This window comes from Canis lupus, chromosome 4 (genome assembly GCF_011100685.1).
Source record: "Canis lupus familiaris isolate Mischka breed German Shepherd chromosome 4, alternate assembly UU_Cfam_GSD_1.0, whole genome shotgun sequence".
NCBI classification, from domain to species: domain Eukaryota; kingdom Metazoa; phylum Chordata; class Mammalia; order Carnivora; family Canidae; genus Canis; species Canis lupus.
The window spans coordinates 399,962-460,909 of NC_049225.1; the positions used below are offsets into that span (position 1 = coordinate 399,962).

Below are 60,948 nucleotides of genomic sequence, written 5' to 3' on the forward strand. Positions count from 1 at the left end.
TTTCAAGATTTATTACAAATCTATAGTCATCAAAAGTATGGTACTGGCACAAAAACAGATGTGGATCAATGGAATAGAATAGAAACTCCAGAAGTAAATCCACAATTTTAGGGTTAATTAATCTATAACAAAGGAGGCAAGAATATACAATGGGGAAGAGATAGTTTCTTCAACAAATGTTTGGGAAAACTGGACAGCTACTTGTAAAAGAATGAAACTGGACCACTTATACACAAAAATAAACTCAAAATGGATAAGGACCTAAATGTGAGACCTGAAACCATAAAAATCCTAGAAGAAAACATAGACAATAATTTCTCTGATGTAGGCCATAGCAACATTTTTCTTGATATATCAACTAATGTAAGGGACACAAAAGCAAAAATAAACTACTAGAACTACATCAAAATTAAGAGCCTTTGTACAGCAAAGGAAACCATCAACAAAACAAAAAGACAACTTACTGAATGGGAGAAGATACTTTCAAGTGATATATCTAGCAAAGGGTTCATATCCAAAATTTATAAAGAATTTATACAACTCAATACCAAAAAACCCCACATAATCCAATTTAAAAAATGGGCAGAAGACCTGAATGGGAAATTTTCTAAAGACATACAGATGGCTAATAAACACATGAAAAGATGCTCAACATCCCTACTCAGGGAAATGCAAATCAAAAAGCACAATAGAGGGCAGCCCCGGTGGCGTGGCGCAGCGGTTTAGCGCTGCCTGCAGCCCTGGGTGTGATCCTGGAGAGTCTCACATCGGGCTCCCTGCAGGGAGCTTGCTTCTCCCTCTGCCTGTGTCTCTGCCTCTCTTCGCTCTCTCTGAATGAATAAATAAATAAATCTTAAAAAAAAAAAAAAAGCACAATAGAATATCACCTTATACCAGTTAGAATGGCTAAAATCAAAATGACAAGAAATAATGTGTTGGCAAGGATGTGGAAAAAAAGGAACCCTCATACACCATTGGTGGGAATGTAAATTAGTACAGCCACTGTGGAAAACAGTATGGCATTTCCTCAAAAACTTAAAAATAGAAATACTATGTGAGCCAATAATTCCATTATTGGGTGTTTACCAAAGAGAATGAGAATACTAATTCAAAAAGATATAGGCACCCCTATGTTTATTGCAGCAGTATTTACAATAGCCAAACTATGGAAGCCACCTAAGTGTCCTTCATTAGATGAATGGATAAGGAGATGTGCACACATGCAGACAGATACACACAGGAATATTACACAGCCACTAAAAAGAATAAGATCAGGCCACTTGAGAAGTCATGGATGGACCTAGAAGGTATTATGTTAAGTGAAAGAATCAGATTCAGACCAATGCCACACAATTTCACTCATAAGTGGAAACTTTAAAAAATGAATCAACAAATGAAAAGCAGAATCAGAACTATACATACAGAGAACTGATGGTTGCCAGACGGGAGGCCGTGGGAAGTTGGGCCAAACCGGTGAAGGGAAGAAGGAGACACAGCCTCCAGTTAGGGAATGAGCAAGTCACAGGGATAAATAGCAGAGTATAAGAAAAACAGTCAGTGATACTGTAATAATGACACAACAGGACACAACACTCCTTCTGAGTGCAGCCTAATGTATACATTTTTTTTTTTGAATCACCAAGTTGTACACCTGAAACTAATGTAATATTGTGCATCAACTACACTTAAAAAAAATTCTTGGGGTGCTGGGTGGCTCAGTCAGCTGAGTGGCTGACTCTTGACTTTGGCTCAAGCTGTGATCTCAGGGTTGTGAGATCAAGCCCTGTGATGAGATCCATACTGGGTGTGGAACCTACATCAGATTCTCTCTCTCTCTCTCTCTCTCTCTCTCTGCCCCTCTCACCCTCTCTCCCTCTAAAAGAAAAAAAAAAAAAAAGGTTTTTAATTTTGAGAAAAAAAGTCAATTGAATATGTCATGTTTACAGAATGCCTTCAAAGTAACACCTTGATTCACATTTGATTCAATACTAGGGATATTTAGTCAAGATGACACCCCACAAAACACCAGAACATTTATATTTTGTGTTTTCTCATTCTAGGTTTTTCATTATTCTTTTCATTTTCAATAGAAAAATAATTTATTTAAATAATATTTTTCCTGTGTCTTGTACCTGTGATTAATAATTAATAATAATGATTTTATTATTTTTAACAGGTTTTTTTGTTGCTGTTTTCAAAAAGAATAAACAAAATGTTCACTTGCAAGAAAAGAAAGCCCTTTCTTGGGACTTGCCCTAGATTAGATTTATGGTCAGATTCAGGGAGTGCTTTCACGTTCTCTCCAACTGTAAGTTTCAGGGTCACGTTTTTAAACGACATGCTCGACTTGCTCAGACTGAGTCATCACAGATTGCCCCCATAAGTCTTCTTTTCCTCCTCTCAGGCTGAATCAGTTTCACTTTCCACTTCCCTTCCCTTTCACTGAGGCAATGGCTCAGAAAGGGAGAGAAAACATTAGCTGATGGCCTCCCGCAAGCCCCTTATATAGCTGCTCCAGCGCTGATTTGAGGCAGACTCGGGAAATTTCAGAAGGAATCTGCTTGGACCCCGGTTTTCAGTTTGGAAGAGGAGCAGTTGCAGACATGAGGTCAGTGACACAGGAATGTGTCAGCGCCCTTGATCTCGGATGCAGGTTGTAAAGGCAGCTCTGGGTGCAGGCAGGGTCCTGTGTAGGTGGCTGCTCTTGGATGCAGCCTGCCTTTCTAAGTGGGGGCACTTCCTATGTCTGTGGGTTTGTTTTTTTTTCTGGTGGACACACTCCACTCAGGCTTGTGGAGCTTCTAGCTGGGAGTCTGGATGACAGAAAGGCTTGCAGGAATGTCAGACCCACTGGAGCACAGTTTGCAGATTCAAAGTTATACCTTGTGGGGATTTACTCTTTATGGGCTTTTTGGTGGTTGTTTCCTTTGAAAGGACTAAGGGGCTTTCTTCTTGCTGTTTTGAAAAAAAGTATTTCTTTTCAGCAGATATTATTAAAGATGGAATTAGTACTGCAAACTCAACTTCTGCTGAGAGGAATTTTGCTCTGAAACATTGGGTCAGTCCAAGGTGGGAACTAGAAGAAACAATTCTTACAGATGGGCATTTTCCCAGAAATCTTATAGGAAAACAAAACAAGAAGCTTAGGGTTTGTTTTTATTTCTCTGCTGAGAGCTGAGGAGCAGTAACCAATCTCTCTTCAAAACATAGTGACCTAATCTTTTTTAATACTGATGTAATCTCTGAGAGACTCCTAACTCTGGGAAACAAATTAGGGGTGGTGGAAGGGGAGGTGGGCGGGGGGTGGGGGTAACTGGGTGACGGGCACTGAGGGGGGCACTTGATGGGATGAGCACTGGGTGTTATTCTATATGTTGGCAAATTGACCACCAATAAAAAAAAAATACTGGTGTAATCTCTAGTGATGGAAAGCAGGTCAGTGGTTGCCTGGATGGGAGAGGGGGTTGGGGCTGGCTAGGAAGGTACACTGGGGAATCTTTGGGGATGATGTAAAGTCTATAAGGAGATAGTGGTGGTGGTTGCTTGGGTATATACACCTGTCAAAATTCACCAAGCTCTACACTGAAAATGCGTGCATTTTATTGTATGTAAAGTATAATCTTAGCAAACTTGGTTTTTTATTTCTTTTTTTTTTTAAGATTTTATTTATTTATTCATGAGAGACACAGAGAGAAAGGCAGAGACATAGGCAAAGGGGAGACTCGACCTGGGATCATGACCTAAGCCAAAGGCAGACACTCAACCACTGAGCCACCCAGGTGCCTCACAAATTTGGCTTTTTAAAATGCATGTAGATATCCTTAAGTCCTGCCATTAGATGGAGCTAAGAGAAGAACAAGCTGTTCCCATCAAACACCCTTGGGGACCCCAGTGACCACTCAGGGAGTGAGGATTAAGAAAGACCCCCCACACACCCCCCACCCCAGGCTCCCAAGTGCTCTGTGGCTTATATTTGGGGATGTGCTGGCTAAGAGGAAGTCACTATCAAGTGCCTCGGGTTACATTTTTCTAAACATTTATCTCCATGAGTAGAGTTGACCAGAAACCTTGGCCCTGCCCAGCGCCTTGTTAGCCAGTTTGCCCAAGAAGCTTTATGGTGACCTGTGTTTGAGTGTGTTCAGAGCCACTGACCTGAGGAAGTCTGGGAGTGCAGAGGGCTCTTGGACCCTGGTAAACTGATGTCCACATCAAGCTGCCCTGTTTGCAGAGACTGTAAGGACAGGGGCAAGTGGGGCTGCTTCTCCCCAGCTGGGCTGAAAATTGCCAAAGTGGAAAAGCACTTGAGGAGACCCCAGCACCTGCTGGCTGGCTGATGGGTTCCCTCCTCTGCCCCACAAAAAATTCACTTAAAACTACAGCATGAATATGCCAGTGATTGTGGTGGTGGTAACAATGTCTGCGTGGTCAGCAGTTGGTAGTGCCACTCTGTTAAGTCCTTTACATGTTCATATTGCCATCCCAGTAGCCCTAGGAAGGAAGAACTGTGATTTTTTTTTTATTAGTCTCATTTTCTAGATGAGCAAACTGGGGTCCAGAGGGCGAGTTACTTGCCCAGGAGATTAGATGTAGGAGCAGGATCATTAGTGCTAGGCATCTCATAGCTCTGTGTGTAAAGCCCAAGAGGGTGGAGTGTCTTAATGATGGACTGTCTTAATGCTTTTCATGATGCTCACTTTATTTTTTTTTTTAATTTTTTTTTTTATTTATTTATGATAGTCACAGAGAGAGAGAGAGAGAGAGGCAGAGACACAGGCAGAGGGAGAAGCAGGCTCCATGCACCGGGAGCCCGACATGGGATTTGATCCCAGGTCTCCAGGATCACGCCCTGGGCCAAAGGCAGGCGCTAAACCGCTGCGCCACCCAGGGATCCCCATGATGCTCACTTTAGAGGATTAGAAAGGACTAAAAGGTCTGGGCCCTCAGGATCCCAATTTGGAGAACAAGGACCACTGTCTTTGGCAGAGACTCACTCTGTAAAGTGCACAGTGCCATACCCTAGATGAACGAAAAAGTGGATCTCCCCAGGGCATAGTTTCCTATAATTTGGATAGAAGGAAAAAGTAAATTCATTCAAGGCCATTTTGAATATAAGTAAATGAGGCTTAGGACACCATGTAAGAAATATTCCAGAGCTGGTGACAGATAGAAATCCAGATGTCTTGTGGTCATTCTCTATTCTAGATTGCCTGACTCACCGGTTAATACACTACATTATCTCTGACAGGTACATGGGAAACCGCTTTTCAAAATCCTCTTGAAAGGATGCTTCTCAAAATGTGGTACAAGGGCTTCTGCAGGTACAGAGTTCCCAGGGGCTTGTACAAATGCAGATTCCTGAGCCCAAGCCCACCCCCAGACTTCAACAGAAGCTCTGGGAATAGGGCCTGGATATATAATGCCTTTTCTCAAACCTCCAGTTTGTGAGGAGCCCTGTTCCCAGGGGAGGGTGACCTCAGCTCTGACACATTCAGTTTCAGTTTCTCCTCGAAGGGAATCTAGATAGCATGGCATCAGTTTCGTTGTCATTTCCTGTTTGATAAAAGCACAGACCTCAGGGCTAGCTTTCTGGGTAAAAGCCTTTTGGCATTTGCTTCCCATCCACAAGGAGAAAGAAAATCAGCCTGGACCCCAGCTTTTCAGAATTGAGAGAAATAGCCAACATGCGGTAAATATGCCCTACTTTTCTAATAGAAAGTTGAGAATTTCTCACAAATCTTGTTCTTGCATGCAGCTTCCTGAACTATGCTGATTCAGGGCTTGCTTATAGATTAAATACATATTTATCTAATTTGATAGTAAAGGTATCTTAACAGCGCATGCATTTTTAGTTCTGTGGCCATGTCTGATTTACAGACACTGAAGGAAGTGTTCCCAGGGGAGCTGGAACTGGCAGATGGGAAGGACAGGAGCTGAGAGAGCCCAAAGGGAAAGCATGCTCAGATCCCTTTGGCACAATCCCATCAAAAGGGCTGGGGCCCCCCCAGAATAGTTACTGGAGGTCCAGGTCCCTCTTTTGTTTCTCCTGTGAAAAGGCTAAATCAGTGGGTTTTCTTGTGGTAGCTGTGGTTCTTTCAAAAGCATGCTTAGTTCTCTGCAAATGTGCTAAACACTAAGTCAGCACTGCAAAACTCCAGTTCATAATGAGGTTGCTTTTGCCCAGGAACTTGCTCTTTCAGAACTGAGAAATATGTTAAAGGGAAGGAAGAAATACCACCCAAAAATGTGCCACTTTGGCTTGTCAGTTATTTTGAGCCAAAGGCAATCGAGACCCAGCAGACTCCTGGAAAACTTTTACCACTCCCTTAACTGCCTGAAAGAATTTAGATGTGGGGCCTCCCCGCAAAGGCTGCTGTTATCAGAAATAACTTTTTATCTGAGAGACTTGCTTGCACAGCAGGACAAAGGTAGATTATCAACCATCTGCACTGGTTTTCCTGGGAATCCCTCCTCATTGCTTTGAATTTCCAGACCCCCATTCAGTCAGCTGAAGATGAAACCTGAGCCTCACCTACCTGCCTGCCTCTGGGTCTTATACTTTAATGGGGCTCCTACACATACGAAATGGATTTTTTTCTTTCCTGCTCATCTGTCATGTCAATTTAACTATTAAGACTAGCCAAAGAACCTATAGCAGTAGAAAACAATTTTTCTGGACTGGTAGTGTCTACCTTAGGCATCCTCTTACTGATCTGACATCATCCACAGGTATCCCAAATGGTAGCAGATGGCCTGTATCCCAACAGATCTGAGTCCTCTGATAGAATGCAAATTAGCAGGCCCTGCATTCTGAAATCCAGATCAGAAACAAGGCCTAGAAAAAAAAAAAACATATTTAAAGAGGACCACAGGTACCTTACCTACACATTAAATGTTCCCTCCATTGTTTGTATGTAAATATGAGTGAAGGACATCCAAAGTGAGTGGAGATGGGGTGGCATGGGAAATGATGAGGAAGCAGAAGTCAAGCTGAGGAGAAAGCAGAGCAGACACCCAGCACCCACCCCCCAGGTGGGATTTGGGTGACATTCCTCAGGCACTCCTGGCTGCCCTAAAGCTAAGGAAAGGAAAAAACAAATAGTTGACTATAGAGATCACAATCCTACAAGATATGAATCTCCCTCAGTTTACCAATGTCTTAGTAATTCATGAGAACAAAGCATTTTTATCAATAACCTAGCTTTCAAAAGGAAATGTAGATAAAATTAAATGTCCTTATAACCTGCAGCCCATTGATGGATACTTGAAGCTGTTAGAGTGTCCTGTTCCTCCAGGAAGCTCTCAACTATCTTAATGTTAATGACTTGCTAGAAGGGAAAACAACCCTAACTGACTATGGCAAGGCTCTGATATCCTGTAAGATATGAAAATCTTTTTGAAACTTCCTTTATCTTTACCTTCCCCCAACCCCAAAGTCTATAATCAGGCACCCACAACCCCAGGGCAGCTTTTCCTGCCCATGGGTCCTGTCCGCACCCCCTCCTCCCCCGGGGCTTGAATAAAACCGAAGACTTTTTTTTTTTTTTTTTTTTGCACCGAAGACTCAAGAATTCTTTCTTGGCCCTTGGCTCTGAACCTCACCCCATCAAACTTCACCTATATCCCAAAACTACATCATTTGGTTCCCTGACTAGGAATCGAATCTGCATTATGAAACTATATCAGAAGAACTTTGATACAAAGTAAGACTTGCCCATTTAGGGGCTGTTTTAAGATGAAAAACTGGCCACTGGCAATCTCTGCCAAAAAGGGAAGTCTTCTTGGAGCCTTACTGCTCACTCACAGTGTGGTGTGAGCCAAATCATCCGAAGACCTGGTACAAATGCAGACCTGGATCCAGTAGGGGTGGGATGCTGCCTTTTTAACAACCCCCTACAGATCCAGGTCTGTATTTGTACAAGGTCTTTGGGTGACTTGGCCCCTGTGCACGTCAAAGCACTGCTCTGGAGAGTTCTTTGGCTCACTTTCTGAAGTGATGGGCTCCCTGGGTTGTGCCTGTTCTGACCAACTCATTGGGCATGAGGTCTGCCTGTCCCTGCACAAGGTCAACAGGAGCATAACTAGAGTATCCCTTGGTATAAGCTGCCTCAGTAATTCCCTGGAAACTCCTATTCTTATCATATGAGGTAAGAACTCTTTCCAAAGATTTCAAGATTCTACTCAAGTAACGGCTTTGACTAGGCCCTGGAAGAAGTAGCATCTACGCTGGGGTCTGTGGGTAATGCCAACAGGCTGTCACCACCCAGGGAGATGAGTGGGAGAAGCACAGAGTATCCGTGGGTTAAATCCAGGTATTTCCTAAGGACTGGTACTGCTGGTTTTATCTGCTTTGGCCAGAAAAACCTCATGGCTGCAGCTGGAGGCCATGAGAAGTCTCTTCCTGGGCCAGAGGGACTCCCACCTCCCAGGGTTTTTCTAGACACAGAATCTCCAGATAGGAAGGGCATTCAACTCTCCATGTTTCACCTGAACTTAGACATTCTCTTTATCAAGTTTCTGCAACAGTCATCCTACCTGCTTGCTTTTTTTCCCTTTAAATATCTGAATTTAATTATTGCTCAGTAATTTCATAAATTTCATACATATACATACAAAGAGTGTTTAGAGCAACTTTGAAAAACACATATGAGCTAAATTAGTAAGTGAGGAAGCCTTGGCAAATGGGTGTTAGTTTTAAAAAAGACAAGTGGGGGCACCTAGGTGGCTCAGTGGGTTGAGTATCTGACTTGGTTTTTGGCTCAGGTCATGATCTCAGGGTGGTGGGACTGAGCCCCATGTCAGGCTCTGCACTCAGCAGGAAGTCTGCTTGAGATTCTCTCTCTCCCTCTCCCTCTGCTCCTCCTCACACGCGCTCTCTCTTTCTCTAAAATAAATAAATAAATAAATAAATAAATATTAAAAAAACAAAGAAAAGAAAAGATGCCTGATTTGACTTCAGGCTTCTTAAATTTTAAGATTTGCTTTGTGGCCTAACATAGGATCTGTCCTAGATAATGTTCCATGTGCACTTCAGAGGACTGTGTATTTTGCTGCTGTTGGATGGAGTGTTCTGTGAATATCTAAGTTCATTTGGTCTATAGTGTTGTTTAAGTCCCATGTTTCTTTATTCATTTTCTGTCTGGAGAATCTATCCACTGTTGGAAAGGGATGTGACAGTCCCCTGCTGTTACTGTATTGTTATCTATCCCCCTGCAGGTCTATTAATATTTGCTTTATATACTTAGGTGCATAAACATCCTATTCTGGGACTGACTGCTTTGTCATTATACAATGACTTTCCTTCCCTCTTTGACTTGAAGTCCATTTTGTCCAATATAAGTGTAGCTACCGCTGCTTTCTTTGGTTTGCATGAAATACCTTTGCGTCCCCTCCTTTTCCGTGTGTGTGTGTGTGTGTGTGTGTCCCAAAAGCAGAAGGCAGCATGTGTTCTTTTATATGCATTCAACCATTCTATGTTTTTTGATTGGAGAATTTAGCTCATTTATATGTGAAGCAATTTTGGATACTTATAGACTTATTATTGTCCTTTTGTTCATTGTTTTCTCCCCACTTGACAATCCCTTTGCTTCCTTCCAATTCCCTTACTCCCTCTGTGATTTAATGCTTTTCTGTATTAGTAGCATGCTTGTATTCTTTTCTCTTTACCTTCTTGTGTATTTAATACATATTTTTCCTTTGTGGTTACCGTGACACTCAAATAAAGCATCTTATATTTATAACAAACTATTTTAAGTATATAACTTAGGGTTTTTTATTTTATTTATTTACTCATGAGACACACAGAGAGGCAGAGACATAGGCTCTATGACTTAGGGAGAAGCAGGCTCCCTGCAGGGAGCCCAATGTGGAATTTGATCGCAGGACCCCAGGATCACAACCTGAGCCCAAGGAGATGCTCAACCACTGAGCCACCCAGGCGCTGCTATAACTAAAGTTTGAATGCATACCTTTTTAATCCTCCTGCCCTGACATTTGTGTTTCTGATGTCACAATCTGTATCTTTTTACATTGTCTATATATTAACAAATTATGGTAGTTATAGTTATTTTTTAAGAACTTTATCTTTTAATCATATTGCATTTATAAGCAATTTACCTACCAAGGCAATGGCATTTTAGGGCAAATCTCCTGAATGCCAGCTCTAAGTTTCTCCTTCTTCTTCTTCTTCTTCTTCTTCTTCTTCTTCTTCTTCTTCTTCTTCTTCTTCTTCTTCTTCTTCTTCTTCTTCTTCAGATTTTATTTATTTATTCATGAGAGATACAGAGAGAGAGAGGCACAGACACAGGCAGAGGGAGAAGCAGGCTCCATGCAGGGAGCCCGACGGGGGGATCGGGTCTCCAGGATCACACCCTGGGCTGAAGGCAGGCGCTAAACCGCTGAGCCACCCAGGCTGCCCTCATGTTTCTTCTTATCAAGATATCAGGACTCCCTGTCCAATATACTTTGCACCAAATTTTACTTCGGGGTGGTGGGGAGGGTATCAGGTATTGAATATCTAATCAAATTCAAAACCTACAGAGGAAGGCTTATGATACCAATTTAATATCAGTTTTCAATAGATTTTATAATTATGAAGCCACTTAAATAGTTGGCTATCTCCCTGAATAAACTGCCCTTTGTTACCATAAATTTCTTAGCATGGCCAGCTCTAGCATTCATAAAGTGGTGGTATGGATGGAATATCTGTAAGAGTTCAATCCACAAGGCTCTCTTATGGGTTCAGTAACATTGAGTGAGTTTTTCTGCTTGCCTTACACATCATGAGCCACTGCAATCTCCTAGAGCTTATATATGACAGGGTTAGAATATGTTTCATCTTGGAGAGAGAATCTTTATCAGTAACTGCTTAGAAATGTAGTCTGGTAAGATCCCTCTGGTTTACTGATATGTCAACCTGCATCACCACCATGGGGAAAAATAAGAAAGTGTTATCAAACTGGCAAGGTGGTTTCTGGTTTTGTTGCAGCAAAAACATCCAAAGTCACCCGCCCTTCTGTAGGCTTACTGAGAAGCTAGATGAATACTCTCTACCAATCCTTAGAATGTTCACCTATCATTTCCAGGCACCTAACCCTACAGATACATTCTACTGATCTGAAACTCGTGCCTTCCCTCTTCTCTCTACATGCCCTAATTGGGCAATCAGCAAAGTTAACTAATCTTGAAACATGGAAATGACTTTATCAGTCCTTAATTGCATAACAGTTATAAACATATTTGTTCAGTAATCATCTTTGTAATTTTCTCTTAATATAACTTTTCTAATAATTGCTACCCTGAGTTATGATCTCTAGTCCTTCAAACAGGGCAGCTAGAATCACCAGGTGAAGCCAAATTGGAAAGCCCTAGAATGGAGACAAAAGACAATGGCATTGTGGTTCTCTAGCCAGGGACCAAGAGAATGGAAAAGACTACCAAGACTAGAGGCCCACACATAAAAACATATCTAGATAGATAGCAACATCCCCCTCTTCCTTTGCCTTGAGTCAATTCTCTCGCCTCTGTGTCTTTGGCTTACATGAGCTTTGCCAGAGAAACACAGAAGCTAGAGCAGAGCGTTTGCATCAGTGGTGTGTGGGCTGGTGCTGATCCATAGGAAACTGCAAATAAACTCACTGGCTCCTCAGTGAGCAAAATGTATTTTGACCAGTTAAAGGACTTCCCTTCATTCTGATTATATTTTTTACTTCTTCAGTGATGATAAAAATGATTCTTTCCTTCTCTCTCTCTCTCTCTCTCTCTCTCTCTTTCTTTTTAATAGTGTTGGTGAGCATAGGTGGTTGGTATCTTTTGGGATACATTTTCTCCCAATGTCATTGTTTTGCCAAATAAGCTGGCAGATCTATTTGGCTCATAACCTTTTTTCTGAAGTTGTGCTAGTATGTGAAATCTGAAACTAGGAACAGTAACTGAGTTTCATGATTTTTGGAGCTTCTTTCCAATCTCATGGAACCTACTGGTAAGAAAGAAGGAACACAACTCAATAAAACACCTCCCAAGCCCCAGGCAAATATTGACATGAGAACACACTTTGAGAACTCCATAACTTATTTAACTAAATAAAGCAAATGGTCTCTCTTGGTGTCCTCCAACTACAAAGCTCAAATTTGTCAATTTTGTTTGTTTCTCAAAACAAATTCATTCTGTCTGGGGATCTGGCCTGTGTCAAGGAGACTGCATAAATCAGGCTGAAACTGAACCTCCAGGGGTCTGTGTGTGTGACTGTAGGGAGATGGTGGAGATGCTGAAGGGGAAGGCTCAGTCTCACAGTATGGTGGCAAACACCCCTGACATTTTGTTTCTCTACATGGCTCTTATTAAAAATAAAAATAAATAAAAACTAAAATAAGATGTTATTTATTTATCTATTTGACAGAGAGAGAGAGAGAGAGAGAGAGAGACACAGAGAGAGAACAAGCAGGGGGAGCTGCAGGCAGCAGAAGAGGGAGAAGAAGACTCCCCACTGAGCAGGGAGCCTGACATGGGGTTGCATCCCAGGACCCCAAGGTTATGACCTAATCTGAAGGCAGATGCTTAACCAAGTAAACCACCCAGGGGCCCCTCTATGGCTCCTTCTAACCAGTCTGGGAGCTCCTAGGCCAAAGGACCAGGATAACTAACTTTTATTTTTCTTAGCATCCTTCAAAACTAACCAAGTGACACAAAGGAGTGGCCCTATAGAGGGTCGCTGGATAGCTGCATCAAACTAGCCCAGAATGTGAAGGCTGAGCAGTGACTTCTAATGGAGTGGGACAAGAGATCCCAGTACCTCTCCCTGCTGTGCTCTCCTCCCATCCACCCCAATTGCCCTGCATGTCTGCCCGCACACTGGAAGGGACGTGCTCCACGGATTCTTGTACAGACCACAGCAATTGGAGGTGAAGCCAGGAAGCAAGAGGAAGAGTACCTCCTCTACTGTCTAGAAAAACTTTAGGGGTGGATTAGTCAGCACTCTCCTGAAAAACAGAACTAGTAGGAGATACATATATGTACATTTAAACTGCTAGGTGATGGCAGGCCCCATCCACCAAGACTGGGGAGACAGAACAGGCATTTGTTAAAGGCAGTTGTTCCAGACTCTTCCATGTGTTTACTGGCCAAGAAGTAGACTCTTCTGATACCATAATAGAGGAAATCAGTCAGCCTACTCCAGAGTTCAGGCTTCACGAAGGCCTTTTCTTTTCTTTTTTTTTTAATAAAATAATTTTTATTGGTGTTCAATTTACCAACATACAGAATAACACCCAGTGCTTATCCCGTCAAGTATCCCCCTCAGTGCCCGTCACCCACTCACCCCCACCCCCCGCCCTCCTCCCCTTCCACCACCCCTAGTTCGTTTCCCAGAGTTAGGAGTCTTTATGTTCTGTCTCCCTTTCTGATATTTCCCACACATTTCTTCTCCCTTCCCTCATATTCCCTTTCACTATTATTTATATTCCCCAAAGGAATGAGAACATACACTGTTTGTCCTTCTCCGATTGACTTACTTCACTCAGCATAATACCCTCCAGTTCCATCCACTTTGAAGCAAATGGTGGGTATTTGTCATTTCTAATGGCTGAGGAATATTCCATTGTATACATAAACCACATCTTCTTTATCCATTCACCTTTCGATGGACACCGAGGCTCCTTCCACAGTTTGGCTATTATGGACATTGCTGCTAGAAACATTGGGGTGCAGGTGTCCCAGCATTTCATTGCATCTGAATCTTCGGGGTAAATCCCCAACAGTGCAATTGCTGGGTCGTAGGGCAGGTATATTTTTAACTGTTTGAGGAACCTCCACACGGTTTTCCAGAGTGGCTGCACCAGTTCACATTCCCACCAACAGTGCAAGAGGGTTCCCTTTTCTCCGCATCCTCTCCAACATTTGTGGTTTCCTGCCTTGTTAATGTTCCCCATTCTCACTGGTGTGAGGTGGTATCTCATTGTGGTTTTGATTTGTATTTCCCTGATGGCAAGTGATGCGGAGCATTTTATCATGTGCCTGTTGGATATGTCTATGTCTTCCTCTGTGAGATTTCTCTTCATGTCTTTTGCCCATTTCATGATTGGATTGTTTGTTTCCTTGGGTTTGAGTTTAAAATGTTCTTTATAGATCTTGGAAACTAGCCCTTTATCTGATACATCTTTTGCATATATCTTCTCCCATTCTGTACGTTGTCTTGTAGTTTTGTTGACTGTATCCTTTGCTGTGCAAAAGCTTCGTATCTTGATGAAGTCCCAATAGTTCATTATTGCTTTTTTTTCTTTTGCCTTCAGGGATGTATCTTGCAAGAAGTTACTGTGGCCAAGTTCAAAAAGGGTGTTGCCTGTGTTCTCCTCTAGGATTTTAAAGGAATATTGTCTCACATTTAGATCTTTCATCCATTTTGAGTTTATCTTTGTGTCTGGTGCAAGAGAGTGGTCTAGTTTCATTCTTCTGCATGTGGATGTCCAATTTTCCCAGCACCATTTATTGAAGAGACTGTCTTTCTTCCAATGGATAGTCGTTCCTCCTTTATCTAATTAGTTGGCCATAAAGTTCAGGGTCCACTTCTGGGTTCTCTATTCTGTTCCATTGATCTCTGTGTCTGTTTTTGTGCCAGTACCACACTGTCTTGATGACCACAGCTTTGTAGTACAACTTGAAATCTGGCATTCTGATGCCCCCAGCTATGGTTTTCCTTTTTAAAATTCCCCTGGCTATTCAGGGTCTTTTCAGATGCCACACAAATCTTAAAATAATTTGTTCTAACTCTCTGAAGAAAGTCCATGGTATTTTGATAGGGATTGCATTAACGTGTAAATTGCCCTGGGTAACATTGACATTTTCACAATATTAATTCTGCCAATCCATGAGCATAGAATATTTTTCCATCTCTTTGTGTCTTCCTCAATTTCTTTCAGAAGTGTTCTATAGTTTTGAGGGTATAGATCCTTTACCTCTTTGGTGAGGTTTATTCCTAGGTATCTTATGCTTTTGGGTGCAATTATAAATGGGATTGACTCCTTAATTTCTCTTTCTTCAGTCTCATTGTTAGTGTATAGAAATGCCACTGACTTCTGGGCATTGATTTTGTATCCTGCCACGCTACCGAATTGCTGTATGAGTTCTAGCAATCTTGGGGTGGAGACTTTTGGGTTTTCTATGTAGAGTATCATGTCATCGGCAAAGAGGGAGAGTTTGATTTCTTCTTTGCCAATTTGAATGCCTTTAATGTCTTTTTGTTGCCTGATTGCTGAGGCTAGGACTTCCAGTACTATGTTGAATAGCAGTGGTGAGAGTAGACATCCCTGTCTTGTTCCTGATCTTAGGGGAAAGGCTCCCAGTGCTTCCCCATTGAGAATGATATTTGTTGTGGGCTTTTCTTAGATGGCTTTTAAGATGTTGAGGAATGTTCCCTCTATCCCTACACTCTGAAGAGTTTTGATCAGGAATGGATGCTGTGGGTTCTCAGGCAAGATGGCGGAAGAGTAGGGTCCCCAAATCACCTGTCTCCATCAAATTACCTAGAAAACCTTCCAATCATCCTGAAAATCTATGAATTCAGCCTGAGAATTAAAGAGAGACCAGCTGGAATGCAACAGTGAGAAGAGTTCGCGCTTCTATCAAGGTAGGAAGACGGGGGAAAAAGAAGTAAAGAAACAAAGGCCTCCAAGGGGGAGGGGCCCCGCGAGGAGCCGGGCTGAGGCCGGAGCGAGTGTCCCCAGGACAGGAGAGCCCCGTCCCGGAGACGCAGGAGCTGCACCGACCTTCCCGGGCGGAAAGGGGCTCGTGGGGAGGTGGAGCAGGACCCAGGAGGGCGGGGATGCCCTCGGGCTCCCCAGGACACTAACAGAGCAACTGCGCGCCCAGGAGAGTGCGCCGAGCTCCCTAAGGGCTGCAGCGAGCACGGCGGGACCCGGCGGGACCCGGAGCAGCTAAAGGGGCTCGGGCGGCGGCTCCGCGGAGGGGGCTGCGCGGCCCCGGGAGCAGCTCGGAGGGGCTCGGGCAGAGGAAGAGGCTCCGTGCGGAGGGGGCTGCGCGGTTCCAGGAGCAGCTCGGAGGGGCTCGGGCGGCGGCTCCGCGGAGGGGGCTGGACGGCCCCGGGAGCAGCTCGGAGGGGCTCGGGCAGAGGAAGAGGCTCCGTGCGGAGGGGGCTGCGCGGTTTCAGGAGCAGCTCGGAGTGCTCGGGCGGAGGCTCCGCGGAGGGGGCTGCGCGGCCCGGGAGCGCGAATCCAACAGCGCAGGCTCCGGAGCACAGGGCGCCGGGACACAGCCCAGGATCCGGCCTCCCCCGGGACAGGCAGAGGCCGGGAGGGCCCAGGACGCTCCTGCCCCGAGCTGAGCAGATCAGCGGCCCCGCCCCGGAGCCTCCAGGCCCTGCAGACTGAGTTCCTGCCAGAGCTGAATCCAGGTTTCCAGAGCTGCCCCGCCACTGGGGCTGTTCCTCCTGCGGCCTCACGGGGTAAACAACCCCCACTGAGCCCTGCACCAGGCGGGGGCACAGCAGCTCCCCCAACTGCTAACACCTGAAAATCAGCACAACAGGCCCCTCCCCCAGAACACCAGCTAGACTGACAAATCCAGGACAAGCCAAGGGACTTAAAGTACACAGAATCAGAAGATACTCCCCGGTGGTTCTTCTTCTTTTTTTTTTTTTGTTTTGTTTTGTTTTGTTTTGTTTTGCTTTTTGATTTGTTTCCTTCCCCCACCCCCTTTTTTTCTCCTTTCTTTTTCTTTCTCTTTTTCTTCTCTCTTTTTTTCTTTTCGTTTTTTTTTCTTCCCTTTTTTTTCCTCTTTCTCTTTTCTTTCCTTCTTTCTCTCCTCTCTTTTTCTCTTTTTCCCAATACAACTTGCTTTTGGCCACTCTGCACTGAGCAAAATGACTAGAAGGAAAACCTCACCTCAAAAGAAAGAATCAGAAACAGTCCTCTCTCCCACAGAGTTACAAAATCTGGATTACAATTCAATGTCAGAAAGCCAATTCAGAAGCACTATTATACAGCTACTGGTGGCTCTAGAAAAAAGTATAAAGGACTCAAGAGACATCATGACTGCAGAATTTAGAGCTAATCAGGCAGAAATTAAAAATCAATTGAATGAGATGCAATCCAAACTAGAAGTCCTAACGACGAGGGTTAACGAGGTGGAAGAACGAGTGAGTGACATAGAAGACAAGTTGATAGCAAAGAGGGAAACTGAGGAAAAAAGAGACAAACAATTAAAAGACCATGAGGATAGATTAAGGGAAATAAACGACAGCCTGAGAAAGAAAAACCTACGTTTAATTGGGGTTCCCGAGGGCGCCGAAAGGGACAGAGGGCCAGAATATGTATTTGAACAAATTCTAGCTGAAAACTTTCCTAATCTGGGAAGGGAAACAGGCATTCAGATCCAGGAAATAGAGAGATCCCCCCCTAAAATCAATAAAAACCGTTCAACACCTCGACATTTAATAGTGAAGCTTGCAAATTCCAAAGATAAAGAGATGATCCTTAAAGCAGCAAGAGACAAGAAATCCCTGACTTTTATGGGGAGGAGTATTAGGGTAACAGCAGACCTCTCCACAGAGACCTGGCAGGCCAGAAAGGGCTGGCAGGATATATTCAGGGTCCTCAATGAGAAGAACATGCAACCAAGAATACTTTATCCAGCAAGGCTCTCATTCAAAATGGAAGGAGAGATAAAGAGCTTCCAAGACAGGCAGCAACTCAAAGAATATGTGACCTCCAAACCAGCTCTGCAAGAAATTTTAATTTTAAGGGGGACTCTTAAAATTAAAATTCCCCTTTAAGAAGAAGTTCAGTGGAACAGTCCACAAAAACAAGGACTGAATAGATAACATGATGACACTAAACTCATATCTCTCAATAGTAACTCTGAATGTGAACGGGCTTAATGACCCCATCAAAAGGCGCATGTGTTTGAGGTCCTTCCAAACTTCTTGTTGTGATTTAGTTCTAATTTCAAGGCATTATGGTCCGAGAATATGCAGGGGACAATCCCAATCTTTTGGTATCGTTTCAGACCCGATTTGTGACCCAATATGTGGTCTATTCTGGAGAAAGTTCCATGTGCGCTTGAGAAGAATGTGTATTCAGTTGAGTTTGGATGTAACGTTCTGTAGATATCTGTGAAATCCATCTGGTCCAGTGTATCATTTAAAGCTCTCGTTTCTTTGGAGATGTTTTGCTTAGAAGACCTATCGAGTATAGAAAGAGCTAGATTGAAGTCACCAAGTATAAGTGTATTATTATCTAAGTATTTCTTCACTTTGGTTAATAATTGATGTATATATTTGGCAGCTCCCACATTCGGAGCATATATATTGAGGATTGTTAAGTCCTCTTGTTGAATAGATCCTTTAAGTATAATATAGTGTCCCTCTTCATCTCTCACTACAGTCTTTGGGGTAAATTTTAGTTTATCTGATATAAGGATGGCTACCCCTGCTTTCTTTTGAGGACCATTCGAATGGTAAATGGTTCTCCAACCTTTTATTTTCAGGTTTTAGGTGTCCTTCTGTCTAAAATGAGTCTCTTGTAGACAAGAAATAGGTGGGTCCTGCTTTTTTATCCAGTCTGAAACCCTGCGCCTTTTGATGGGGTCATTAAGCCCGTTCACGTTCAGAGTTACTATTGACAGATATGAGTTTAGTGTCACCATGATATCTATTCAGTCCTTGTTTTTGTGGATTGTTGTACTGAACTTCTTCTTAAAGGGGAATTTTAAGAGTCCCCCTTAAAATTTCTTGCAGAGCTGGTTTGGAGGTCACATATTCTTTGAGTTACTGCCTGTCTTGGAAGCTCTTTATCTCTCCTTCCATTTTGAATGAGAGCCTTGCTGGATAAAGTATTCTTGGTTGCATGTTCTTCTCATTTAGGACCCTGAATATATCCTGCCAGCCCTTTCTGGCCTGCCAGGTCTCTGTGGAGAGGTCTGCTGTTACCCTAATATTCCTCCCCATAAAAGTCAGGGCTTTCTTGTCTCTTGCTGCTTTAAGGATCTTCTCTTTATCTTTGGAATTTGCAAGCTTCACTATTAAATGTCGAGGTGTTGAACGGTTTTTATTGATTTTAGGGGGGGATCTCTCTATTTCCTTGGATCTGAATGCCTGTTTCCCTTCCCATATTAGGAAAGTTTTCAGCTAGGATTTGTTCAAATACATATTCTGGCCCTCTGTCTCTTTCGGCGCCCTCTGGAACCCCAATTAAACGTAGGCTTTTCTTCCTCAGGCCGTTGTTTATTTCCCTTAATCTATCTTCATGGTCTTTTAATTGTCTCTTTTTTCCTCAGTTTCCCTCTTTGCCGTCAACTTGTCTTCTATGTCACTCACTCATTCTTGCACCTCGTTAACCCTCGTCATTAGGACTTCTAGTTTGGTTTGCATCTCATTCAATTGATTTTTAATTTCTGCCTGATTGGATCTAAATTCTGCAGTCATGAAGTCTCTTGAGTCCTTTATGCTTTTTTCTAGAGCCACCTTAGCTGTATAATAGTGCTTCTGAATTGGCTTTCTGACATTGAATTGTAATCCAGATTTTGTAACTCTGTGGGAGAGAGGACTGTTTCTGATTCTTTCTTTTGAGGTGAGGTTTTCCTTCTAGTCATTTTGCTCAGTGCAGAGTGGCCAAAAACAAGTTTTATTGGGAAAAGGAGAAAAAGAGTGAGAGAGAAGGAAAGAAAAGAGAAAAAGAAAAAAGAAAAAAGGAAGAAAAAAAGGAAAAAAGAGAAGATAAAGAGAAAGAAAAAGAAAGAAAGGTGAATAAAAGGGTAGGGGAAGCAATCAGAAATCAAAAAGAAAAAAAAAGAAGAAGAAAAAAACACGGGGGAGTATCTTCTGCTTCTGTATACTTTAAGTCCCTTGACTTCCCCTGGAACTTGTCCGTCCAGCTGGTCTTCTGGGGGAGGGGCCTGTTGTGGTGATTCTCAGGTGTTAGCACTTGGGGGAGCTGCTCTGCCCCTGCCTGGTGCAGGGCTCAGTGGGGGTTGTTTACCCCGTGAGGCCCCAGAAGGAACAACCGCAGTGGCGGGGCAGCTCTGCAGCCCTGGATTCAGCCCCCGCAGTAGCTCCGGAGCTCTCTGTCTGCAGGGCCTGGAGGCTCCGGGGCGGGGCCGCTGATCTGCTCAGCTGGGGCAGGAGCGTCCTTGCTGTCCTGGGCCCTCCCGGCCTCTGCCTGTCCCGGGGGAGGCCGGATCCTGGGCTGTGTCCCGGGGCCCTGGGCTCCCGGGCCTGTGCTGTTGGATTCGCGCCCCGCCCCGCAGCCCCCTCCGCGGAGCCGCCCCCGAGCCCCCCCAGCTGCTCCGGGTCCCGCGTGCGCGCTGCAGCCCTTAGGGAGCTCGGCGCACTCTCCCGGGGCGCAGTTGCTGTTACTGTCCCCGGAGCCCGAGGGCATCCCCGCCCTCCTGGGTCCTGCTCCACCTCCCCGCGAGCCCCTTTCCCCCGGGGAGGTTGGTGCAGCTCCTGCTCCTCCGGGACGGGGCTCTCCTGTCCTGGGGACACTCGCCCCGGCCTCAGCCCGGCTCCTCGCGGGGCCCCTCCCCCTTGGAGGCCTTTGTTTCTTAATTTCTTTTTCCCCGTCTTCCTACCTTGATAGAAGCGCGAACTCTTCTCACTGTAGCGTTCCAGGTGGTCTCTCTTTAAATCTCAGGCCAAATTCGTAGAGTTTCAGGATGATTTGAAGGTTATCTAGGTAATTTGGTGGGAACAGGGTGACTTGGGGACCCTACTCTTCCGCCACCTTGCCCCTCCTCCTCCACTAAGGCCTTTTCTTCAGATTCTACCTGAAGGTTAAGACAGGATGGACTCTGGGATGGAGAACTCTTGGCTGTCCTGTCATCAGTTCTGCCTTGCACTAGAGCCATCAACTTTGCTCAGATCAAAAGTAGGCAGGTAAACATAGTGGCCTTACAATGTTCTACCCCAACTGCTTTTTCTGTGACTTTGTATATTTGTCAATAGCAAAACCGAGCTGGATCTTTAGCTTTATTCCCATTTCTTTATACAAGAGTCTTTATATAATTGGACATATTTTTTGGTTTTCCTCACAGAGAATTTTAACCCTCTTTTTATTCTTTCTACAACAATTTCTACATATACTTAATTTTGCCTACTTTTTTCTCTACTTTCCAGTAAAATAAAGGTTAAAGATTCTCCCTACTGCTGGTTTAAAATGTGTGTGTGTGTGTGTGTGTGTGTGTGTACACACAAAAAAATGAAAAAGAGAGATTTGTTATCAGGAGTTGACTCACATGATTATGGAGGCTGAGGATCATAACCATGGTCCACTGTCCACAAGCTTTAGACCCAGGAGAGCCCATAATGTAATTCTAGTCAGACTCCAAAGGTAGAACTAGAGGTATAATGCCGTAAGCTCTAGTCCAAGTCTGAAGGCCTGCGAACCAGCAATGCCAACAGTAAAAGCTCCAGTCTAAGGAGAGAAGACCAATGTCCAGCTCACACAGCCAGATAGACAGAATTCACACTTCCTCCCTTTGTGTTCTACTCAGGCCCTCAGCAGACTGGGTGGTGCCCATCCACTCCTGGAGGGCAGTCTGCTTCCACTCATTCTCCTGAGTCAGCTGCTAATCTCTCTTGGGGACATGGTCACAGGCACCCAGAACTCATGTTTAACTAGACATCTGGGCATCCCACAGCCTGGGCAAGCTGACCCACAAAATCAACCTGTAATTGCATCCCGGGGTGAGGTGCCTGGCAGGAGCACATCACAGTGACCATGTTTATTTTCTCCACAGTGAGGTCAACAAGAATTCTCTGGAGAAAATCCTTCCACAGCTGAAGTGCCATTTCACATGGAACCTACTTAAAAAAGATGGTGTCTCACCTGATCTAGAAGATGCAGTGTGTCACCAGATTGAATTCTTAAACACTGAGTTCAAAGCTACAATGTACAACTTTTTGGCCTACATAAAACACTTAAGTGGTCACAACGAGGCAGCCCTGCAGTGCCTAAGGCAGGCTGAGGAGCTGATCCAGCAGAAGCACTCTGATCAAGCAGAAATTAGGAATCTGGTCACCTGGGGTAACTATGCCTGGGTCTACTATCACCTGGGCAGATTTGCAGATGCTCAGATTTATGTGGACAAAGTGAGACAAGTATGTGAGAAGTTTTCAAATCCATATAGTATTGAGTGTTCTGAGCTCTACTGCGAAGAAGGGTGGACACGGCTAAAGTGTGGAGCAAATCACAATGAAAGGGCCAAAGTGTGTTTTGAGAAGGCTCTGGAAGAGAAGCCCAACAACCCAGAATTCGCTTCCGGACTGGCCATAGCAATGTACTGTCTGGATAATAAACCACAGAAGCCAGTCTCCATCAACATTCTGAAGCAGGCCCTTGAGCTGAATCATGACAATCAGTACATCAAAGTTCTCTTGGCCCTGAAATTACAGAGGATGAATGAAGAAGCTGACGGGGAGCAGCTGGTTCTGGAGGCCTTGAAGAACGCTCCTTGCCAAACAGATGTCCTTCGTAATGCAGCCACATTTTACCAAAAAAAAGGTGACCTAGACAAAGCTATTGAATTGTTTCTAAGGGCATCGGAATCCCTTCCAAACAATGGTTACCTCTATCACCAGATTGCATGCTGCTATAGGGCAAAAGTCAAACAAATTCAGAATACAGGAAGATGTGAAGCTAGTAGGAACAGAGAAAAGATTGAAGATCTAAAGAAGTGTGCTATTGACTTTGTGATTAAAGCTATTGAGAAGGGAGTAGATCCTCTGTATGCATATGCTGATATCACTGATCTCCTGGAAACAGAACCATATTATCAGGTAGCTTGCAGTAAGGAGCTCCCCAGCACTGAGAGGCAACAACCCCACCAGCACTATCCCAATTTTCAGGGGCATCAGGGGAAGGGGAAGTCTGAAGACACCGCTACCCAACATGATTTGGAGGATTTCCCCACAAGAGCAAAATCAACAGAGGAAGGAAAGACAAAATACTCACCACAGAACATGGCTGGAAATCAGCTTCCACAAAATGCACCGAATTCTTGGTATCTCCAAGGATTAAAACACAAGCTGAATGGAGAGCTACTGCAAGCAGCTGAGTGTTATGAGAAGGAGCTGGGCTATCTCTTAAGGAACAGCCCCACAGGCATAGGCAGCTTTTTCCTGCTGTCTTCTGAGCTTGAAGAAGGTGGTGAGGCAGTGGGTGAGGGCCCGTGCAATCCCATTCTCAGAGCTCCTGAGCCCTGAGCTGAAATGCAGAGGAGGGACAGGAGCACTGTCCAGGGACCCAGGACACTCCGAGATGGCTTTAGAGGACATTTGTAGAGTTGCTTCCTCATATCTGTCTCCCCTGTCAGTCTCAGCCATGCACACCCTTCTAGTCTGCAGGCCTTACTACATACACAATTACCAGTGGAAACGGCTTCAGGGCTGTGTGATGCTGATTAAGTCTTAGTTTGCACTCAGGTCATCAGATATCCCCCATCTCTGCCCTGTTTACCAAGGCAAACAGCTGGCTGCCGCCTGCCAACAGCTCTCCTGTCCCATTGCTATCTAGCCTTTCAGGGTGGGACCCCTGAAAGACCACCTTTTGACTAACCCTAGAATATACTTTATCTCTTACTCTTGGCTCCAGCCTTGTGTTTATATAAATTGATTGTGATACTCTGATAAATATGTATTCTTGACAGTGATGCTACAATAAATTTTAAAATCTTGACTCAGGATAGAAAGCAATTGTGTGGTTTGCATTGTGACTGTGAGTGATATTCATTCCTAAAATTTCTCTTTGGGACACTGTCTAGGGACAGTGGGTCATTGCTACAGCCATATACCATACTATTCTCAACATGCCCCATGTTAGCACCAAGGAGGAGCTGGCCTGCCTTTAGCCATGGGAGCTGTGACTCTTGTTCTAGTCCAGGGGCCTTGGCTGAGCCCATGGCCAAGTTGGCAGCTACTGCTACTGAGCAGGGTTGCTATGCAACCAGAAATACCTGGGCAGTGGCCTCCCTAACAATGTGTAAGGGGCACCAGTACAAGGCTAGCTATAGAGACAAGGATCTTCACCTTCCAAAGCAAATGAAAATATTCAAGTATCCTCCCAGCTGGAGAAACCCTTAGTGCTGTCCATCATGCAGCTAAGAGGTCTACTGAGAGCTCTATCGACCTCTCCTCAACCCACAACAATGCCTGTGTTCATATGCTTTTCTACTGGTATCATCAATTGTCTATGTGCAGAGGAAGATTGTTATGTGCCAATTCCCAGACAAGACAGAGGGACCGGCATTCCCATCTCCTTTGTAAGTGGAAAGTTCAGAAACTGGACTCTTCACTCACATAGAAGGGGAATTCTGGGAAGGTTCTTTCTAAGTTACATTGGCTAAAAAAACAGCTGACTTTGATGAGGGTGCCCCCCATCCCTGAATTATCTGCTGGCTCCAACAAGGCTGAGAGAGCAGCCAGTGCCCAGCAGTCAATTGTTAACTCCTGGCCAGCCTTAACCTAGAGCAGCACTATCTTTTGTATCTGGTTCCTGAGGAGTTGCTGGGCCCAAACAAGGAATATTACAATGAAAACCAACACTGAAAGCATGGAAGAGCATGGAAGGGTAGCTGGGGGCAAGGTGGAGACTGTCCATAGCTACAGCTTGGGGTTAGCTGAGGATCTGCCTATCTATGTGCAAGCACACATGCTCAAGGACACAAAAATTCTGAATAGTAGTGGTAATCAGGGAGATTGGAGGTTTCCCCAACAGGGATACCTCATCTCATCCCCAGAAATGACACACAGCTGACTCCTAAGAGGATCATGGATACCACCCAGGCTGTCCCCCCATGCTCAGAGTCCCATACGGTATTGAGGCTCCTGACCTACATATCTATGCCATGATTTATTTTGCTGCCTAGATGATTTTTATTGAAAAGATGCCTCTGCATCTACAATCTACCATTGTCTGAAGGGAATACCCAATCTGCACTTCCTTGTATGTAACCCTGACCTCACACAACTCTGCCTCTGGAGACCTAGAGGGAATAACATAAATTGCTAGTTTTCATAGACATCTACTCCTTCTTACTACGTGGGGCCATACCCAAACTTACCCAACTAGTAAACTGGTGGGTACTGAGAACTTCTAGACCTATGCCATTTTACCACCTAGGCTGTGGGCAGGCTTGACTGATGGCCACACAGCATGTCCCAGCAGATTCCAGGGCTGTCCACAAAAGAGAGTATTGGAGGACTGTGTGTGTGGGTGTCAGTCTCCACAAGGGAAATCATGGGCTCCTCCCCTCAAGCTTATCAGCTCCAGGGTATCAGGAACCCTGACTCCTTGACTCACAACTGTATGCCTGAAATGAACTAGGCTCTCAGAAAATTTTGAGGAATATAGGAACACTTTGGCTCCATTGAGAACTATGACACTGCCATCATCACCAGCTCAGGGATTACATCTTCCAAAACAAGTTATTTGAATCCTGGAAGAGGGTACTGGGAAGATAAAACAGCAAATGTCTCAAGCTATGAAGCCATAACAATAAAACAATAGCAGGTTTACATACTGGTCTCTGAACTATGTTCCAGGATCTGTGCTGAGTCCATTTTTAGCATCCAAAAACCAGTGTGGAAGGTATGAGGCTCAGAAAAGTTTGGTAACAAAAAAAGAAAAAAAGAAAAAGTTTGGTAACTTGTCCAAGGCCACACAGCTAGGAAGAGGTATAACTGGCACTCAGCTCCATAACTATGAAACCAAGCCACCCTGCTCCCATGGATTTGTGTACATTCTGATGTGCTATGTCCTGATTCTGTTGGCATAAGCCAGAGGTTTCAGGCTCTACTGTAAGGGCAGCTCAGACTCCTGACTTGTGGATTTCTACTAGAATCTTTTACTGTCATTTTCTCCATTTAATACAAAGTGCCCTCCTTCACATTGACTACTCTGTTTGATTTCTGAGCATTCTGGCTTTCCATGTTACTCCTCCTTCCCATTGTGTTTTGCAATCTAGTGTCAGGTTTTTAAATTCAGCCTGACACAGCTAATTCACAGGACCTTGATAGTGGTAACACTCCTCAAGCTACCTGCAAAGATATTTAGAATTATGCCCACACAGGGCTGCAACAACCCCTCTGGAACCACCAGCATTTGACACAGTAAGCTCCATTTTGTAAAAGTCGGGCCTGGACAGCAAGGATCTCTGAAATGCATGGGGGATAGTATCGTTGAACTTTCAGATTTTCCTCTGCAGTACATTTTTTAGTCATTCTCATAGGAAATTGAGAAGGGTGGAGAGATCCACACTCAGCAAGTCTTGGCCTGTCTTTTCTTTCCTTTGTTCCACTGGATGGAGTTACCATTCCCTAATAATCTGCTATATCCTGTTCTCCAGTGAGAATTCTAGGAAGTTGGCATCAAGGATCCCTAAGACACCCCCTGGGTCTGGTGATTCAAGAAAGGCTCACAGGAATAAACATATCCTACCTGTGCATTAGATTTATTACAACAAAAGCAAAAGCAGCACAGACAAAGAGTACATGGAGTGAAGGCCAAAGAAACCCAGGCACAAATTGCCCTGAGATCTGCCCCAGTAGAATCTCACAGGTTATACTTAATTCCTCCAGCATGGAATGCAACCATACCTCAAACACTAGTTGGAGCCTCAACACTCAGGGCTTTATGCTCAAGGGACTCGTCACACAGGCACCCTCTGCTTAGTACATATCAAAATTCCAGATGCTAGAAGGAAAGTAGGTGTCAACATTAACCACATCCCACTGTTTACACAAACATTTTAGCCGTGATAAACTCAAAGGGGTGGATAAAATTAGAGCTTACATATTACAGGGGAGGAAAAATCTTTCTCTCTCTATCCTTCTGCATTTAGTAGCTGGGCCCATGAGCCAAACTGATCAGAGCCAGGTTAATAAGAGAAAAAATAGTTTTAGTTACAAACATACATGCTAGGGTTCACAGGGAAAACGTGGCTTCCAGAGGTGCCAGATGATTGAGGCTTACAGACCATCATGCAGTGTTAGTGAATGAGTCATTGGCAGACCTAATCCCCTTCAGTTGGTATTCAAACCTGGCAGAATGAATTTGCTGACATCATGATGTCAATGAATTTTCCTCTCTCTTTTTTTTTTTTTAATTTTTATTTATTTATGATAGTCACAGAGAGAGAGAGAGAGAGGCAGAGACACAGGCAGAGGGAGAAGCAGGCTCCATGCACCGGGAGCCCGATGTGGGACTTGATCCCGGGTCTCCAGGATTGCGCCCTGGGCCAAAGGCAGGCGCCAAACCGCTGTACCACCCAGGGATCCCCCTCCTCTCTCTTTTTTTAAAATTGTATTTAATTATTTGAGCACAAGCTGGGATGGGGTGAGGATGAGCAGGAGAAGCAGACTCCACTGAGTGTGGAGCCTGAGATCATGATCTGAGCAGAAATCAGACACTTAACTGACTGAACCACCCACACGCCCCTCAATGAATTTTCCTAAGGCTTCATTGTCTAGTGTGGAGTCTCCTGTCTCCATGGACATGTGGAGCCCAGAGAGGCCAGAGGTAATTGAAGTGGGATGCTGTAGGGGGAGCACCACAATCTGGAATGATATTGACAATGTTGAACTTTACCTGAGCCCCGTGCTACCAGACAGAAGCTACAGTCAAAAAATCTGCCCATCCCACAACGTTTGGTGTCTGAGAGTGGGGAAGAGTTAAGCCAAGCTAATCTGTGGGACTGCATTCTCAGTATCTGTTTTGTTTGGCTATATCAGCCTGAGGCGGGGGTGGGTTGGTGGGGGGGGCGGGGAGTCTTGAACTAAGTAGCCTTCATGTGCAAGCACACACTCTCGATAACAGCCTGCAGAATTACAAGCACATATAGGCTCCTGATAGGATTTCCCCAGCAGCCCGCCTGAGCAACCCTCTCCCCTGCCTCTCAGGGCCTTCTTCTTCTGCCCACCTCCCCTTAGGTAAGTCCCTTGAGGAGCTTAGAAAGACCCCACTCTTTCTAATTTGAAGAGACCAATCCAGCCCAAGGCCCAGAACCCCAAAGCATTTCACTCACAACCCATGATAAAGGCCTCTGGCTATGCCTCTCTCTCTCTCTCTGCCTTCAGTCTGCTTTGACCCTTCCATCATGGGACTATAGGACCTGTGAGGAAGAAATTTGTCCAGTTCAACTTGTCTTGTGGTTTTTTGTTAAACCATAAAGAAGTATCCTTTCCTGTATGACTTAGATAAAACTCACCATGGGTCCCCCATTTCCTTCTGACAGGCCAGACACAGACCCTCCAAATTCCCATTCTGTGTCTCATAAATGGTTAGCTGAATTATTTGTCCCCATGATCAATCAGAACAAAATGTCTATAAATTTGACTTGGCCAAAACTCTCTCCCTCCCTACAAGACTCCTCCCTAGGGTTAAACAAGTATTGGAAAGGCCAAACAATCCCTTTCAAAGCTTGGCTGACAAGGAATGATCTCCCTATCTCACCACCCTCTCTTCTCCTCCCTTACACCTAATTTCCAAGCTTGTTTATACCTCTAAATAAAAAGCCCTCTTCTGACTAATCTTTCAGACTTTTGCAGATCTTAAGACCAGAACTGTCTCCCTATTACCATAATCACTTTCCTTTATTGCAAGTCTTTTTTTTTCTCACTTAATAAATTCCATTTTTTAGAGCACTTTTAGACATACAGAAAAAGGCATGGGAAGTACTCCTCCTACAGATTCCCCTATTATTAACATCTTGCATTTGTGTGTATAGCTCCAACTGATGAACCCATATTGAAATATTACTCCTAACTAAAGTTCATAGTTTACATGAGGGCTCTTTGTATTGGGCACAACACCAGGTATCTACCATTACTTTATCATACAGTTTCATTGCCCTAAAAATGCCCTATGCTCCAACTATACCACTTCCCCTAAAGCCCTGACAAGCTCTGATCTTTTTACTAATCCTATAGTTTGGCCTTTTAGAATGTCATGAAGTTGGATTCATACAAGATATAGACTTTTTAGGATGCTTCTTTCACATAGCAATGTGCATTTAATGTTCCTTCATGTCTTCTCATAGCTCGATAGCATGTTTATTTTAACTGCTGAAGAGTATTCCATTGTGTGGATGTACCACAGTTCATTTATCCCCTCACCTGCTGAAGAACACCTTGATTGCTTTCAATTTTGGCACCAACAGGGGTACCCAATTAGCCAACTCACTGAGAGGAAATGTGTTATATCATTTTGAGCCCAATCCCCAGGTGGTATTTTGACTGTCCTAAGAAAAGTAAGGGGCTAGGTATTATCTACAGACCATCAAACAAGTGATGCCCTTCGGGGGTACTAATGCCAAGACACCTGAAACAAACGCATGCCTGGCTGGACCGTAAGGATGTTATTCACATATTGGGGCAACTGTCATATAAAATGTTCTATTTCTAGAGTACCAATCTGGTGTCAGCTGGCACCATGGCCAGCTTTCATAGCCCCATATCCTTATCTGCTTCTGTAGGTTTACTGTGACTTGAGATACAAGTGCCGGTTTGGTAGTTCCAGGCTAAAGCCTTCTGGAAGCCTTAGTGTGTGCAACCAGCATCACTGTACCTTTGAATAGCCTCAAAAACCTCCCTTCCAGAGCCAGGTGTGGTCACAGCACACATTCTTGGAGGTATTCTCTGAGTGGGGAGCCAGAAGGATAATGATTCTGCCAAAACATTTCAGTTGAAAGATTAAGAGTTAACCCAAGAAGGTTTTTCGGGAAGAAAGAAAGAACGTTTCCTCTATGATTACAAAGCAACCAATGTCCCCTGCTCCTGTTAAAATTAAATACTTATGAATCTGTCTCTCCAACTAGATGGCAAGTCACCTGAGAAGAGGAAACATGTCATATCCATGTCCCAAACATCATAACTAATGGTCACTCATGGTTTGCAGAGTTTTGAAGTGAATAAGGAGCTCATGGCAATGAAGGCTGCCTCGGACATCCCAACAACATGTTTGAACTACAGGATCCTAAGCATTTATGGGCTTCTCAGAACCTGGAAATGGCATGTGTAGTGGAACTAATGCTTTGCAGCCCAGTTTAGAATCCTAAATTCCAGCTACAACTAGAAAATAGCTTTACCTCTTCTCATGTCTCTAAAGACACAGACTCTCTGAAAGTCTCAAGATATTTCAGACAAGTCTAAAACTATGAACCTCCTAGGATCCTGATAACTTATGCTGTAGACATTGTAAGAGCATACTATGCAATGTCTTTTTTTAAATTTTTTTTTAAGAGAGGCAGAGACACAGGCAGAGGGAGAAGCAGGCTCCATGCACCGGGAGCCCGACGTGGGATTCGATCCTGGGTCTCCAGGATCGCGCCCTGGGCCAAAGGCAGGCGCCAAACCGCTGCGCCACCCAGGGATCCCTGCTATGCAATGTCTTAAGCCTAGCTCAATTTTGTAAATGTTCCTTAAAATTTACATTGACAATGCCAAGTGAATGAATGCTTGACAAGTAAAAATAAAACCATAAAAAATTTCAATTATAACTACAATACAAGGGAATCAGCCAGAAATCAAAGTTATGGTAGGTCAAAGACAGCCATTATGACCTCTAACATGGTACAACAATCACTGAAGCTTTCAGAAAAGAGTAGTTCATGCTGGATGAGTATTTTCTCTCATGGATATGATGTCATGTATTTGCAAACATGAGTAATCTCCAAGGCAAATATTAGAGGTCATGGGTATATAGAGGCCAAAGCACTTTGACCAGCATTTTCATATTTTATCATATTGTGTGAATTATTAAGGTGCAGAGACACCAAAGCATGCGCAAATGAAGTTACTGACTCAGAACCTCAAAGAAAGATAAGTAGGTACTGGCAATGAGTTCCTGCCCACTCTTCCATAGCACTTGGGCCTGAAAAGGACCTAGGGATTATCTAAGAAAGTACTTCTCAAACTTTAACATACCAATAAATCACCTGAACACTAGGAGGACTCTAATTCAGTAGGTCTGTGGAGGGGTCTGGGATTCTGCACTTCCTAAGCTTTAGTTGATGCTGATGCTGCTGGTCCACAGACCACACTGAGAAGTCAAAGTCAGGCTCAGTGCTTTTTAGCCACAATTATTGGAAACACAATTACATTGGAGCTCCTTCCTTCCTCCCTCCCTTAGTCAATCAATCAGTGATAATTCTGATGCCTGGGGCTCACTGTCAGAGATTCTAATTCAGGACTATAGATTAACTCAGGTGTCAGTACTTGTTTTTATTTTGCAAAGATTCCCAGGGAACTTTCTGTTTTGCACTCAGGGTTGCAAAACACTGTCCAAGGCTAACCCTTTTATTTAGCTGCTGAAGGAACTTGCAGAGTTTAAATGAAACTCAACGCACCCAGCTTGTCAATCAAACCCAGAACCAGTCCTGGAATTCTGACATTGGACTCATAGTTCCATGCTTGAGTTTCATATCTTCAGGCAGGAGCCCAGTCCATTAGAAAGGAGTTGCCCTCTCTTGTTTCCATTGCTCTTTTCGATTTGCACACATGCACACATGCACACATACACACGCTCACATACTTTATTGGCCGTTTCCTCTCTCCTTGATGCTGTTCTGTCCTGTGAAGTTTGGGGGTCTGTTTATCCCAAGGAGCCACTTGGCAAGATTCCACAAACCTGATGAGCTGAGCTGGAGCCCCACAGAACCAGGACCACTGCCAGACTCATAGCAATCATGGGATACATAAACACTTCCTCTGTCTGACTGACATGTTGTCAATAGATATCAAAGAGGTGAAGGGGACTAAGGGGCACCGACTTCCAGTTATACAATAAATAAGTCAAAGAATATGAAGTACTGCATAGGAAATATAGTCAATTATATTTTAACAACTTTTTATGCTGACAAGTGGTAACTAGATTTATCGGGTGATTATTTTATAATGTATATAAATGTCAAATGACTATGTATTATACCTGAAACTAATATAATATTGCATGTTAACCATACCAATAAAAAAATAATGTTTATGCAAAATAATTTTATGCGCAAAAATTCCAAAGCCATACAACTGTCAGTACAAACAGCCTTTCTAACCTTTATGCCAGTACCTGCTTACATGATGGAGCTTTAACCTCCTGCACTCGGAGCACACAGCCCTAAACTATCTGAGATGGTATGCGTCTGGGAAAGTTCCTACCATCAGTTGATTCTGTCAAATGACAAGTCTCAGATGTGCTTCCTAATAACTCTAATGGCTTTTTCACTCCACATAAAACAATGTTTGGCTGATAGCCACTCTTCCCTTTAAGTGAACTTATGCTTCCACAGTGGGCCAGCTTAGCCCTAGTTTCCTTCCTTCTGCTCCCTGGGTAGTTCCACTCTCCTCCATACTCTCATTTTGCTTAGGGAATTTTACTGCCTACTTCTATCATCAAAGCATACTAAGGAGTGGAATTGGGATTCTCTATATTTGGGCAGTCTTGAGACATGCTGAGTTAGGAAGAACACATGGATCCAAACCATATCCTGTGCTTATAAGATGTTAAGAGGGCCAGTACATCGTTCCGGGAATTAGGAATGGACAAATGTGGTCTACCACAAATTGCCTAAGTCCCTCCTTGGATGAGAGATACAAAGATGACTTTAACTCATCCAGAGAGGGATCTTGTATGATGTTCTTCTTAAGCACACACTTTTCCTTAAAAAAAAATTTATATTTGAATGCATAAAATAGATACATTTCATGTTTCATATTTCTTTTTTTGGATAATCCTTCCTGTTATATAACCTTCAACTTTAGAAATGTCAGGACACTTCTCTAGGTGCTGAAGCAAAATGTAGAAGTTCTCTGAAGAGAAAGAAGAGCCCCAGACATCTGGGAGCCAGCATGACACTAACAGCTAGGCTCTGGTGTTGCTGGACAGTGACCCACAGCAAGAACCTGTGTTTTTCTGTAGCACATTACATTAACACCAGATGAGGCCACCCTGACACCATGACAGATCAAGACAAAAACAAGGTCACTCCAAAAACAGATCTGAACAATCTGAACACAGACAAAAATATGAACGCTGTCCAGCTGGGTCCAAAAAATGGCCAAACACAAGGTGAAACTCTCTCCACTTTTCTTCTGACAGCATTAGGGGAACCACAATGTTGAGAGGGAGGTAGGAGGAGACAGGGGTTTTGCAGTGTTGAGGGAAGGGCTAAAATTAGTTTTACATTAGCATAATTAATATCTTTCAAGTTGTATTTTAGACAACACATAACCTACTTGTTGGCGCCATAAAGTGATTAGCATTTCCTTAAAGTTTTTATGTCAGTCTGTCCTAAATGACATTGACAACAGAAGCCAGAGGAGCAACAGATTCCTTCCAACAGGAAGGAAAGAACTCTGGGGATAGTATTTGACAATTCAAAGTGCTAGCTTCATTTCCATCAGACTGAATACTCTGAAAAATACAAATAATTGTTGTCTATTTTTTCAGTAACAAATCAAACAGGCATGTTATTGAAGAGAGCCTGGTTCAACTGAGATGTCACTTTGCATGGGAGTTGCTATTTGAAGACATTGAAATGCCTGATTTAGAAAACAGGATATTTTTCCTATTTTCTAAACAACCTACTGGCCTATGTGAAATATCTGAAAACCAGGAAGCCCTGGAAAGCCTGAAGGAAGCCGAGGACCTAATCCAGCAGGAACATGACATCCAATCAGATGTGAGAAGTCTGGTCACATGGGGCAACTATGCCTGGCTGTATTACCACATGGGCAGACTGGCAGAGGCCCAGGCTTACCTGGACAAGGTGGAAAACACTTGCATGAAGTTTGCAGCTCCCTCCTGCTATAGGATGGAGTGTCCCCAGATGGACGGCGAGGAGGGCTGGGCCTTGCTGAAATGTGGAAGGAAGAACTATGAACGGGCCAAGGCCTGCTTTGAGAAGGCTCTGGCAGAGGACCCTGAAAACCCTGAATTCAGCACCGGGTATGCAATCACCATGTACCGCCTAGACAGCCTTAACATGGCTACAGAGACTAGTGAGGCATTCTGCCTGCAGCCCCTAAAAGAGGCCATCAGGCTAAATCCAGAAGATGTGTATATTAAGGTTCTCCTTGCCCTGAAACTTCAGGACCTGGGACAAGAAGCTGACGGAGAAAAGTACATTGAGGAAGCACTGAACAACACATCCTCCCAGACCTATGTCTTTCGATATGCTGGCAAGTTTTACCGTAGGAAAGGCTGTCTGGATAAAGCTCTTCAGCTCCTAAAAATGGCCCAACAGGCAACACCCTCCTCTGCCTTCCTGCATCACCAGATAGGGCTTTGCTACAAGGCATTCACGATCAAAATAAAGAGAGCTGCAAACTGGCAGCGCAGAGGTCAGGATAGAGAAAATGTCCACAGACTGGTTCACTTGGCTATATATGAAATTGAAAAGGCTTTGATGTTAAGGCCCACATTTAAGTTTGCGTATATTGAACTGGCTGGCATGTATGCAGAAATAGGGCAATACACAAAGGCTGAGGACACTTTTCAGAAAGTGCTGTACATGAAGAACATTGACAATCATCTACAGCAACAGATTCATTACCATTATGGCCATTTCCAAGAACAGGACAAGAAATCTGCAGATAAAGCAGTCACCCATTACTTAAAAGGTCTCGAAATCAAAACAACCTCCCGCACCAGGGAAAAGATTCTTACTACCTTAGAGAAGTTGGCTAAAAGACGTGTTCATCAGAACGTACATATGGTGGAAAGTTTCAGCACCCTTGGGTTCATCCACAAGTTGAAAAGGGAAGGGAGCGAAGCCCTGGAGTGTTATGAGAAGGCTATTAGCCTGGTTGCTGACTTCAACAGGGTGATTTGAAATATAGGTCACTTTTACCTGTTCAATGTGTTCATAACTAAATATGATTAACATCTTTGCTGATTGCCACTTTCAGAAACACATAACATGTTGAAATACAAAACAGTTGATAAAACACATATTCAGCTGCCTGCTGAACCCCCTCTTTCTTTCCTTGCCGACCCCCCCCCCCCCACTTTCTTTCCCTTTCTATCCATGTGTCTATGAAAAGAGCATCCATTCTTCTAGAACACATCCCTGTACTCATTGGCCAAGGCTGATTACTGCTATTTAGGGCACCTACTACCTGCTGGACCAGTATGAGTCCTTTTCCCTACAGTTTTGCATTTGGAATGAGCAGCTTCCATCCTCACTCTAACTGGTGTTCTAAATAAAGGAGTCTTAAACAGGGATGATTTCAGCCCCTCCTAGGCCCACACTCCAGTCACATGCCAGCAGAGCTATGTGCACATACCCCTATGGCTTCAGAACTACACCCATAGGATGGATACACATTGGTCCAAAGACACTCCTGCTGCTTGGTTCTCACGTTCAGGACATGAATTTTTTGACATGACAGTGATCCTGAACCAAGAGTTCAGATTGCTCCTATAGACATGCATTGGGCATTGCTCCACACACACGCTGATCCTGGAGCTCATACCGGGTTATTTCTGCATATTTGTGCATACATATATTCTGTATTGAGAAAATACCTGACATTTGCTACCCACTCAGAATTTAAAAAGCATAGTAAACAGAAGACAAAAAAAGAGAAAGGATTTCTTTTTTTCATGGGGCCAGGGGCAGGGACCCACCAGATCTGAAAGCAAAGCAAATAAGCAAAGATAAGAAAGGAAAAAGAAGGGACTTCATGGGGTCACTACTGTGTCCTGCCCCAAGGCCCATTTCCCAAGGCCTTCCCACACCCAAGACCTGCTGGTCAGTGAGCCAAGTCTATATAACCTCATAGAAACTCGAACTTTTCTGTGTACATTAGTCCAGCCACTGGCAATCACAAAGGATCCCTGTGTTCCAGACATGTTGCTGGACATGTACTCATATCTAAGAAAAATTAAAATGTATTGGGGAAAGACAAATATGGGAAAAGCCTATTTAGGAGGTGCAATATAAAAGTGACAAAAATATTAATGCAGTTTTTAAGTGCTTGCTCTGTGGTGGGTGATGTAATCTCCCTTTTCTATCTAAAATATTTTCTCGGGGGATCCCTGGGTGGCTCAGCGGTTTGGTGCCTGCCTTTGGCCCAGGGCGTGATCCTGGAGTCCCGGGATTGAGTCCCGCATCGGGCTCCCAGCGTGGATCCTGCTTCTCCCTCCTCCTTTGTCTCTGCCTCTCTTTCTCTCTCTATGTCTATAATAAATAAATAAATAGGGATCCCTGGGTGGCGCAGTGGTTGGCCACCGGCTCCCGGTGCGTGGAGCCTGCTTCTCCCTTTGCCTGTGTCTGTGTCTCTGCCTGCCTCTCTCTCTCTCTGTTTGACTATCATAAATAAATAAAAATTAAAAAAAAGACCCTTGCTAAAAAAAAAAAAAAAAAAAAAAAGTGTTGAGTAGGGACTTACTTCAACAGGCCATGGAAATGTAAGGTTGGTTTCTCCCAGAGAGCTGGAACTGACCGGTGTGGAGGGACACAAAACATGTAAGTAGCGCCCATTTCAACCTCGTTGCTACTAAACCAAGAATGGATTTATTATATTTAGCCTACAAAAAACCACTAGAGCAGGAATATTGTCTTCTTCTTGTAAACAGCATGGACTGAAGTCATCCGGTTTATCAGCTAATTGTACTGACTGATTTCTTACACAACCACAAAAAGGAAAACTAATGGGTAGAAACCCAATGGATAAATAGATAGGATATGAAGCACATCTAGTAAAATGTGACTGTAGGATCTGGGTGGTGAGTAAACTAGTGTTTGTTGTAAAATTCTCTCAACTTTTCTCTGTTTGATGATGGTCAAAACAAAAGTGTTAGGATAAAAAGGTAAAAAAAAAGCCATATCTAAAAAGTAAACCAAATAAGGCAAATGAACCAAAATATAAATGGGCTAGAGGTTAAAACTACATAGAGATGAAATATTCCAAGTGATCTGTTTGAAGTGCCAGATGTTTATTTTCCCCACCCCTGGGACTTTGCACACACACACAACATGCACAGGCATCGGCACCAAGGGAGAAAGGGGCACCCCTGGCTCTCAGCCCTGGACCTCGTGGTGTGAGAGGGGAGAAGAGGATGGTTTTTCTCTCCTGCACTCATTAAGGACTGAGGGGATCCATGAGCAAACCCCATCCCTTTCACCTCTCAGCCCAGGACAAGCTGCCTTGGTAACATGTTACTGCTAACCTTGACAGTAAGTAGAGAAAGGAGATGCCTGTCCCAACCATCACAGGGTCAGGTGTAAGGGTAAAGAGGGGTATGGTTTGGATTAGGCCATGAAGGGGGGCTGCTGATGCCATCCAGAAGCCTATGCAGCCATGGGGGGCGATGGGGTGCACAGTGCTCGGGCCTCTGAGCTACTGTGTCCCTGGCTGAACAGGAAGGGTAGGGGAAGCAGATAGGGTGCAGTCATTGATTTTGCCCCCACTTTGGGCTTGAGGGAAGTACCACGCACAAGGAAGCCACCGCAGCAAGCTGACGTGCCCATCCTTCCTTTCCTGCACAGCCATCCAGAATCCAGCCACCAACCTTCATGATGGGCCAGGACTGAATGGGTCCAAACACTGGCCAGTCACTGAGTCTTTACACTACTGGGAACACCCTTCAGAATGGTGCCAGGTCCACCGACATTGGTAATTTGGTTTTATCCAATTCTGTACTCACCTGGAAACCCCATAAGGCACTGCACGCAGTCCTTACCCCTTGATTCCTGATGGTGAAGCTGTGGACGAAAAAGAATCTTCTGTCTCTCACCTCAGTTTTCTAGTCTCTCATCTCAACCACTTACTGTTCTCTCTCAATATGCTTCTTCTGTTTTTATTATTTTCAGGCCACATGTAAAAACATGGCTGACAACGGTACCAAATACCTATGTTACAGGCCTGACATGCCTCAGATTCAGCTTTCCAAGAAGTAAGTCTAATTGTCTCCTTTAAACAAATTTCTTTTTTTTTTAAGATTTATTTATTTATGAGAGAGAGAGAGAGCACATGCAGGAGCAGGGGAAGGGGCAGAGGGAGAGGGAGAAGCAGACTCCCTACTGAGCAGGAAGCCCATTGTGGAGCTCAATTCTGGGAACCCAGGATCATGACCTGAGCAGATGCTTAAGCGATTGAGCCACCCAGGTGCCCCTTCTCTTAACAAATTTCAAGCTGAGGCTGTATAACAAACAAAGCTCTATTTCCCTAACGGAGCTCTAGTTGAGGACCCCTAGCAATTATAATTCTATTTGGTCACTGTTCACATTTCCCCCTTTTGATCAAGATCTTTCTTCAGGGGCACCTGGGTGCCTCAGTTAGTGAAGCATCTGCCTTCAGCTCAGGTCATAATCTCAGGGTCCTGGGATCAAGTCCTGCCTTGGCCTCCCTGCTCAGTGGGGAGTCTGCTTCACCCTGTGCCCCTCCCCCCTGCTTGTGCACATTCTCTCTCTCTCTGTCTCTCTCTCTGTCTCTCTCTCTCAAATGAATAAATAAAATCCTTAAAAAAAAAAGATCTTTCTTCAGAAAGTACCCATGGTCAATAAATTTTCTGAAAACATTGATGATTAATTTTATGTTTTGAATCCTCCATCACAGGAAGTTTCATTTAGGGTATGGCATGTCCCACATAGGAGAAAAAGAAGTGTATGCCAGTTGTTGTGCTAAGATATTGGCCACACTGGAGCAACAGGGAGGCTCAGGGAAGTGAATCTTGGGCATTGTCCTTAGCCAGATGTATTAGCAGACTAGATGAGCTAAGTTGCTCAGGTGGCAAGGCTTGGTCAATCATTTCCAGTCTCTGAATTACCATCACATTTTGGGAAGAAACGGCAAAAAGAAATAAATGCATGACACAAATAGTTTGAAGATGCTGAATAGGGCATACATATGATTAACAGCACAAAAATTTGCAATCCTGAGCATAAGAGAGTTCTGAGTCCAGTAGGAAGCCAGCTAAAAATAGGAGAAATTAAAATAAAATCATTTGGAAGTAAAGTGTGAATGTCTCTTTAAGGATTTAACTCATCTGACTAATGTAGGGGTTCTACTTCCACCTGTGAAGAAGTGTTTATCCATGTACAACATGAGGTGTTAGCAACAGCACAGACCCTTTCTTGAACTACATTAAACAGTCTAATGCTATTCTATAACTGAGGACCATGTGGGCTCAGGAATCTAGAGATTTTTGTTGGGTCTTAATGGTTCAGGTGGTGGAGTGAGCTCTTCTGTTAACAGTTCTGGGAAGGTTTTTCATCAGAGCTTCTAAGTCTGCCATGTGTATTCCAAGTCATGAATTTATGATTCCAAGGTATTGGTTAAGCTGATCTCCAGAATATCTGGCAGGAAGGTCACAGACTGCGGTATGACCACAACTGTTGTCTTCATATTAAAAAAGATCCTCATCAGTGTAATCATCTACTACTGATAAGGCCCTTCCCTTCTCCTTCTTGAGATTCAGGAGTAGTGGTTGTAGCCATTTTGAGAAAGCTAGGATAGCAAATGCCAAATAAACAATAACAACAACAAAAAAACAAAACAAGAAAAACATGTGCCACCGAGGCCTTTTCAGCTATCAAGACATTCCTAAGGCCAAGACTGGTGATCATATTCACACACAGAAACACAACCCTTAAGTGCATACATCAAACCAGACATGTTGACATATTTATAGAGTAATATAACAGGCAATAAAGGAAGGGTGCACTGAAGCCAGAGGTCAGTTTTGGGGAGTGGCCCACAAGTTACATTGAGTTGGCAAGCTTGAGGATGGAGGGCCATGGGAGGAGGGTTGGATATATGTAAAGACAGGGAAAGAACAATAGGTATACAGAAGCCTCTAAGATTTGGTTACCACCAGTGAAGAAGTCCTACTGAGAGTAAAACAGCAAAAATCATAAGAATTCCTACACAAAGAAAAATAGTCTCATCTCAGTGAGTTTAGGAATTTCCATTAAATTTTGACAGTTATGAAAGAGTTATTATACTGGTTTGGTCCTGACTCTTGGGAAAGTATATTTAGATGTCATCTGCTTCTTTTTCTGGGATGTGGTCAATTTGAGGTTTTCTTTTCTTTTTTTTTTTTAAGATTTTATTTATTTATTCATGAGAGACACAGAGAGAGGCAGAGACATAGACAGAGGGAGAAGCAGGCTCCATCCAGGTAGCCCGATGTAGGACTCAATCCCAGAACCCTGGGATCACACCCTGAGAAAGGCAGAAGCTCAACCACTGAGCCCCCCAGGTGCCCCAGTTTAAGGTTTTCAATTGATTTGGTCATCCAGTTGGATGATGCAGTCTTTTTAGAATGAGAAACATGAAGCCATGATTTTGTGGCACTAGAGGGGGCAGGGTGAAGTCTTTGTGAAGATATTTTTTCCAATAACCACATGTCCAGGTTGGAAGCTATGATTTCAATGTTTTTGTCTCCTGGGAGCACACTGTGGGAAGGCTATTCCACCAAAGTAGGACTATCCTCTACAAATTTGATTAGGCTGTTGTGAAATTGAAGCATATCCCTGTTGTATCAGCTATGGATCAAAGGAAGCAAGGCAAGGTACACTGAGTGTCCTGATACAGTTAAATGAGAGAATAAGTCTCATTTAGTCTCATTTAGAATGTTAGAAATTTCTATAATTTACATTTAACATACACGTATAGATATAACATAAAGAAGGTTTAGCATTACTTTTTCTTTTTAAGTAGGATCTATGCCCAGTGTGGAGCCCAATGCATGACCTGAACTCATGATCCTGAGATCAATACCTGACCTTAATCAAGAGTCACATGTTTAATGAATTGAGCCACCCAGGTACCCCAGGATTACTCTTTATTTAACCCATTTAATTTAACGTATCAGATAAGACTAATTAATTTAATAGATCTTTGTAATGTTCCAGGGACCATCCTGAAAAAAAAATCCCAAAGTTTCTTCCAGGTCAAAAAGACTTTATTTATAATTTAATTTGGGGAGATTTATAAAGCATATCAGAAGTTTTGGACACTTGGCTAAATAGGACCACAGAAAATTATGAAACATACTTAGTTATCAATTTAATCAAGGCAACAAAAGGATTTCAAAGACAAATACAGAAAATGATATAGTTACAAAAGCCTTAGCTCTTTTTGAGGAGAGAAGACTTAAGTTTTTCAAAGTAATCGATGATGTGATAAAGATGAAACAGAATCTTTGCTTCCCAGGTAGATTACCTTAGCAATAAAGAAACTTTGCTTACAGTTTCTTATTAAGAGCAGACATATGGGGCACTTGGATGGCTCAGTCAGTTAAGCATCCGACTTTTGATTTCAGCTCAAGTCATCGGAGTCTCTGCTCAGTATAGAGTCTGCTAGAGGTTCTCTCTCTCCCGCTCCCTCTGCCCTTGCTCCTGCTCACCCGAGCTCTCTCTCTCTGTCTCTCAAATAAATAAAATTAAAAAAATAAAGAACAGACCATAACCCAAGAAAATGTTGTTTTCAGTAGTTTTATTTTTACATCTACTAATTAGATTTTTGAACTCTTAGAATTCCTATTTCCTAGTGTAAACTAAGAAAGCAGCAATTGTGGCCTGGAAAATTTATAAACACATTTCATAATTTCCAGAAGCTTAGTCCTCCTTATAATAATTTTAATCCTTTTGCAATAAAACCTGTTTATTAACAGGCCTAAATATATATAAAGTGTATAATATATCTATATATAATCTGTCTGTAAAAATTAAAAACCAAAATATATAGTCTATATATACACAATCTCTATAAAAATTAAAATTCAAAATATATAGAAAATCTATAGATATACAATCTCTCAGTAAAAATCAAATCCAAAAGAAAATAGACTTATATGCAGAGAGAATATATATTTAGTCTCCCTGTAAAAATTAAGTCAAGAGCAAATAAACTAATGCTTAGCAATGTCTCAGTGTATTATCTTATTAGGAAATGACCTAAATATTTAATGGCTAGCCATCATCTAATTTAACTCAGCAAACCTCCAAAGTTTTAAGTCACCAAAAAGATTTGGGAACACTATTTCTGAAGACATTACTATTGCTGGAAAGTTTATTTATAAACTTTATCTTACTTACACATCTCTTTAATTCACTTGTTCTTCATAATTATATTTAGATGACTTATGAACATTTCACAAAACATTAAACAGCTGTCCTATTTTGTCCTCTTTTGGCATAAAACCTGTTTATTAACAGGCCTAAATATATATAAAGTGTAAAATATATCTCTCTATATATAATCTGTAAAAATTAAAAACCAAAATATATAATCTATATATATACACAATCTCTATAAAAATTAAAATCCAAAATATATAGAAAGTCTATAGATATACATTCTCTCAGTAAAAATTAAAAACCAAAAGAAAATAGACATATACAGAGAGAATATATATTTAGTCTCCCTGTAAAAATTAAGTAAAAATTAAGACAAATTCTATAACAGAGGTAACAAGATCTTATATGATTAATAAAATCCAGGTAGAAAAAGTTGCTTATCTGGATTACATCTAATGCTGGTAACTCTGCAAACATGCCTGTTTTAATTAAACCAACACACTTCAATTAACTTTTATTTATTAAAGATTAACCTAGGGCATGTGATCTTGAAACTTATTTGAAATAGTTGCTATTATAATTTTGAGAATTGTTATAAATACTAAATCTATATAAGTACTTCATGTTCTTTTTAAAAAAGATTTCTTTATTTATATATTTATTTATTTTGTGAGAGAGCGAGAGAACGTGAGCAGGAGGGCCAGAGGAAGGAAAGAGAATCTCAAGCAGATTCCCTGAGAGCTTGGAGCCTGATATGGGACTCAATCTCACCACACTGAGATCACGACCTTGGCCAAAACCAAGAGTCAGTTGCTTACCCGACTACACCACCAAAGCACCCCAGCCCTTACTATTCTTTAAGCCGATTAAACAGGGCCACTGGCATCTAGGGAACTGGACAGTGCTCCTGCACATCTATGAGAGTCATATCTGACAAACAAGAACACTTTAGACCACTAGCATAGAGAGCATTAAAAGCACTGTCATTAAAGCCTATAACGTGTTCTGTTTGAAGTCTCAAGATGCTAGCACAGCCTTTTTCTCTGTGCCAGTGAACAAGGAAGAGGTTATAGGCTCTTACTGTCATTGGCCATTCTCAGGAAGGGTTTCAGTTAGCAATAATCGTGCCTCAGATTAACCTCATTGGCTACGATACTGCCACTGCGCAAAGCTCATTCTCAGGAAGTGTATGCAAGACAAAGGCAAAGAAGAATTAGTGAAACACAACTTCTCAGATATTAGCAGCAAATCTGGGTTCAGACTCCAGTTTAGAAATATATGCATCATTTTATTTATGAAAGGAACACCTTCTGTTTCCAGATGAGCAAACAGAAGCACAAATCTGGGGCTTGAGCTTGGCAAGTTCACACAAGCCAGTATTCACCAGCACTGGCTCCAAGCTCAGTGGACTCTGGACACCTGGCAACACCCCATCACCAGCTCTCCGTGAGGTCATTCAGAGCCTGAGAAAGGAAGTAGCCCATCAGTGAAACTGCTTTCACCAGCCTCTTAACAGTCTCCCAAAGGGAACACAGAAAGCAATCCCTGTTTCATTTTCCTCAAGCTGGAACCTTGCTAACTAGTTTCAGTTTCCACTTTCGTTTTTATCTTGGTTTCCAGTTTAACTTGGTAAAAACACGCCCATAGGTTACATCATTAACTCTTTCTCTTATAAACCCCTTTGTTGGGGCCAAGTCCTTTGCACATCCTCCAGACTGGCTGGATCTCAGAGGAGCCCATCAGCTCAGCAAAACACTGCAGAACCGCTGTCTAATTCACAGCAGCCATGAGGTAAGGATTTCTCTACCTCTCTACCTTTCTGTCTAAAGTTTTGGAAAAAATGTTAAACAATACTACCTCAAGAGACTTAGTTTCAGTGATGTCAAGTTTCCTTACTCTTCAATTTGAGCACCTGCTTATGGATGGAGTGTTCATTAATTCACGCATTTTCATTTTTGTTAGCATCAGCCTGAGGAAGCTGACCTCAGAATAAAGCCCAAAGAAGCAGAGGGATGCAGGAAAAGAGTTTTCTAGGAAGGGAGAAAATGACCCCCAGTCTCTGACATTCTTTTCCCTAAATTTCCTGTCTGACCTGGGGAATGAATGGACATTGGTCTAGAAGGAGACTTTGCTTTTTGCTGACTCTTCACTGTGGGGGAAAAGTGGGACCCATAGAGCTGGAGGAGCCACAGTACTGGGTTCTCTCAGATTCTTGAGGAAAATGTGGTGGCAGAAGCTCACTGCCAACAAGGACAACAAGACCTTTCTCTGTAGGCTTCTGGTCTCACTGTCTCTACCACTGGGCGCCCATGTCAGGTCTTCCCAATCTGACTGGATGTAAGATTAGCAGATTACTTCTCCCCTAGGGAAGCCAGGGGTCTGCAGATCTTGATATCCTCTTGGCCGCCGGGCTTGGCCAGAGTCATGCACTTGGGAACATCCACATCTTCCTTAACTAGGGGCCCTAATGTGGGAATTTCTATATTGTCTAAACTGAATCTTGATTGAAACCACCCTTGATATCAACAGACTGAAAAACAACTAATTAATATTGACTTTCAAATTTACCCCCGGTGCTCCAGTGGACAAAATTTTGAAGGGACAAAAGTCCCAGAAAATGCATAATTACACACCTATGATCAACCCTCCTCCCTGGTCCATAGACAGATGGAATGGTTTATCACTGATAAAGAAAACAATAATTAATAATAATCATCTTATAAAAGTAGCTATCACTTCCTCAATGCTTATTGAATGCCAGCCTGGCTTCTAAAAGTATTGTGTAAATTCTTATAGTTAACCCTTAAAAGACAGCAATGAGGCAGGTACTCAAATCATACTGATTTTGCAATAGTGAATCTTAGATTTAGAAACATTAGGGATCACACAAATAGTAAATAAAGAGCTGACACATGAGCCAGAGTCTCTATTGAGTGATGCTTTATTTAACCTTTAAACCAATGTTTCTTTATTTTTTAAAGATTTGTTTATATTAGAGAGGTGGGGGGAGGGGCAGAGAGCAAGAGATAATCTCAAGTAGACTCCCAGTGGAGTGTGGAGCCCAGCATAGGGCTCCATCCCAGGACCTAGATCATGACCTGAGCCCAAACCAAGAGTCAGACACTTAACTGACTGAGCCCAACAGGTGCCCAAAGCCAATGTTTCTTAAAGTATACCAGTGGGGAGTTCATGAGATCATTTCAGACTGCATACTAATTAGTTTTTGTTTTAATGCTTTTGTGTTTATTTCAACAAGTACTAGAGGAAAAAAAATATATCATTTTTAGAATTTCTGTTCAGGTTAGCAGTATGATATTTTATTGTGATAACATATATGTATGATAAAATTAGCCATTTTAACTACTTTCAAGTATACAATTTCATGGAATTTAGTACATTCACAATGCTATCCAACCATTGCCAGTATCTACTTCAAGAATATTGCCATCACTCTGAGAAGACAGCCCGGCCCTTATAGCAGTCACTCTCCACTCATCCTTCACCCAGGCTCCGGCAACCATTAGTCTGCTTTCTCTCTAGGGATTTGCCTACTGTGGATTCTCATCTAAAAGGAAGCATGCAAGAATTGATGTTTTGTGGCTGCCTTATTTCATTCAGCATAGTCTTCAAGGTTCATCCATGTTGTCATGTTGTAGCAGGGGTGAAAATGTCCTTCCATGTTCGGGCTGAATAATATTCCATGGTATGCATATTCCACGTTGTGTATCCATTCATCCCTTTGCCATTTGGGTTGCTCCCACCTTTTGACTATTATGAACAATGCTGCTATGAATAGAAGTATGTAAATATCTGTTCGAGTCTCTGCTTTCATTTATTTGGGGTATATACCCCAAAGTGGCACTGCTAAATCATATAACAATTCTATTTAATTTTTTGAAGAGTCATCACCATGCTACATAGCAACTACCCCATTTTACATTCCCAGTACTAATGCGTAACAGTTCTAATTTTTCCACATCCTCGTCAACACTTGTTTTTTCTGTTTTGCTGTTAGTAGCCATCCTAATGGGTTCCATACCCATTAGCTCATTCATACCCAGTAGCTCATTAGGTTTCCACTTTGCATTTCATTAGCGATTGGTGATGTTGAGGATCTTGCATGTGCTTGAAGCCATCTGTGTATCTTTAATGGAGACATATCTGTCTTTTGCCCATTTTTCAGTCAGTTGTGTTTTTTTTAATTAAAGATTGATTGATTATTTATTTGAGAGAGAGAAAGAGTGTGTGAGTAGAGGGAGGGGTAGAGGGACATGGAGAGAGAGAGAATCTCAAGCAGACTCTTAGATGAGCAGAGAGTGCGATTTGGGGCTCGATCCCTGGGACCCTGAGATCATGACCTAGCTGAAGGCAGATGCTTAACTGACTGAGCCATGCAGGCACCCCCAAACACCATTTGTTGAAACACCTTTCCCCACTAAATGGTCTTGGCACATGTGTCAAAAATCATTTGGCCTCTGTTATTGACTTAATTGTGTCCCCTAGTCATCTGTGGAATCTCTTACTCCTGCTGTGACTGTATTTAGAGTTAGAGCCTATAAGGAAGTCCTAAGGGTTAACTGAGGTCATAAGGGTGGGGTTTTCTCTGAAAGGGCTGGCTGATATCCTTGAAAGCAGAGGAAGTGAACTCATTCTCAATCTGTGCTCCACAGAGTAAAAGTCATGGGGTGCCAGCAAGGGCCCTTATCAGGAAACAGATCAGTGGGCACCTCGATTCAGGACTTACAGCCTCCAACTGTGAGAAATTAAATGTCCTCTGCTTAAGCCACCAAATCTGTGATACATCATTATGGTAGCCCTAGAAGCTAATGCAACCAGATATGCGAGTGTTTATTTCTAGGCTCTCTATTCTGTTCCACTAATCAATATGTCTGTCTTTATCCCTATACTACACTGTTTGCATTATTGGTAGCTTTGTAGTAAGTTTTGAAATCCAAAAGTATGAGACCTCCAACTTAGTTCCTTTTCAAGATCATTTTGGTTTTTCGAGACCCCTTGAGATTCTATCAGAATTTTAGATGGATTTTTCGTTCCTACAAGAAATGGTTCCTACCATTGAGATGTTGATAGCAACTGCACGTAATCTGTAGATTGCTTTGGATGGCCTTGACATCTGAACAATATTAAAGCTTCCAGGCCATGAACATAGGATGCCCTTTACTTTATTTTTTTTTCTTAACTTTTTTCAGCAATGATCTGTAGTTTCCTATGTACAAAACTTTCACCTCCTCAGTTGACTTTATTCTTAAGGATTTTATTCCTTTTGATGCTATATTTAAGGAATTGCTTTTTAGATTTTTCATTGTTAGAAATACAAATGATTTTTACATGTTGATTTTGCAATTCTGCTGAAATCATTTCGTAGTTCTAACAGTTTTTCTGTGGAATGTTTACGATGTTCTATGCACAAAATCATAACATTTGTAAACAGATTCATTTTACTTCCTCCTTTTCAACTTAGAATGTGTTTTATTTCTTTTCTTGATCAATTGCTCCAGCTAGGATTTCCAGTCCTATGTTGAAGAGAAGTGGCAAACATGAGCATCCTTGCCTTATTCCTGATTTTATTTTATTTTTTTTAAGATTTTATTTATTTATTCATGAGAGACACACAGAGAGAGAGAGGCACAGACACAGGCAGAGGGAAAAGCAGGCTCCATGCAGGGAGCCTGACATGGGACTTGATCCCAGGTCTCCAGGATCACGCCCTGGGCCTGAGGCAGGCGCTAAACTGGTGAGCCACCCAGGGATCCCCTTATTCCTGATTTTAATGGAGAAGCTTTCAGTTTATCACCATTGAGAGTGATGCTAGCTATGGAATTTCAATATATGGCTGTGCACAGCCATGCCATGGAATATTATTCCCCAGTAAAAAGCAATGAACCATTGATACACTCAACAGCTTGAATGGTTGTCAGGAGCATTGTGATGAGTGAGAAAGAGGCAATCTCAAAATGTCACATACTTTATCATTCCGGTATACCACTTTCTTGAAGTGACAAGAATTATAGTGATGAAAACAAGTTAACAGAGGCTAGAGATGTTTGCTGAGGAGCAGGGAGGGCCACAGGTGTGATTCTGAAGGAAAAGTGTGAGGGAGATGTTTGCGATGATAAAGTAGTTCTGCATCTTGATTGAGGTGATGGTTCCATGGATTTACTCCCATGATGAAATGACACAGAATTGACACATCTTGTCCCAATGTCAGCATTGACATTACTGAACTGTCATTCTGTAAGGTATAATCACTGAGGGAAACTTAAACTGGACCTCTGTGCAAATATCTGCAAATATCAGTGAATCTACAACTATTTCCAAATCATAAGTAGGGGAAAACACTTGGTTGTACAAATATCATCTCCTTTAGGTGGTCTTAATTTGTTGCAAAAGCTACAGACTAAGGTCCTGAAATGAATAATATTTCCTAAGGTTCCACATTTCTGACCTGATTACAGATACAGGAACACAGGACACTCTTATAGCATCTAATATGTATGTTCTAAGAGCTTTACAGAAACAGGCTTATTTATTTTCACCCAACTCCAGACTCCAGTGTGGTGAGTCTATCACTATCCCCATCTTACAGATGAGACTGAGGCACAGAGGGGTGACTTGGGGGAAAGTGGGGAAGCCGGTGTATGGGACTGAGAAAAGTGATTCAAAATCCGTGTAGATCTTAAGGACTTTAAGGAAAATCAAAGCATGTGTGCCTATCCAAGGCTCAGTTCTAAAAAAGGAGGTGCTTTTATCTGCTTCTTTCTGTGGGTTGTTCCTCATTCAACAAAGAAAATCTGTTTTCATTTTTATAGTAAGAATATGGATGAGATCAAAGATAAGCTGGACCAGCTAAGATGTCACTTTACATGGGAGCTGCTATTTGAAGACACTGAAATGCCTGATTTAGAAAACAGGATCTTGGATGAGATTGAGTTCCTAGACACCAAATACAAGGCAGGAATCCACAACCTACTGGCCTATGTGAAACATCTGAAGGGCCAAAACCAGGAAGCCCTGGAAAGCCTGAAGGAAGCCGAGGACCTAATCCAGCAGGAACATGACATCCAATCAGATGTGAGAAGTCTGGTCACATGGGGCAACTATGCCTGGCTGTATTACCACATGGGCAGACTGGCAGAGGCCCAGGCTTACCTGGACAAGGTGGAAAACACTTGCATGAAGTTTGCAGCTCCCTCCTGCTATAGGATGGAGTGTCCCCAGATGGACGGCGAGGAGGGCTGGGCCTTGCTGAAATGTGGAAGGAAGAACTATGAACGGGCCAAGGCCTGCTTTGAGAAGGCTCTGGCAGAGGACCCTGAAAACCCTGAATTCAGCACCGGGTATGCAATCACCATGTACCGCCTAGACAGCCTTAACATGGCTACAGAGACTAGTGAGGCATTCTGCCTGCAGCCCCTAAAAGAGGCCATCAGGCTAAATCCAGAAGATGTGTATATTAAGGTTCTCCTTGCCCTGAAACTTCAGGACCTGGGACAAGAAGCTGACGGAGAAAAGTACATTGAGGAAGCACTGAACAACACATCCTCCCAGACCTATGTCTTTCGATATGCTGGCAAGTTTTACCGTAGGAAAGGCTGTCTGGATAAAGCTCTTCAGCTCCTAAAAATGGCCCAACAGGCAACACCCTCCTCTGCCTTCCTGCATCACCAGATAGGGCTTTGCTACAAGGCATTCACGATCAAAATAAAGAGAGCTGCAAACTGGCAGTGCAGAGGTCAGGATAGAGAAAATGTTGACAAGATGGTAAGATTAGCCATATTTCATTTTCAACTTGCTCTGGAACAAAAGCCCACATTTGACATTGCTTATATACACCTGGCAAGTATGTATATAGAGGCTGGCGACTACAGAAAAGCTGAAGACACTTATCAAAAAGTGTTCTCCTCGATATCCCTTGATGAAGAAAAACTACAAAAGATACATTTCCACTATGGTCAATTTCAGGAATATCAAAAGAAATCTGAGGTCAAGGCAATTATCCAATATTTAAAAGCAGTAAAAATAGAAAAGATGTCATTGACAAGGGAAAAAAGTATTAATGCTTTGGAGAAACTGGCTGTAAGGAAACTTAGTAGAAATGCATTGGATGTAGAAAGTTTGAGCATTCTTGGGTTCATCTACAAAGTCAAAGGAGAATTGAACAAAGCCCTGGAGTACTATGAGCAGGCCCTGCGGCTGGCTGCTGACTTTGAGAATACTGGGACAGGATTCCTAGGTGTGGAAATATAAACCACGTTCACATTTTATTTGATTTTAGGTAAACATGTCAACTCTAATCATCTAATCATTTTTTCAGCTTGCTACTTTAAGAAACATATTTAGTAATCCACCATAGCAATATAAATTTTTAACAATTATACTCAAACCTGATAAAATATTGGTTGTATTCAGAAAATAGTGAAACAAAATATATACATCTCTGTGTGTGAGAGTGAGAAGAAGCATTTCTCTATGAATGTTATATAGTAGAAAAACAGTTTTTTGAGTAGATTTGTAGCAAATGAAGCATTGGACTTTCATAAAATAAATGCTTAATTCATTTCACCAATAAATAGTTTTCAGCATTAGATAATGAATGTGGTGATATAGGGGAGGAAAAACTCTTTTTACTCTACCCATCATAGGTTCACTGGCCAGGACCCCATGATTAGACTGACATGGACAGATTAACAAGAGAAAAACAGAGGCTTATTAACACATGCATCGCACATACACATGGGAGTGCCCTGTAATGAGTAACTCAAGGGGTGGTTAGAACTTGGACTTACATAGAAATTAATATTACATTTAGAGAAGGTATAAGAAAAGGAAGGGGGGACCCCTGGGTGGCTCAGTGGTTGAGTGTCTGTCTTTGGCTCAGGGCATGATCCTGGGGTCCTGGGATGGAGTCCCACATCAAGCTCCCCGCATCAAGCTCCCCGCAGGGAAACTGCTTCTTCAGAGGAAGAACTCTGCCTGTGCTTCTGACTCTCTCTCTGTATCTCTCATGAATAAATAAATAAAATCTAAAAGAAAAAAAAGGAAGGGAACCTTGAGTTTCTATGTGGCAAACTCTAGGAAGGTAAATATGTGGGAGAGATTAATGGAAAATAAGAGCGAGTTAATAATGTTTGTCATGTAGATTTCTCTGGTAGTGACTCTGGGCTGATGGCTGGCATAGACTTGTCTATAGGAATTGAAGGGACCAAACTTTTTATCATTGAAGGGATCAGAGGTACATAGATGCAATCTTCCCTACTCACTTGTAACTAAAACCAGAGATATATTAGATCGAACAAAATGGCATCTCATAATACTTATGTTTGGGGAAGGAGGCCAGGTGGTGCTAAAATGAATCTGATCACTGCCAACTCTCTCAGAGTGAGAAATATTGAAGGTAAATAATTGTTGGATCATTGGTTGACTCTCAGCTAGGCAACTCTTCCCAGGTATGGCTACCCATCATTTGTCACCAGAAAACAGAGCTCATGTATGCAAAATAAATCTCTGGATTATGGATTGTGTTTTGTGAGGTGTGTTTGATGATCTGCAGAGACCATGGTGATTGGAGTGTCTTACAACTTAATACCATCTCTCTAACCCATCTCTGCCCTCTCTGAAACAGGCTTCTGCACCCTCAGGGCTCAGTAGCTCTAACCTTTTCAACAACCTGGATGTTTGTAGAGAAAGACAACAAGCAGCAAATCTGTAAAAAACAGATGCTTTTTGGTATTGAAAACACTATTGCCAAGCTTACACATGACCATCTCCAAGGCATTACCAAGAAATCTCTTTAAATTGACAGCTGACTTCCAGGAGCTTGCTATGGAAATGACTGGCAGAACCTCAGATGGTGCCCTTACTTAGAGCTCCCACCACTAAAAAATTTCTCCAAGTACCTAGGAAATGTCTCTTGTGTCCCCTAAATCAGGCTGGGCCACAGCTCCTGCCATTCACTGCTGTTAATACTTGAAGCCAGATCTTTGCTAACTGCTCTCTGCATACCCCTGCAAGCTCCAGTTCCTTGGGGACCCTCCTTGGCCATCGACATCTCCATTCTCATGGTGCCTGCATTGGGAAGGAAGGCCCCTTCCTCTAGCCTGCCCCAGCTTGAGTGACCTACCCTCAGTCTGAATCCACAGCTCTGTGGCTTGTCCTTAACCAGACCAAATGTGATAACAGCTGCCTCCACTCTGGAATCCCACGTTGAAGGGAGCAGGTCTTCTCTGACATTCCCCTGGCTAGCCACCATTTCACCTAGGTGTCCTTGTGAGTTCTAGGACCATCCTCAACTGCTCTTCGCCTCTGTTCAACTCTCCCTCTCCTACCTGAAATCCAGCTCCTGTCTCTCACAGGCTGTGTTGTGAGGACTAACACAAATGAATTCAAACACACGAGGGTATTACTTATAGCACTGATTCTCAAGGAGGGAGGGTGTGAGGGAAGAAGAGAACCTTGCCCCTGAGAGAGAGAAAGTTGCTTTTGGCAATGTCTGATTTTGTTTGTCACAGTTGCAGGATGCCACTACATCTAGTGGGGGTGGAAGGACGCTGCTTTGATATCTCACGTTGGGTTGCTCCCCACAATGCAGAATTATTCAGCCCAAATGTCAATAGTGCCAAAGTTGAGAATTTCTGCCCTATACCCATCGCTTAGAATAGTTTCCGAAGCAGAATTTAGATCAACTGCCATGTTTCACTTTCTATCTCCCTTTGTGCCTAGTTGCTATGTTTTACATATTGATTAGAATTTGAAAGACAATGCACTACTGATCTTTCCAAGAACTCACCCAATCTAATAGTCTGTGAAAAAAGATCAATATTCAAATTCCATCTAGTAATTTTGGCATGTTCAATACCCACTCAACAGCCAGGCTTTTGTTTCTTCTCAATCCTGAAAAGGTATCTTCTTTTAAAATTTTTACAGATGGTTTTTGTCTTTCTGAATTCGAATTCTTAAACAATATAAGTAGATAACCAGGATTTTTTTTCCTTTTATGTTCACCTCTGATTATTTAGTAGCTATCCATCTAAACCTTAATAAGCAAAGACAATCTCTTGGCCCAGATATGGTTAAGAGAAAGGAAGGGAAGAAGTAGGAATGGGCAGAAAACATAATCAACACACTGAAAACTTTTTCAAGCCCTGGGGTGCTATTGGATTTTTCTATATCTTTGGTAAGGAGAAAATTCTGGATTTACCCTCACCCACAACAAACTGTTCAGTACCTTTTCTAAAATGGCTTCCTGCTTAAGTTAAACATTACAATAGCCTTCAGGACTATGATATTACCTCTCTGGTCTCCTTTCTTATGACTTTTTCCCTGCTCTTAAGGCCACTCCAACTATGCCATCCCCGTAGGGCAAGTATACTCCTACCTCCTGGGGTTTGTACCTCGTCCTTCCCCTACCTGAACTTCCTTCCCTGGCCCTATAACCTCAGTGCTCACTCCTTCACCTGCTTCAGATCTTTACTCAAATGCCATTTACTCAGTGAAAACTATCCTCCTCAGCATATTAATAATGGAAAACACCCTGCACTGTAACCCTGACCATGCTTTTTCCCCACAGCACCATCTGCCGCACAATGCTTTATCTGATCTTTATTATTTTTATCTACTCCCTCTAGAAATTAATTCCATGAAAACATTTCTCATTGCTATATTGCCGGTGTTTGGCACAACACTTGGCTCTTAGCAGTTCAATATACTCTGTTGAATCAATGAATGAATGATCAAAGTTGAAGGGGACAAAAATTTTAGCATATGGGTATTTGGCATTTTCTGCTTAGACTCTCAACACCACCTCTATCTTCATTAGAAGCATATTAAATGGAACACCTGGGTGGCTCAGTGGTTGAGCACCTGCCTTTGGCTCAGGGCATGATCCCAGATTCCGGGATGGAGTCCCACTTTGGGCTTCCCTCGGTGAGCCTGCTTCTTCCTCTGCCTGTGTCTCTGCCTTTCTCTGTGTGTCTCTCATGAATAAAATAAAATCTTTTTAAGAAAGTGTATTAAACAAGGCACAGTTGGCAAGGGCACAGAAGGCGAGCAGTGTTATACAGCTCTAGATAGTTGTATAAATCTTTCAGCAAAGCCTTTCAGCACACAGCCATTAAATTTTATTTTATTTATTTATTTATTTATTTATTTATTTATTTATTTATTTATTTATTTATTTATTTATTTATTTATGATAGGCACACAGTGAGAGAGAGAGAGAGGCAGAGACACAGGCAGAGGGAGAAGCAGGCTCCATGCACCGGGATCTCCAGGATCGCGCCCTGGGCCAAAGGCAGGCGCTAAACCGCTGCGCCACCCAGGGATCCCCAGCCATTAAATTTTAAAATGTATATTCATTTTGACTCCAAACTTTCTCTAACTTTACCCAACGGGAATAATGACATGGGTGGGATGTATAGTAGCGCACCTGTGTTGTTTGTTGAATCAAGATGGGAAGCAGGGACTTCTTTCTGCTTAGGATGCAGAGAGATATAAAGAGCATCGCTGCAGCCCTTACAACAAAAATAACGCAGAACAATCTATTGTCCTTCTTTTTAAAAACAAATTTTTTTTTTATTTATTCATGAGGGACACAGAGAGAAGCAGAGACAGAAAGGAGAAGCATGCTCCTCACAGGGAGCCTGATGCAGACTCAATCCTCAACCCCTGAGCCACCCAGGCGTCCCTCCTTTTTTTTTTTTTTAAGATTCTATTTATTGGGGAGAGAGAGGGAGGGTGGGCGCACGAGCAGGGGAAGGGGCAGAAGGAGAGGATGAAGCAGAGTCCCCACTGAGCAGGGAGCCCCAGGCTCAATCCCAGGACCCCAAGAGCATGGCCTGAACGGAAGGCAGAGGCTAAATGACTGAGCCACCCAGGCGCACCTCTCCTGTCATTTTATTATTTAAAAAAAAAAAAAAAAAAAGGGTCGATTGAGTGGCACGCATAGTCGGCGAGTTAGGTGAATGCCCAGACCCACGTCCAGAGGCCCCGCTGCAAATCCCACAGCGAACCACCCTCGGTTCCGCAGACTCTTCTCCACGCTCTTACAGAAGTTTCTGTTTCCTGGAGGGGACGCGCCTAGTCCGGACGCAGAGTCACTATGTCGTTTCCTTACCCTTGGGCGCACACAGCCGCCCTCCCGCCCCAGCTCCCCCACCCGCCTCGTGCCCGCCGCAGCTCCTACCCCGCCCCCGCTCGGCAGCCAGCCCGGGCTCCCCATCCTGGGCAGAAGGCCGCCTCCCAGGACCCCCCACCCCCACCACCAGGAGGTGAGGATTGTCTGCATTTCTGCTTCCTGACTGCCTCACCACCAACAACAAAACAAAAAAAAACAAATAAAACTAGTAATATGAATCAGGATTTTGTCCATTGCAGACAGTAGAAACCTAATTCAAACTCGCTTAAATCAAGTTATTTCTTTAAGTTAATAGAGGTTCAGGGGTAGACAGGGTGATCCAGGCAAGACTGTTAAGGCATTGTCATGAGCATTCTATTCTGTCCTTCTCCTGCCAAAGCTCTGTTGTCCACTCTGTTAGATTCCTTCTCAGGAAGGCTGTCCCCAAGTTTGGAAAGATTGTCCACTGGCAAATCCAACCTTATATTCTACTAGTTTAAAATTTTTAGAAGGAAGAGACTTAGCTCTAGCAAAAGTCCCATTTCAGCAAAATACTTCAATTGGACTATCTCTGAATCAATCACTGGGACCAGGAATGGCTGGAATACCTTGTGCCTTGCCAGACTGGAGTGAACGGTGAACAGCCCATGTCAAATCATGTGGACTGAGAGTGGAGGGAAACGATGTTCCAGAAATGAAATCCAAGAGAAGGGATCCTCACCAAATGGAAGCTGTAGATGTCCACAGCCCTGGGCTGTATACATTTCCTGAGTCAATTCTATGGACCTTGGCTGCAATGCTGAGTTCTAACTGCCCGTTTACTTATAGGCTCTATATGAGCAGGGCCGTGTCTCCATCAGGGTTCCATCCCCAGGGTTGTTTAGAAGATCTTGCACATAGAAGGCTGCCCATAATGAAGAAATATCTCCTGTCCCTTCCTTTTTCCTTCATCTAGTTTCAGAGATCATGTTTCCAGTGGGTTCTGCAGAAATTACATTGGGCCTCACACAAGGGGAGCTTGTGTGTAATATTCACTCCACAAAATATTTGTGGAGTAAATGTATTAAGGGCACTGATAAGTTCATAATAGTTGCCCACAACCCCAGAGGTCAGAAGGATGTGGCACTTACAGCAAAACCTACTGAGCTTACTCAGCCTCCTTTTGTCTTTTTCCTATCTCCTTTGAAATCTGTTACTCTTCTTATCTATCTCAAACTTATGCTTTCCCATCTCTTGATATACCTGGTTCCTGTCTGTTTCTGAGCCTTTTCTCCCTGTGGGGTTTCCTCACTCTCTCCCTCCTTCCCTTTCTTCCTCCCTCTGAAAAAATGATATATTGGTATGGCTTCTGGGTCTCCTTTGGTGTACTTCTTTTTCTTATTTTTCACTTCCCCTCTCTCTTCCTACTCACCATGCAGAAATGGGATTTTTATGTTTGTTATTGACTATTTATATATCTATGATTCTTAATTTTCCAGGCTAGTGAACAAAACATTTAAATTTCCCTCTGTAAAAACTGGTGGCACTGGGGGGTTAGTGACTGCCAAAAGGCAATCAATACCCTGCCATCTTTCCAGGACTTGTTTTGCAATAAGTAACAAGAACTTAATGAAAAAATCTCTTGGATATAGCTGTACACAGAGGAAACTACTACAAAGTTATAGGGGCCTAGTGTTTCAACTGTAAATTCCAATAGAAAGTCAGTTTGGTTGCTAAGCAGAGAACAATGTGTAAGGTTTAAAAATTGACGTATTTCTTCAAAAATTTAAAGACGATTTTATATTTGACAGTGAAATTCCTAAGAACCCCCTGAAGGCTATCCTGGAGTTAGAATGTCACTTTGCATGGAATTTACTTAAGACATTCTGTTTGATGTGGAAGATACAATTGGGCAGCAGCTTGAATTTTTCGCCACAGAATCCTGATTTACTCTTTATAACCTATTGGCCTGCATGAAACACTTAAAAGGCCAAATGAAGATGCCCTGGAATATTTGGACTGAGCAGAAGCCGTAATGCAGAGAAAACACTCAGACAAAAAGGAAGTACGACATCTGGTCACTTGGGGAAACTATGTGTGGCTGTATTGTCACATGGACCAGCTCAAGGAAGTTCAGAAGTATTTAGACAAGATAGGGACCGTCTGTAAGAAACTGTCCAGTCCTTCTGACTATGAATTGGAGAGGCCTGAGATTGATTGTGAGAAAGGGTGGGCACTCTTGAAATTTGGAGGAAAGTATTACCAAAGGGCAAAAGCAGCTTTTGAGAAGGCTCTAGAAGCAGAACCCGATGATCTAGAATTTAACATCAGCTATGCCATCACAATATATTGGTTGGACCATTCTGACCACCACAGGCCTACACAAAGCTCTTCTTTGGGCCCACGGAGGAAGGCTGTCACCCTGAACCCAGCAAATGCCTACATTAAGGTCTGACTTGTGCCAAAGTTCCAAGATGTGTTGTGCCCAAGATTGCGAATCCGAGAAACCACCAAGGAGCCAACGCCAATGCAAGCACATGAGGGTTTATTTACAAGCTCGAGCTTGGGTCCAAGTATACTCCATACAGCAGAGCAGGGACTTGGACCCCGAGACTAAGAAGCATAGTAGTGTTATAGGGGTCCGTGGCCAATGAGATTGTAACATACGTAGAAAGTTGCACAGTCATGTCGGTCCACACGCAGGTGGCCAATTGAATTAGGATTCACCCTACAGTGACCATTTGAACTAGCCTATTATTCTGGTTAGAATTGGTGCACAGGTTTGGCGGGCAAAAGAGGGGTTTTCATTCCTTGGCGGTTAAAGGTCAGAGGTCCCGCATTCCTATGTGTGCTGGTTTCTGATAAGGGTGTGCTTAATAGCTAAACTAGGGTGAGGGAGTGCCTTAAACAACAGGCAGGTCATGTGGGGGGTTTTACATGAGATGGCGGGTGTAGCACAAAATGGAGTTAGTCCTGCTCTGCTTGTCCAGGGGTAGGGGATTTTTGTTAAATTTCCTGGGTCCCACAGATGTACATGCAGAAGCTGAAGTGGAAAGGTTTATTGAAGAAATCCTGGACCAGATATCTTCCCAACCTTACGTCCTTTGTTACACAGCCAAATTCTACAGGAGAAAAAATTCCTGGGACAACGCTCTGGAACTTTTGAAAAAAGGTCTTGAAAGTGACACCAAGGTCTTCATTCCTGCATCACCAGATGGGACTTTACCAGAGGGCACAAATGATCCAAATCAAAGGCCACGGGCAACAGACCCGTGGGAGGATAAATGGAGAGTGGATAGGCTTCTTACAATGTTGCTCTCTCATTTCAGAGTAGCTGTGCAACAAGACTCCACCTTTGCATTTGTTTACACAGACCTGGCCAACATGTATGCTGAGGGAGTCCAGGATAGCAAAGCTGAAGAAGTCTTCCAGAAAGCCCTTCAACTGGAGAACATAACTGATGATCACAAACATCAGCTCTACTACTACTATGGCCACTTTTAGGAATTCTACTGTAAATCAGAAAGTACTGCCATCCACCATTATTTAGAGGCCTTGAAGATCAGAGACTGCTCATCCCTCTGTACCAAACTGACCAGTGCTCTGAAGACACTGGCTGGGAAGAGACTTGGTCACAATGCTTCAGACCTGCAGAGTTTATGAGCCCTGGGTTTTGTTTACAAGGTGGAGGGAGAAGAGAGACAAGCTGCTGAGTACTGAGTGGGCCCTAAGGATAGACCCAGAAAATGCAGTGTCTTGGGTTCTCCGTGAGCTTCAACTTTCTATTTAAATACATACTCTGGGGGGTGGGGTGGTGGTGGGGAACCTGGGTGGCTCAGTGGTTGAGCATCTGGCTTTGGCTCAGGTTGTGATCTGAGGGATTGGTGTGGGATTGGGTCCCACATCAGGCTCCCCGCAGGGAGCCCGCTTCTCCCTCTGCCTGTGTCTCTGCCTCTCTATATATGTCTCTCATGAATATATAAGTAAAATCTTTTTAAAAAATGAGCAGATTGAAAAGCTGGGGAAAATGATAAATGAATGGGTACAGTATATGTCCTCGTTCTACCTCCATAGATTACCAAGGTTTCAGTGATTTGGTTTTGGGTTTGGACTGGGTGGTTCTCATACCCCCAGTTTCTGGCCTCTGGTTAATTTCTTCAGCATTCCAAAGTTACTTCTGTGTAGCTTTTTCTTTTGCCTAAAAGTTTCAGACTTATTTTCCTGTAGATCTTCCAGGAAGAGTTCAGCCCTGTTTTTGGTTTGCATATCCACCTTGAAGGCTATACTGCTTAAGGGCTTTTAACCCCAAGGGGCTATTTAAATTGAGATGCTGCAGAAAATTGCTTCTCTAATGTTGTTTCTCTGATAATTGTCCACAATTATATTTACCACCACAGTATTAGTAGAAAAGAGTGCCTTGTGATTAGATTCTCCACACTGCCACTGCCGTAAGATTACAATGTATATTTTTTATTTATTGTTACTATTTTTAAATATCTGTTATGATTTTATTATAAAAGTGATGATTCTCATTGTAAAAATTTAAAAAACAGAAGCAAATGAATTTAAAATTTAAGAGCACTTCCCTCACCCTAACCCAATTCCACAACCCCATGGAAACCTGTTAACAATTTAATATGCAACCTTCCAGATATTTTTTCTATGCATATTCAAACATACATCCATACTGCAATGTATTTCATGAATTAATTTTTTTTTAATGTTTGTTTTACTTAACTCTCTGCTGATTTTACTAATTTCATTTGTTTATTCAAGAAGGAAGAACAGGGAAGGGAATGATCTTTACTCAGGTATTTCAGAAATTCAGGACTGATGTCCTAACCTGTCAGTAGAAACATTTGTCACATTTTGCAGCACATATTTTATTTTGTAGTAAATCATTTTCCTCCATTGGGAATGATGTTGTAATTAAAGTTATGTTCCCAAGTAGGGACTCCACAGACAATAAAATAACAATTATGGTATCTAAACAGTAATACAGCTATAAGCCTCTATATTTAAATGTTAGGCTTTAATTCATATTAAATGACTTTAAAATTCACTAGATATTAAAACATTGAAGAATTGGCTCACAAAGGATCCCTGGGTGGCGCAGCGGTTTGGCGCCTGCCTTTGGCCCAGGGCGCGATCCTGGAGACCCGAGATCAAATCCCACGTTGGGCTCCTGGTGCATGGAGCCTGCTTCTCCCTCTGCCTGTGTCTCTGCCTCTCTCTCTCTGCCTCTCTCTCTCTGTGTGTGACTATCATAAATAAATAAAAATTAAAAAAAAAAAGAATTGGCTCACAAGATTATGGAGGCTGAGGATCATAACCATGGTCCACTGTCCACAAGCTTTAGACCCAGGAGAGCCCATAATGTAATTCTAGTCAGACTCCAAAGGTAGAACTAGAGGTATAATGCCGTAAGCTCTAGTCCAAGTCTGAAGGCCTGCGAACCAGCAATGCCAACAGTAAAAGCTCCAGTCTAAGGAGAGAAGACCAATGTCCAGCTCACACAGCCAGATAGACAGAATTCACACTTCCTCCCTTTGTGTTCTACTCAGGCCCTCAGCAGACTGGGTGGTGCCCATCCACTCCTGGAGGGCAGTCTGCTTCCACTCATTCTCCTGAGTCAGCTGCTAATCTCTCTTGGGGACATGGTCACAGGCACCCAGAACTCATGTTTAACTAGACATCTGGGCATCCCACAGCCTGGGCAAGCTGACCCACAAAATCAACCTGTAATTGCATCCCGGGGTGAGGTGCCTGGCAGGAGCACATCACAGTGACCATGTCTATTTTCTCCACAGTGAGGTCAA

The 60,948-nt window shown here is 42.9% G+C and overlaps 4 protein-coding genes and 1 pseudogene across 7 annotated transcripts; 4 read left to right on the forward strand and 1 right to left on the reverse strand.

The window, feature by feature from the left end:
- The first annotated feature begins 2,368 nt into the window (after positions 1-2,368).
- IFIT3 (interferon induced protein with tetratricopeptide repeats 3) lies at positions 2,369-23,691 on the forward strand. Of its 2 annotated transcripts, none has more exons than XM_038533776.1 (2): positions 2,369-2,608; positions 21,742-23,691. In XM_038533776.1, exons 1-2 carry the CDS (start codon positions 2,604-2,606, stop codon positions 23,204-23,206), a joined length of 1,470 nt encoding a protein of 489 aa, XP_038389704.1. In that variant the 5' UTR covers positions 2,369-2,603; the 3' UTR covers positions 23,207-23,691. The 2 variants fall into 2 exon arrangements, with proteins under 2 accessions (XP_038389704.1, XP_038389705.1); XM_038533777.1 differs by lacking the exon at positions 2,369-2,608 and adding an exon at positions 5,542-5,686.
- A 9,822-nt stretch (positions 23,692-33,513) lies between these two features.
- On the forward strand, positions 33,514-37,631 carry LOC606817 (interferon-induced protein with tetratricopeptide repeats 1B). The gene is made up of 2 exons (XM_038533779.1): positions 33,514-34,612; positions 37,486-37,631. The coding sequence occupies exons 1-2, from the start codon at positions 33,529-33,531 to the stop codon at positions 37,614-37,616; spliced, it is 1,215 nt and encodes a 404-aa protein (XP_038389707.1). The 5' UTR covers positions 33,514-33,528; the 3' UTR covers positions 37,617-37,631.
- Positions 37,632-43,030: 5,399 nt separating this feature from the next.
- Positions 43,031-43,194, reverse strand: LOC119871726 (annotated as a pseudogene).
- Positions 43,195-43,598: 404 nt separating this feature from the next.
- On the forward strand, positions 43,599-50,626 carry LOC488947 (interferon-induced protein with tetratricopeptide repeats 1). Its single transcript, XM_038533778.1, has 2 exons — positions 43,599-43,812; positions 48,849-50,626. The coding sequence occupies exons 1-2, from the start codon at positions 43,808-43,810 to the stop codon at positions 50,284-50,286; spliced, it is 1,443 nt and encodes a 480-aa protein (XP_038389706.1). The 5' UTR covers positions 43,599-43,807; the 3' UTR covers positions 50,287-50,626.
- A 4,726-nt stretch (positions 50,627-55,352) lies between these two features.
- LOC606849 (interferon-induced protein with tetratricopeptide repeats 5-like) lies at positions 55,353-59,034 on the forward strand. 3 transcript variants are annotated; one of them, XM_038533782.1, is made up of 2 exons: positions 55,353-57,578; positions 58,459-59,033. In XM_038533782.1, the coding sequence occupies exons 1-2, from the start codon at positions 57,165-57,167 to the stop codon at positions 58,522-58,524; spliced, it is 480 nt and encodes a 159-aa protein (XP_038389710.1). In that variant the 5' UTR covers positions 55,353-57,164; the 3' UTR covers positions 58,525-59,033. The 3 variants fall into 3 exon arrangements, with proteins under 3 accessions (XP_038389710.1, XP_038389709.1, XP_038389708.1); XM_038533781.1 differs by having other exon boundaries at positions 55,355-57,578; positions 58,503-59,034; XM_038533780.1 differs by having other exon boundaries at positions 55,358-57,578; positions 58,158-59,031.
- The last annotated feature ends 1,914 nt before the right edge of the window (positions 59,035-60,948 follow it).

What these genes read in the sequence shown, in the direction of transcription:
- LOC606817 (XM_038533779.1), top strand. Translation starts at nt 33,529, where the DNA reads ATGCCTGATTTAGAAAACAGGATATTTTTCCTATTTTCTAAACAACCT. An exon ending in AGTCACCCATTACTTAAAAG is followed by an intron (nt 34,613 to 37,485) that starts GTCTCGAAATCA and finishes TTTCCTGCACAG; the next exon opens with CCATCCAGAATCCAGCCACC.
- LOC606849 (XM_038533780.1), top strand. Translation starts at nt 57,165, where the DNA reads ATGCAGAGAAAACACTCAGACAAAAAGGAAGTACGACATCTGGTCACT. An exon ending in CAGCAAATGCCTACATTAAG is followed by an intron (nt 57,579 to 58,157) that starts GTCTGACTTGTG and finishes TGGGTCCCACAG; the next exon opens with ATGTACATGCAGAAGCTGAA.